General features: G+C 51.2%; 1 protein-coding gene and 1 long non-coding RNA gene across 8 annotated transcripts; one reads left to right on the forward strand and one right to left on the reverse strand.

The window, feature by feature from the left end:
- Window positions 1-36,068: 36,068 nt before the first annotated feature.
- Window positions 36,069-38,732, reverse strand: LOC100284710 (uncharacterized). 7 transcript variants are annotated; one of them, XM_035961490.1, is made up of 3 exons: window positions 38,084-38,221; window positions 37,252-37,576; window positions 36,069-37,152 (listed from the first exon to the last, which is right to left on the reverse strand). In XM_035961490.1, the coding sequence occupies exons 2-3, from the start codon at window positions 37,508-37,510 to the stop codon at window positions 36,332-36,334; spliced, it is 1,080 nt and encodes a 359-aa protein (XP_035817383.1). In that variant the 5' UTR covers window positions 37,511-37,576; window positions 38,084-38,221; the 3' UTR covers window positions 36,069-36,331. The 7 variants fall into 7 exon arrangements, with proteins under 7 accessions (XP_035817383.1, XP_035817382.1, XP_035817378.1 ...); XM_035961489.1 differs by lacking the exon at window positions 38,084-38,221 and adding an exon at window positions 37,700-37,770; NM_001157605.2 differs by lacking the exon at window positions 38,084-38,221 and adding an exon at window positions 38,253-38,693 and having other exon boundaries at window positions 36,115-37,152.
- A 1,186-nt stretch (window positions 38,733-39,918) lies between these two features.
- On the forward strand, window positions 39,919-40,800 carry LOC100502396 (uncharacterized). Its single transcript, NR_169064.1, has 2 exons — window positions 39,919-40,280; window positions 40,442-40,800. It is a non-coding gene; the product is annotated as an uncharacterized lncRNA (long non-coding RNA).
- Window positions 40,801-63,329: the final 22,529 nt, after the last annotated feature.

The following is a 63,329-nucleotide window of genomic DNA, read 5'->3' on the forward strand; positions in this document are numbered from 1 at the left end:
CAATCAATCCCTGATATATATGTTCCAAATGATTTGAGAACAGGTGTGTTTTCAAAAGAAAATGCTTTTCAAAATGTGTGTGATGAAGGGTTTTCACCCTTATCACCTTGTGAGTGGGATAATCAGGGACTCCCTGGTTTAGGGGAGGGCCTAAGGTGAAGGCTCAGCTGGTTTAGGCATGAGCAGAAGGATTGTCCCCTCATATAAGGACCGGTTTTTCATCTTCACTACCTGTACTCTTTAATAGTACAACCCCTCGAGACTGTGTGGGCAGTCACTCAATCTGAACTCGTACGATCCAACCCCAGGGTTATGAAGGCTGGGGAGCACTGGGAGGATAAGGAGGGGGAAAGTTTTGTCCGGTTTGGACATGGTGGTGGCCTGACTCCTTCCGGATAACCATTAAGGTTAGGACGTGCGGGGAAAGAAAGAGAGTCGGATTCAGGTCTCATTGGCCATGGGATCGCAGAGCCGAACTAGTGGGTAAAGTGTACACCTCTGCGCAGAGTTTGAAAACCTATTCAAATAGCCTGTGTCCACAGGAATGGACGAGTCTGGTATGGTATGGCAATTAATGTTTTGTTTTCCAAAAAAAGAGATGGTTTTGGGAAAAGTGGTTTTTAAAAGGTTCGGCGGTTAAGCCGTGAGCTATGGTGGACGGGAAGTCCAGTAGCTGTTTTTGAAAATGAAAACCAGTGGGAACTGCTGAGATACCTGGATGGTTTAGTCCAGGGGATTTTGTTATAATACTGAAAAACTTCCTGCTCCTTTTGGAGAGGATGCGCTTTGCAAAATACAAAATGTTTTTCAAAAACAACCCTGCATAAAATATTGTTGTTTCTGCAAAATATCCTGAGCTCCACATATTCCATGCATTATATCTGATTTCCCCATTCCGCGGGTGAAGGTGGGCTGCTGAGTACGTTTGTACTCACCCTTGCTTATTTGTTGTTTTTCAGAAAAAGGAGATCGGGTAAGAGTTACGACTGTTCCCAACCTTGCTTGTAGCTGTTTGACCGCTGAATTGCTTCACTGCATATATCGAGCTGCTTCAGCCCCACTCTAATGATATGTCCCGAGTTGTGGACCAACTCTTAAAGTTGTTCGCCACCTTTATAGGTTTGTCTCGTTTAAGCAGATCTGAAATCATCTGATGTATAAATGTGTTTACTAGCCTCCTGGGACTAGTAATTGTATCACATTTGAGTCCCAGAGGATTGGGACGCTTCAAAGGGTTAGACAAAATTGCAATCTCAAATGAGCACTTTATTTCCAATGTATTCTTAGTAGAGTCGCTTGGGTATAATTTGTTATCTGTGAGTCAACTTTGCAATATGGGATATAATTGTCTATTCACTAATGTAGATGTGTCTGTCTTTAGAAGAAGTGATGGTTCATTAGCTTTTAAGGGTGTATTAGACGGCAAACTTTATTTAGTTGATTTTGCAAAAGAGGAGGCCGGTCTAGATGCATGCTTAATTGCTAAGACTAGCATGGGCTGGCTGTGGCATCGCCGCTTAGCACATGTGGGGATGAAGAACCTTCACAAGCTTCTAAAGGGAGAACACGTGATAGGTCTAACCAATGTTACTTTCGAAAAAGATAGACCTTGTGCAGCTTGTCAAGCAGTTAAACAAGTGGGAGGAGCGCATCACAGCAAGAATGTGATGACCACATCAAGACCTTTGGAGCTGCTACATATGGATCTCTTTGGACCCGTCGCCTATCTAAGCATAGGGGGAAGTAAGTATGGACTAGTTATTGTTGATGACTTTTCCCGCTTCACTTGGGTATTCTTTTTGCGGGATAAATCTGAAACCCAAGGGACCCTCACGCTTTCTAAGGAGAGCTCAAAACGAGTTTGAGCTCAAGGTGAAGAAGATAAGGAGCGACAATGGGTCCGAGTTCAAGAACCTTCAAGTGGAGGAGTACCTTGAGGAGGAAGGGATCAAGCACGAGTTCTCCGCTCCATACACACCACATCAAAATGGTGTGGTAGAGAGGAAGAACAGGACACTTATAGACATGGCGAGGACGATGCTTGGAGAGTTCAAGACCCCCGAGTGCTTTTGGTCGGAAGCCGTGAACACGGCTTGCCACGCCATCAACAGGGTCTACCTTCATCGCCTCCTTAAGAAGACGTCGTATGAGCTACTAACCGGTAACAAACCCAATGTTTCGTATTTTCGAGTTTTTGGGAGTAAATGCTACATTCTCGTGAAGAAGAGTAGGAATTCCAAATTTGCTCCCAAAGCCGTAGAAGGGTTTTTGTTAGGTTATGACTCAAATACAAAGGCGTATAGAGTCTTCAACAAATCATCGGGTTTGGTTGAAGTCTCTAGCGACGTTGTATTTGATGAGACTAATGGCTCTCCAAGAGAGCAAGTTGTTGATTTTGATGATGTAGATGAAGAAGACATTCCAACGACCGCAATACGCACCATGGCGATTGGAGATGTGCGGCCACAGGAACAAGATGAACGAGATTAACCTTCTTCCTCAACAATGGTGCATCCCCCAACTCAAGATGATGAACAGGTTCATCAAGAGGAGGCGTGTGATCAAGGGGGAGCACAAGATGATCATGTGATGGAGGGAGAAGCGCAACCGGCACCTCCAACCCAAGTTCGAGCGATGATTCAAAGGGATCATCCCGTCGACCAAAATTTCGGTGATATTAGCAAGGGAGTAACTACTCGATCTCGATTAGTTAACTTTTGTGAGCATTACTCTTTTGTCTCTTCTATCAAACCTTTCAGGGTAGAAGAGGCCTTGCTAGATCCGGACTGGGAGTTGGCCATGCAGGAGGAGCTCAACAACTTCAAGAGAAATAAAGTTTGGACACTTGTGCCTCGTCCCAAGCAAAATGTTGTGGGAACCAAGTGGGTGTTCCGCAACAAACAAGACGAGCACGGGGTGGTGACAAGGAACAAGGCACGATTTGTGGCAAAAGGTTATGCCCAAGTCGCAGGTTTGGACTTTGAGGAGACTTTTGCTCCTGTGGCTTGGCTAGAATCCATTCGCATTTTGCTAGCATATGCCGCTCACCATTCTTTCATGTTGTTCCAAATGGATGTGAAGAGCGCTTTCCTCAACGGGCCAATCAAGGAGGAGGTGTACGTGGAGCAACCCCCTGGCTTCGAGGATGAACGGTACCCCGACCACGTGTGTAAGCTCTCTAAGGCGCTCTATGGACTTAAGCAAGCCCCAAGAGCATGGTATGAATGCCTTAGAGACTTTTTAATTGCTAATGCTTCCAAGGTTGGGAAAGCCGATCCAACTCTTTTTACTAAGACTTGTGATGGTGATCTTTTTGTGTGCCAAATTTATGTCGATGACATAATATTTGGTTCTACTAACCAAAAGTCTTGTGAAGAGTTTAGCAGGGTGATGACTCAGAAATTCGAGATGTCGATGATGGGCGAGTTAAGCTACTTCCTTGGGTTCCAAGTGAAGCAACTCAAGGATGGGACCTTCATCTCTCAAACCAAGTACACACAAGACTTGATCAAGCGGTTTGGGATGAAGGACGCCAAGCCCGCAAAGACTCCAATGGGAACCGACGGACACACCGACCTCAACAAAGGAGGTAAGTCTGTTGATCAAAAAGCATACCGGTCTATGATAGGGTCTTTACTTTATTTATGTGCTAGTAGACCGGATATTATGTTTAGTGTATGCATGTGTGCTAGATTTCAATCCGATCCTAAGGAGTGTCACTTAGTGGCTATGAAGCGAATTCTTAGATATTTAGTCGCTACGCCTTGTTTCGGGATCTGGTATCCAAAGGGGTCTACCTTTGACTTGATTGGATATTCAGACTCCGACTATGCTGTATGTAAGGTCGATAGGAAGAGTACATCGGGGACGTGCCAATTCTTAGGAAGGTCCCTGGTGTCATGGAGTTCTAAGAAACAAACTTCCGTTGCCCTATCCACCGCTGAGGCCGAGTACGTTGCCGCAGAACAGTGTTGCGCGCAACTACTTTGTATGAGGCAAACCCTCAGGGACTTTGGCTACAATCTGAGCAAAGTCCCACTCCTATGTGATAATGAGAGTGCTATCCGCATGGCGGATAATCCTGTTGAACACAGCCGTACAAAGCATGGAGATATCGAAGTGTTTCATGTTAGCTCCGAGAACCAACTAGCCGATATCTTTACCAAACCTTTAGATGAGCAGACATTTTGCAAGTTGCGTAGTGAGCTAAATGTCTTAGATTCGCGGAACTTGGATTGATTTACAGCATACATGTGTTTATGCCTTTGATCATGTTCCTTATGCATTTTGTTGTTTATGGTGCTCAAGTTGTACAAGCACTCCCCAGACCTCACAAGTCCTTTGCAAGTGATGCACAAATTTAGGGGGAGATGTGCTACAACTTGACTCTTTGGGACTAACCATGTGCTTGAGTTTGCTTGATTTAGTCTCAAAGGTGAATTGAAAGGGAAAAGGTGGACTTGGACCATGCAAGACTTCCACTGCACTCCGATGAAAGAGTAACTTATTCCAAGTTCATCTCTATGCTCTTATTGCCTTTTCACTCTTAGTTGAAGATTTTCGGTGAGGCAATGGGGTTAAAGGGGCCAAAGTTGATCCCGTTTTGGTGCTTGATGCCAAAGGGGGAGAAAATAAGGCCAAAGCAATAAATGGATCAGCTACCACTTGTGAATTTTGAAAACTTAGAGCTTTTGTTTGTCAAAATACTCTTGTTTGCCTATTATTGTCAAAAGTTGGTCTCTTGTGGGGAGAAGGCTTAATTATGGGAAAAAGGGGGAGTTTTTGAATCCTTGATCAATTTCTCGTGAAATATCTCTCTTTATGTTTCAACATGTGTGTTTGACTTAGAGATAGGAAATTGAGTTTGATTTGCAAAAACAAACCAAGTGGTGGCAAAGAATGATCCATATATGTCAAATTTGAATCAAAACAATTTTGAGTTCTTATTTGAAGTGATTTTGCACTTGTTCTACTCGCTTTATGTTGTGTTGGCATAAATCACCAAAAAGGGGGAGATTGAAAGGGAAATGTGCCCTTGGGCCATTTCTAAGTATTTTGGTGATTTAGTGTCCAACACAAGTGCCTAAGTGTTAAATGGTGGACAAAGTACAAATCAAGTATAAAGGTATGTTTCTCAGACTTAGTACATTGTTTTAGAGACTAATGTATTGTGTCTAAGTGCTGGAAACAGGAAAAATCAAGTTGAGATTAAAGATGACTTTGTTCAGCCATAGTCAGCTCTGTCTGAGTGCACCGGACTGTCCGGTGGTGCACCGGACAGTGTCCGGTGCGCCAGGCTGGCTCAGGCGAACTAGCTGCTCTCGGAAAATGATTAACGGCGTACGGCTATAATTCACCGGACTGTCTGGTGTGCACCGGACTGTCCGGTGAGCCAACGGTCGGCCGGGCCAAAGGTCGGCCGCGCGATCCACGCGAGACACGTGACCGAGCCAACGATCGGAAGGGGGCACCGGACTGTCCGGTGTGCACCGGACAGTGTCCGGTGCGCCAACGGCTCCAAAGCGCCAACGGTCGGATTCGCCAAAGAAGGAAAGAAATCCGCACCGGACAATGTCTGGTGGTGCACCGGACTGTCCGGTGCGCCAGGCGACAGAAGGCAAGAATTGCCTTCCTGGAATGCTCTCAACAGCTCCTAGCTGCCTTGGGGCTATAAAAGGGACCCCTAGGCGCATGGAGGAGTACACCAAGCATTCTCTAAGCATTCCTAAGCACTAAGACATCGATTCCGCGCTTTTGATTCCTTGCGATAGCAATTAGAGCTCTAGTTGAGTTGTGAACTCATTAAGTTGTGTTGTGAGCTCTTGTTGCGACTTGTGTGCGTGGTGTTGCTGTGATTTCTTGTCTTGAGTGTGTTGCTCATCCCTCCCTTACTCCGTGCTTCTTTGTGATCATCAAAGTGTAAGGGCGAGAGGCTCCAAGTTGTGGAGATTCCTCGCAAACGGGTTATAGAAAAGCAAAGCAAAACACTGTGGTATTCAAGTGGGTCTTTGGACCGCTTGAGAGGGGTTGATTGCAACCCTCGTCCGTTGGGACGCCACAACGTGGACTAGGCAAGTGTTGGACTTGGCCGAACCACGGGATAAACCACTGTGTCTATCTGTGATTGATCTTCTTGTGGTTATCGTGTCTTGCAAAGACTCTTCTCTAGCCACTTGGCATTCTTGTGCTAACTCCTAATCAAGTTTTGAGGCATTAAGTTTTAAGTTTTACAGGATCACCTATTCACCCCCCCTCTAGGTGCTCTCAGGTAGTTCCTTCATCTATCGCTTGCCGAACTTGTTGAGGTCGTTGTAGATCCTCGGCTTTAGTCCTTGCAGGAGCATACCGTTGGCACGCTCTACCTGCCCATTCGCCATGGGGTGAGCTACGGCGGCCCAGTCCACACGGATGTGGTGGTCCTCGCAGAAGTCCAGGAACTTCTTGCTAGTGAACTGGGTGCCGTTGTCGGTGATGATGGAGTTCGGGACCCCAAAGCGATGGATGATGTTGGTGAAGAATGCCACCGCCTGCTCGGACCTGATGCTGGTTAGGGGTCGGACCTCGATCCACTTGGAGAATTTGTCGATGGCGACCAGTAGGTGCGTGAAGCCCCCGGGTGCCTTCTGCAAGGGACCGACGAGGTCCAGACCCCACACAGCAAACGACCAGGTGATGGGTATTGTTTGCAGGGCCTGAGCGGGCAGGTGTGTCTGCCTTACGTAGAATTGACACCCTTGGCAGGTGCGTACAATCCTAGTGGCGTCAGCCACCGCGGTCGGCCAACAGAAACCTTGCCGGAAGGCATTTCTAACGAGGGCTCGAGGTGCTGCGTGGTGACCACAAGCCCCCGAGTGTATCTCCTGCAATAGCTCCTGACCTTTGGCGATGGATATGCATCGTTGGAGGATGCCTGAGGGGCTGCGGTGGTAGAGCTCCTTTTCGTCACCCAGTAAGACGAACGACTTGGCGCGCCGCGCCAGTCGCCGAGCTTCGGCTTTGTCGAGGGGTAGATCTCCTCGGTGGAGATATTGCAGGTATGGTGTCTGCCAGTTTCGATTAGGCGTGACCCCATTCCGCTCTTCCTCGACGCGCAGTGCCTCACCCTCGGCAGCCGAGGATGCCTCAGGCTGGACCGAGGCCGCCTCAGGCTGGGCCGAGGCTTCCTCGGGCTCGGGCATGTCGTTGGTCTTGACGGAGGGTTGATGTATGTCTCGTGAGAAGACGTCCGGGGGAACCGTTGTCCGCCCCGAGGCTATTTTAGCTAGTTCATCCGCAGTCTCGTTGTACCGTCGAGCAACGTGGTTGAGCTCGAGCCCGTAGAACTTGTCTTCCAGGCGCCGAACCTCGTCGCAGTAGGCCTCCATCTTCGGGTCGCGGCAGTGGGAGTTCTTCATGAATTGGTCGATGACAAGCTGCGAGTCGCCACGAGCGTCGAGGCGCCGAACCCCTAGCTCGATGGTGATGCGCAACCCGTTAACCAAAGCCTCGTACTCGACCACGTTGTTTGACGCCAGGAAATGGAGGCGCAGCACGTAGCGGAGGTGCTTCCCGAGGGGTGAGATGAAGAGCAGGCCCGCACCCGCTCCTGTTTTCATCAGCGACCCGTCGAAATACATGGTCCAGAGTTCCGGTTGGATCGGAGCTGTTGGAAGCTGGGTGTCGACCCATTCAGCCACAAAGTCCGCCAAGACTTGGGACTTGATGGCCTTCCGAGGAGCGAACAAGATTGTCTCGCCCATGATCTCCACCGCCCACTTTGCAATCCTACCCGAGGCCTCTCGGCACTGGATGATCTCCCCCAGGGGGAAGGATGACACCACAGTCACCGGATGAGACTCGAAGTAGTGTCGCAACTTTCGCTGCGTTAGAATTACCGCATACATTAGCTTCTGAATTTGCGGGTAGCGGATCTTGGTCTCGGATAGCACTTTACTGATGAAGTAGACCGGCCTCTGGACGAGCAATGCATGCCCTTCTTCTCGTCTCTCGACCACGATCGCGACGCTGACCACCTGAGTGGTTGCGGCTACGTAGATCAAGAGGGCTTCTCCCGCAGCTGGGGGCACCAAGATGGGCGCGCTTGTAAGGAGCGCCTTTAAGTTTCCGAGGGCTTCCTCGACCTCGGGGGTCCAAGCGAAGCGCTCGGTCTTCCTTAAGAGGCGGTACAAGGGTAGGCCTTTTTTGCCGAGGCACGAGATGAAGCGGCTCAGAGCCGCAAGGCATCCCATGACCCTTTGTATTCCTTTCAAGTGTTTGATAGGCCCCATGTTGGTGACGGCCGCGATTTTCTCCGCCTTGGCCTCGATGCCCCGCTCGGAGACGATGAACCCCAGGAGCATGCCTCGGGGGACTCCGAAGACACACTTCTCGGGATTGAGTTTCACGCCCTTCGCTCTCAGACACTTGAATGTCGTTTCAAGGTCAGAGAGGAGGTCAGAGGCTTTCCTCGTCTTGACTATGATGTCATCGACGTAAGCCTCGACCGTTCGGCCGATGTGCTCTCCGAACACGTGGTTCATGCACCTTTGGTATGTCGCACCTGCATTCCTCAAGCCAAATGGCATAGTAGTATAGCAGTACATGCCCAAAAGGTGTGATGAAAGAAGTTGCGAGCTGGTCGGACTCTTTCATCTTGATTTGGTGATAACCTGAGTAGGCATCGAAGAATGACAAGGTTTCGCACCCAGCAGTGGAATCCACGAATTGATCGATGCAAGGCAGAGGGTAGGGAACCTTCGGACATGCTTTGTTTAGACCAGTGTAGTCTACACACATCCTCTATTTCCCACCTTTCTTTTTCACAAGCACAGGGTTGGCTAGCCATTCGGGATGGAATACCTCTTTGATGAACCCTGCAGCCATCAGCTTGTGGATCTCCTCGCCTATGGCTCTGCGCTTTTCTTCGTCGAATCGGCGCAAGGGCTGCTTCACGGGTCGGGCTCCAGCTCGGATGTCCAGCGAGTGCTCGGCGACATCCCTCGGTATGCCGGGCATGTCCGAGGGACTCCATGCAAACACCTCGGCGTTCGCGCGGAGAAAGTCGACGAGCACTGCTTCCTATTTGGGGTCGAGCTCGGAGCCGATCCGGACTTGCTTGCAGGCGTCGTTGCTGGGGTCGAGGGGACGGACTTAACCGCCTCCGCTGGTTCGAAGTTGCCGGCGTGGCGCTTCGCATCAGGCACCTCCTTGGAGAGGCACCCCAGGTCGACGATGAGGGCCTCGGATTCGACGAGTGCCTCAGCGTACTCCACGCACTCCACGTCGCATTCGTACCCGTGTCGGTACGTGGATCCGACGGTGATGACCCCGTTGGGGCCCTACATCTTGAGCTTGAGGTAGGTGTAGTTGGGGACGACCATGAACTTGGCGTAGCATGGTCTCCCCAGTACTGCGTGGTAGGTTCCTCGGAACCCGACCACCTCGAACGTGAGGGTTTCCTTTCGGAAGTTGGAGGGAGTCCCAAAGCAGACGGGCAGATCGAGTTGTCCAAGGGGCTGGACGTGCTTCCCGGGGATAATCCCGTGAAAGGGCGCCTCACCGGCCCAGATCGTGGACAGATCGATTTGCAAAAGCCTGAGGGTCTCGGCGTTGATGATGTTGAGGCTGCTGCCTCCATCCATGAGGACCTTGGTGAGCCTGACGTTGCCGATGACGGGGTCGACAACGAGCGGGTACTTTCCTGGGCTCGGCACGCGGTCGGGGTGGTTGCCTTGGTCGAAGGTGAAGGGCTTGTCGGACCAGTCTAGGTAGACTGGCGCCGCCACCTTCACCGAGCAGACCTCCCGGCGCTCCTGCTTGCGGTGCCGAGCTGAGGCGTTTGCCACTTGCCTACCGTAGATCATAAAACAGTCGTGGACCTCGGGGAACTCTTCTGCCTTGTCGCCTTCCTTCTTGTCGTTGTCCTGGCCTTTGCCACCTTCCGCCGGGGGCCCGGCCTTATGGAAGTAGCGCCGAAGCATGACGCATTCCTCAAGGGTGTGCTTGACGGGACCCTGGTGATAGGGACATGACTCCTTGAGCATCTTGTCGAATAGGTTGGCCCCTCCGGGAGGCTTCCGAGGGTTCCTGTGCTTGACGGCGGCGACAAAATCTGTGTCGGCGGCGTCGCGTTTCGCTTGCGACTTCTTCTTGACCTTCTTTTTCGTGTCGCGCTGGGTGGACGCCTCGGGGACGTCTTCCTGTTGGCGTCCCTGAGGCTGCTTGTCCTTACAGAAGATGGCTTCGACCGCCTCCTGACCAGAGGCGAATTTGGTGGCGATGTCCATCAACTCGCTCGCCTTGGTGGGAGTCTTGCGACCCAGCTTGCTCACCAGGTCGCGGCAAGTGGTGCCGGCGAGGAACGCGCCAATGACATCTGAATCGGTGATGTTGGGCAGATCGGTGCGCTGCCTCGAAAATCGCCGGATGTAGTCTCGCAGGGATTCCCCTGGCTGCTGGCGGCAGCTTCGGAGATCCCAAGAGTTCCCAGGGCGCACGTATGTGCCCTGGAAGTTTCCAGCGAAGGCTTTGACCAGGTCGTCCCAGTTGGAGATCTGCGCAGGAGGCAGATGCTCTAGCCAGGCTCGGGCGGCGTCGGAGAGGAACAGGGGGAGGTTGCGGATGATGAGGTTGTCATCGTTCGTTCCACCCAGCTGGCAGGCCAGCCGGTAGTCCGCAAGCCACAGTTCCGGCCTTGTTTCCCCCGAGTACTTAGTGATGGTAGTCGGGGCTCGGAACCGGGTCGGGAACGGCGCCCGTCGTATGGCCCGGCTGAAAGCTTGCGGACCGGGTGGTTCGAGCGAGGGGCTCCGATCCTCCCTGCTGTCGTAGCGTCCCCCACGCCTGGGGTGGTAGCCTCGGCGCACCTTCTCGTCGAGGTGGGCTCGACGGTCGCGGCGGTGGTGCTCGTTGCCGAGGCGACCCGGGGCTGCAGGCGTTGCGTCCCGCGTGCGCCCGGTGTGGACCGAGGCTTCCCGCATGAATCGGGAAGTCGCGGCGCGATGCTCCGGGGGGTACCCTTGCCTTCGAGAGGCAGAGCTCTCGGCCCGTTGGACCGCGACATCCTCCAGGAGATTCTTGAGTTCTCCCTGGATACGCCGCCCCTCGGTGGTGGATGGCTCCGGCATCGCTCGGAGTAGAATTGTCGCTGCAACCAGGTTCTGGCCGACCCCACTGGAAGCCGGGGGCAGCCTTGCCCTGGCATCGTCAGCGATGCGGTGTTGGACGTCCTGGGCCTGATGACATGCTTCTCTGGCTAGTGCTCGGCCTGCCCACTCCTGCCCGATGTTTTGCCGGAGTTGCACAGGTTGTCCTGCTTCCTCGTCGAGCTTGGCCTGCATCTCGCGGATTTGCTCGAGCTGTGTGTCCTGACCCCTCGCAGGGACTGGGACTACAGCTAACTCCCGCAGGATGTCAACGCGAGGCGTAGGCCTAGGAGGATCGTCGTCCTCCGGCATACCAAGGTGGTTGCCTTCGTCGAGACCCCCTAGATCGACGTGGAAACATTCGTGACTTGGGCCACAGCCCTCGTTGTCAAGGCTGTGGCCATCATCGGAGTAATCGGAGAGGCAGTAGTCACATGCGGTCATGAAGTCTCGCTTGGCACTGGGATTACCGAGCCCGGAGAAATCCCAACCAGAGTCGGGCTCGTCATCTTCCTCAGAACCCGGGGGCCCGTAGGTCGAGACAGCCATCAGTTGGTCCCAGGTTGACCACATATGGTACCCCGGAAGGTTAGGATATGCCTTTATGAAAGCGTCCACCGAAGCGGGGTCGCTTGGTGGGTCGAAGCTGAATCTAAAAGGCACATGGTGGAAAGCGGACGATACCTCTTGATCGACGGACGGTGACGAAGTCGCATAGGGGACGGACTGCACCGTTATCTCAGGTACGAGGCTAACGCCCAGCAAGTCCTCCGCGCGAGTGTTGGCGTCGTCTGTCCGCTTGGGGTTGGCACGTTGCGGGAAACGACACTCGTCGTCGTCCCGGGAGCGAGGTCAACGCCTAACATGTCCCCCGCTGGGGTGCCGGCGCCGTCGACTCGCTCGACGGCCGGCGAGGTGCCGCCTCCTGCTTGGCCACGGTTGCCCCGCCTCCTCCTCCTGCGGCGAGGAAGGTGGCGGGATAGACCCGGACGCTGCTCTTCCGCCACGGGAGGAAGACGTTGTCGAGCCCGCCGCCGTCGGGCGGGCTAACGGCCGCCGTTGTCGCTGTCACACGGCGGAGGAAGGAGTACCATGTCGTAGCTGCCGTCGAGGGACATGAACTCGAGACTCCCGAAACGGAGCAGCATCCCGGGCTGAAGAGGTTGCTGGAGACTACCCATCTGGAGCTCGACAGGAAGTTGTTTGTCAACACGCAGCAGGCCCCTACCTGGCGCGCTAACTGTCGGCGTTTCGACCCCGGGGGGTCCCTGGACCGACGAGTAAATTGTCGCTGTGTGTCCCAGCCCAGATGGGTCGGCGCGAGATGGAACACAAGGGGGGAGAGAACCGCGGCTCGTGTTATCCTGCGCCTAGGGCGGATGCGCTTGCAGTAGGGGGTTACAAGCGTTCGCGAGGGAGAGAGAGAGCCTGTTCGTCAGCCCGTCCTCCCGCGCGACCACCTTCCTGAGGGCCCTGGACCTTCCTTTTATAGATGTAAGGAGAGGGTCCAGGTGTACAATGGGGGGTGTAGCAATATGCTAACGTGTCCGGCAGAGAGGAGCCAGAGCCCTATGTATATGCCAATGTGGCTGTCGGAGAGGCGCTAGAGCCCTGTGCATGCGATGTCGTGGCCGTCGGAGGAGCGCTTGAGCCCTGTAGAAGCACAGCTGTCGGGGCTGCCGGGACCTTGCTGACGTCTCCTTGCTTCTGTAGGGGGTTGAGAACCGCCATCGTCATGGGCGCACGCGGGGTGCCATCATTACTTGTTTACCGGGGTGAGCCAGATGGGACGCCGGTCTTGTTCCCCGTAGCCCGAGCTAGCTAGGGGTAGGGTAATGATGTACCCCCCTATGGCGTGGTCGGTCCGAGCCCAAGGTCGGGCGAGGCGGAGACTCCTTCTGAGGTCGAGGTTGAGGCCGAGCCCTGGGGTCGAGCGAGGCGGAGACCATCCTCCGAGGTCGAGGTTGAGGCCGAGCCCTGGGGTCGGGCGAGGCGGAGACCATCCTCCGAGGTCGAGGTTGAGGCCGAGCCCTGGGGTCGGGCGAGGCGGAGCTTCCTGTTGCGCCTGAGGCTGGACTTAGCTGTTGTCAGCCTTGCCCTGGCGGGTGGCACAGCAGTCGGAGAGGAGCAGGCGGCGCTGTTTTCCTGTCAGGTCAGTCAGTGGAGGGGCGAAGTGACTGCGGTCACTTCGGCCCTGCCGACTGAGGAACGTGCGTCAGGATAAGGTGTCAGGCGATCCTCGCATTGAATGCTCCTGCGATACGGTCGGTTGGCGAGGCGATCTGGCCAAGGTTGCTTCACTGCGAAGCCTGCCCGAGCTGGGCCTCGGGCGAGTCGAGGGTGCGCCCGTTGCTTGAGGAGGCCCTCGGGCGAGGCGTGAATCCGACTGGGTCTACTGTTCCTGCCCGAGGCTGGGCTCGAGCGAGGCGAGGTCGCGTCCCTTGAGTGGACGGAGCCTTGACCTAAATTGTGCCCATCAGTCTCTGCAGCTTGTGCTGATGGTGATTACCAGCCGAGTTTAGGAGTGTTGGGGGTACCCCTAATTATGGTACCCGACAAAAGTATTTCCTAATTATAATTTAAACGTGGATCCTTGATGGTGATTTATCCCCGTGGGGAACGGGGATGGGGAAGAAATATCCCCCGCAAACGTTCGTGGGAATCACCACGGGGAAATATTTTTGTCGCGGGGACGAGGAACTAAAATCTGACAAGGAATCCCACATTGCCATCTCTACCAACTTTGGGGTACTCCCAGTCAAGGTTAGGTATGATAATGACATGGATACCAACTATATGATCAAGGTACAATCAATGATAGAGTCCCAAGCTAAAGTGGAGTTGAAGTCCAATTTATTCGCGAGTTCGGTTCGGGCTGTAGGAGTGGGCCTCACGAAAACGGACGCTCGGGCCACATACGGACTCAATTTTGTGCGTTCTAGATATCGTTGGAAAGCTAAAAATATAATCTTTCCAACCCAGTTGGTTCCACATTAAAATACGCCCAGAGTCGATGGGAACCGTCATAACAAGATGACGTCCAGAATCTACCAAAAATCAGCGACGCGTGTTTTTTGTGTTTGAAGGCCTTGTACACCCTAGGGTTGCTCGGTCACATCCTTGGCCCCCACCTTAGCCATCTTTCTTGTGTATATATTCAGTAGCATCTATTAGATTAGATGAGTTTTTTAGATTATTCTATTTTATATAGTTTCGCTGCCTCGTTGATTTATGGAACCCCAACTTGAGTGCTTAATCCTTTCTATTCGTAATTTTAGATTGCATCTACTGTGTTCTTTTTGTGTTCTTCGATTTGCATGCAGGGACTAGCCTTCTTGGTGAGGACAACCAGATTGTTACACAGTTGATAAGCAAAGGAGAAGTGGTGCTAAGGTTGCAGGGCTCGGGTCTTTGTGATATGACGTGTCGAATCTCCAACAAATCGATAGTTATTGTGAATCCGACGAAAGATCGAGAACCTCCCACTCCATTCGGTAATCAGAACTTCAGGTATAACATCAGGTTTACATCTATTACCTAGTTTTAAGTGTTTTTGCCTTCATACCATAGTCCACCGCCATATTTGTTGCTTGTCCTATAACCTTCTGTCATAGCCTTTGCATAATTTGGTTTTGGATTCTGTCGTATTGAGTTTGTGTCCTAGATCAAGGTCTTGTTGCTGGTTTGTATTGTGATTAGTATTGTTTAAATTTTGCATCTAGGGATGATGTCCCATTTCATCCCGTCACCCCGTTATTATTAGATTAGTTTCTGGCCAATTCGGCATTTTGATCATAAATCTCACATACGAACTTGGATTTTAGTGTTTTGTACTTTTTGGAAAGCTTAGAAAATTATCTACAACTTTCTCAATTACGAGATTTCCTAAAAACATTAGTATCAAGGAGTTATATGTATGGGAAGTAAATATATTTATGATCCCAAAATTGTTGACTAGTCTGTATTTCGGGGGTTAGTATCTCCTAGTGTATATATTCGAAAGAGGCTTTACATATATCTAAAATAAAGATAAAATGGAGACCTACAACTATCATGTTATGAGCTTTGGCACTTGAGGTCGCTAAATTTGTCAAAGAGTCTGTTGAAGTTAGAGCAGAAAATTTGTGGTAGGTAGATAAGAAATTTTTGATACTCGTGTTACATCTTGTTTTTGTGAAACTTTTGTGAAAAAAGAGAATATAAAAGGCAAGTACAAGAAAATCCACACAAAACAAGAAAATAAAAAACAAGAAGTGCCCACATCGATTATGTCCTTTGTGCTTTAGATACGTGACTTGCTTAAACTAATTCTAGCAACATGTTTAGGCCAGCAACTTTGATAAATACTTTGAACACTTATTCAATATCACTATATGTTGCTCACTTGTATGTTACATATAGTTAATTATTTTTCTTTATGCACTTTCCAAGCTCCACATATATACTTTAGATAAGTACAGAAAAAGATCCTTGCAACTTGGTGCCACTCCCTCACAGGTATCACGAACCAACCCCTGGTTGAACACTCCACCTGTTTTGCTTTGGTAAGAACACTTGTAAGAGCTTGGTAAGATGCTTGAGAGTGCATGCCTTTATTCCTTGATCACATCCTAGTAGATAATAGGTAAATATACATTTGTGTGTTTTCTTGTTTTCTACTAACAATGTCAGGTTACACCAATTCACACAACGAGAGCATTAACGCATTTAAGAGCCACACCATTTTTGTTGATTCACCTCCAACAGGTCATGTATTTCCATCCTTCTCTTTTTTAATAAAATTATTGCAAACAAGTATAGTGAATGGGAAATATTAATGGATAAGATTTTGCACGATGTTGTATATGTGATTGGAGAAATAATAAACTTGTGGTTAGTATTTTAACGAATTATGCGTTTGTTTAGTGGAACAATTTGTATGACTGTGACAAACCACAAACTTAGGCTAATATGAAAGCGCTTATGAGAGAACAATTTGTTTCTTCATACCATCCTATATCTTCTTATAAATCTAACCATTTGTAAGATAGTATAAGTTCTTTGCCACACCAAGTTCTAAGTTCGCAGATGATGAAATTAGAGCAAAATCAGTGCAACAATATATTTCGACTTGTGTTTGTTGTAATGGAGAGACATTGTCAGATCATTATTGATGGTGGGACTTGCTACAACCTTGTTAGTTTGATATGGTTGAGAAACTTTGGTTGACTGCTGAGCTCCACCCATGTCCATACCACAGTTTCAGGTAAACTACATTATCAAGATCCAATTTTCAATTGGTACATATCATGATAGTGCTTATTTGATGTTATGCCTATGAAAATATCTGTTTTGTTATTTGATAAACCATGTGTGTATGAAAACAATGCTTCATATAAGGATATTGCTAATACATATTCTTTTAGACATAATGGCAGCAAGATTTGATTTTTCTTGGTATGACTCCTGCTGAAATCATAGAAATCAAACCTATAAGGGGACAAACAAAAAATATGGATGATATTAAAAATAATTTGAGTAATTCTAATGATGTCATGTCTTCAAATAAATCTGAGTTACCTTTTGTCGGCGTTTCGAGACCGGGGGGTCCCTAAGCCGACGAGTGAATGTCGCCGCGTGCCCCAGCCCAGATGGGTCGACGCGAGGCCGAGCGCGAAGGGGGGAACTGAGGTGGCCAGAGATACGCGTGAGAGAGGTGGAAATCCCGCGGCCTTCGTGTTCGTCCCGCGCCCAGGTCGGGTGCGCTTGCAGTAGGGGGTTACAAGTGTCCACGCGGGAGAGGGAGCGAGCGGCTTTAGGCGAGCGCCTGTCTCGTCCTCGTCCCCGCGCGGCCAACCCTCTCTAAGAGGGCCCTGGTTCTTCCTTTTATAGGCGTAAGGAGAGGATACAGGTGTACAATGGGAGATGTAGCAGAGTGCTACGTGTCTAGCGGGGGAGAGCTAGCGCCCTAAGTACACGCCATCGTGGCGGCCGGAGAGGTTTTGGCGCCCGGTTTGTGTGATGTCGTGGCCGTCGGAGGAGCGCTGGAGCCTGGCGGAGGGACAGCTGTCGGGGCTGTCGAGTCCGTGCTGACATCCTCTTGCTTCCGTAAGGGGGGCGAGAGCCGCCGTCGTCACAGAGTATGCGGGGCGCCATCATTGCCTATCTGGTGGAGCGAGCCAGATGGGACGCCGGTCTTGTTCCCTATGGCCCGAGTCAGCTTGGGGTAGGGTGATGATGGCGCCTCCTGTTGACGTGGCTGGTCTACGCCCTAGGTTGGGCGATGTGGAAGCTCCTCCGAAGCCGAGGTCGTGTCTGTCTTCTGTGGCCGAGGTCGAGTCCGAGCCCCTGGGTCGGGCGAGGCGGAGACCGTCGGCTGAGGCCAGGGCGGAGTCCGAGCCCTGGGTCGGGCGAAGCGGAGTTCGTCGTCTTCCGGGGCTGAGCACAAGTCCGAGCCCTAGGTCGGGCGAAGCGCAGTTCGTCGTCTTCCGGGGCTGAGCCCAAGTCCGAGCCCTGGGTCGGGCGGAGCAGAGTTCGCCGTCTTCCGGGACTTAGCCCAAGTCCGAGCCCTGGGTCGGGCGGAGCGGAGTTCGCCGTCTTCCGGGACTTAGCCCAAGTCCGAGCCCTGGGTCGGGCGGAGCGGAGTTCGCCGTCTTCCGGGGCTTAGCCCGAGTCCAAGCCCTAGGTCGGGCGAAGCGGAGCTTCCTATGGCGCCTGCGGCTGGGCCTGACTGCCTGTCAGCCTCACTCTGTCAAGTGGCACCGCAGTCGGAGCGGCGCAGGCGGCGCTGTCTTTCTGTTAGGCTGGTCAGTGGAGCGCCGAAGTGACGGCGGTCACTTCGGCTCTGTCGGCTGAAGGGCGCGCGTCAGGATAAAGGTGTCAGGCCACCTTTGCATTAAATGCTCCTGCGATTTGGTCGGTCGGTGCGGCGATTTGGTCAGGGTTGCTTCTTGGCGAAGATAGGGCCTCGGGCGAGCCGGGAATACGTTAGCCGCTGGAGGGGGGCCTCGGGCGAGGCGGAGATCCTCCGGGGTCGGCTGCCCATGTCCGAGGCTAGGCTCGGGCGAGGCGTGATCGTGTCCCTCGAATGGACCGATCCCTGACTTAATCGCACCAATCAGGCCTTTGCAGCTTTATGCTGATGGGGGTTACCAGCTGAGAATTAGGAGCCTTGAGGGTACCCCTAATTATGGTCCCCGACAGTAGCCCCCGAGCCTCGAAGGGAGTGTTAGCACTTGCTTGGAGGCTTTCGTCGCACTTTTTTGCAAGGGGACCAGCCTTTCTCGGTTGCGTTTTGTTCCGGTGGGTGCGCGCGAGCGCACCCGCCGGTTGTTGCCCCCGAGGCCTCGGAGGAGTGGTTTCACTCCTCCGAGGTCTTAACGACTCGCGTAATGCTTCGGCTGGTCTGGTCGTTCCCTCATGCGAGCTGGCCGTAGCCTAGGTGTACGATCGGGCCCCAAGTTCTCGGGCTGGTATGTTGACGCTGTCAACGGTTCGGCCGGAGCCGGGTTTGCGAGAGCAGCCCCCGAGCCTCCGCACAGGGCGAGAGGGCGATCAGGGACAGACTCGACTTTTTTACATACGCCCCTGCGTCGCCTTTCCGCAAGGAGGGGGGGGGGAAGCGCCATGTTGCCCTCGGTGGGCGCCGAACATGGTGTCTCCGGTGAGCTGCAGGCGTGTAATCCGAGTGGACGTCCATGCCCCATTCGTTAGGGGTCGGCTAGAGGCCCAGAGGCACGCCCAAAAGTACCTGTGGGTGATCTACCGGACCCGGTCCCCTGGCGACGGGGTCCGAGGGCTCGATGCCTCCCTCCGATGGGATTCCGTTACAAGATCGTTCCCGCTGGTCTCGAAAATGTCCTAGGGTACCTCGGGAGCGCAGCCCGAGCCTCGGTTATGTATCGAACGTACCCATGGTCATCCCTCGCTCTGTGTCTAAGGCGGCTGTGAACCCATCGGGGGCCAGCCTTCGAACCCCTGATCAGTAGTGGGCGCGGAGCCCGAGTAGCCTGAGGCGGCCGTTGAACCCTTCCGAGGGGCCGACCTTCGAACCTCTGACCAGTAGTGGGTGTGGAGCCCACGTGCTCTGAGGCGGCTGTTGAACCCTTCCGAGGGGCCAGCCTTCGAACCTCTGATCAGTAGGGAGGCTCGGAGCCTGGTTCCTTCACGGGGAAGGATCCTTTTCGGGGTATCCCCCTTTCCCGGTCCCTGTTGCAAGAGAGAGAAAGAGGAAAAAAGGAAAAGGATACGAAATCGAATGACACAGCGTACCTTTTTTGACGCGGTCATTATGGCGAAGGCGAAGCGTCGCTCGCTTCTCCTGCCGGAGGCGCCTCCTGTCCCGCCGCGGAGTTAATGCGATGGGGCGAGTGGTTCGCGGGGCGGCCGTCGCGCGTGCGCGAGCCGTTCGAGGAACGGAACACGGGCGCGTCGTCTTCACGCCGTGAGAGAGGGTTCTCTCGCTGCCCCCGGATGGGACGTAAGCTTGGCTGACGACGTGACCGCTGCTCCTACCCGCCTGCTACCGCCATTACTGCCGGCCCATTTTTGGCCGCATTGACCGTCGCGCCAGGCTGGCGCTGCTGGGTCGTGCGCTGGGTCGCCTCGAGTCGCGGTATTGGTTCCGCAGTCGAGGTGGCGCGGTGGTGGCGCAAGTGGCGGTGCAGTTGCATGCACGAAGCATTCGGCGCGCCGGTTGCATGACGCGTGGGCCTGGGCTGCCGTGCTGGGCGCGTTGGGAGTCGGAGAAGTGCGCCCACTTAGCGCGGTTGCATGCCGCCTGCATGGCTGCCCGCCCTTTCGCCCGCTGGTCTGGGCAAAAGTGGAGAGCCGCTTGTAACCGCTGGGCGGTTGCACGCACCGCGCGCGGCGGTTTGGCTTCTTCTGTTCCGGGCCGGCTTGTATGACGCGTGGGACCCAGCCCCCACGCCGTAGGAGGAGGGCCTTGGAGCACGTTGGAGAAGACTCAGCCCACGACGGCTGGGGACGCAAGTAAGGAGAGTCGCCTTTAAAAGGAGGGTGACTCCCCTTAGGAGGCGACCATGTCTTCGCGCTTCCTTATGCATCGTGTCTTTCCACCTTCCAAGCCCCCGGATGGGGGGTACCCGCCATCTTTCCGCCTTGTCGTTGGGGGAATGCAACTCCGCGGGAGTTGGTACCTTTCAGCCATCGTTCGGCTTCAAGGATTTTCATCATACAGCCCGGTTGCACCCCTCCGCCGGTGGTCACCCAAAACGGTGACCTCCAGCCCCTGGATGGGGAAAGGCAAACCGGGCTGTGATCTTGATCCCGCCCTCAGCCTCAAGGATGTTCATCATCCTTGCTGGGGCGGAGAGCGAGGCGAGTCGGGGCTCTACCTCCCGCGCGGGCTGGCTGGCCACCTCTTCTTCCAGCTTTTGGTGGTGGCAACCATCCTCTAGCTCTGCGGACTGTTGCTGCCCAGCTGGGATGCAACATTCCACCCTCTTCCTCGCTTTCGTGGCGAGGACGGGAGCGAGGACCTGCCGGTGCGCTTTGGAGCGACCCGCTCTTTGGCTTTGATGGCTGGTTCGCGTCCCTTGAGCGGGAACGCGAACGAGAGCCTTCCGACGGCCGCGTCCGTCCTGGGACCATGGCTGCTGCTGCAGAGGTCACTGGTGGGTCACCCGGTGCTCGTCGCCCTGCAGGCTCCCCGGTATGGAGGTTGTTCATACCCGCAGGGACGGAACCAGAGTTCCGTTTGTAATGGCACTTTGAATGCCAGTGTTTTTGTTCATTGTGGCTGTCGAGGCCTGAACATGTATGTAATTACGGTACGGAGCCATGTTTTTTCCTCATTTTCGAGCACTAAGACTTGCCTGTTGGTTGTCTGAGCCGCTTCACCAAGCGTGAGTCGCCCCGTGTAAAGGTGACGAGTGAGGTATCCGTATCCCGGAGGCGTAGGAGTCCCTCGGCTCGGTCAGCCTTGTTGTCCGAGGCTTCCCTTGCTTAGTTAAAGGAACCCCTCGGCCGCTCCTCGATGAGCCGAGGCCAGAGGTAGCGGTGTCAGCGTGAACAGAGGCAGAGTTGGCTCAAAAAGAAGACCTGGCCGGCCGAAGCCTGGTCGGGTCGTCCGTTAGCGGGACCGACGCCGGAGTTGACCTGCCGAGGCCTCGGGTCGGGCTGATGTCCTCGAAGGGCAGCTGGCCGAGGCCCCGGGGTGACCGGCCGAGCCGCCTGCTCAGGCCGGATTCTCGGAGAAGACCCTGGCGGCGATAGCCCGGGCTCGGTGATGACGTTGTCCTTCAGAGCAGAGACCCTTGAACCGCATCGCCGTCCGAGGCTAGGTTGGGCCTCGCCGAAGGTGTTGTCGACGCCGAGGGCGCTGCTACTCCCTATAGCCGTCAGGATCTGAGCCTGCAGGATCGGATTATCTTGTAGCGTGTGTTTTCTGCGGCCGCCGAGGCCAAAACACACCCTCGCCGTGTTGTAAAGCCGCGTCTCTTTTCCTCTTGTTTCGAGTATCCGGACTCTTTTGTCGGTAACAGAATTGTTTGTGCGAGTGAGAGTTGCTTCTCACGGAAGGTGATGAGTGAGGTATCCGTATCCCGGAGGCGTAGGAGTCCCTCGGCTCGGTCGGCCTCGCCGCTTACACGCACTCTTACCCGTCCATGGGGTTCTGTCACCGACGCAGTTGAGAAGGCTCGAAGAATCGCTCCGGCAGAAGAGCTTCCGAACGTGAAGACTTGTTCGGTCCGCGGAATCACTTATCCGAACGTGAGTTACTTATCGCAGAAGGTGATGAGTGAGGTATCCGTATCCCGGAGGCGTAGGAGTCCCTCGGCTCGGTCAGCCTTGGCTGCTTACGTGTACTCCATCATTTTCATGATCCACTTTCGAAGTAGTCAAAAAGCACGAAAGACATTCTGGCAGAAAGGATCTTTTTTCGAGGAAAAAATTCGACGCAGAGGGGGTTCCCCCCTTTTAGCCCCCGAGGGAGGGTCGGGCTTTGCCGAGGCGAGGCCGACCCTTCCTTGATGACTAAACTTTGCGTGGGAGCGAGGTATATGAACAACTTGAAAACATCTTAAGGGTAGAAACGACGTAGCTGTTGGATGTTCCAAGCGTTGTCGTAGACCTCGCCTTGACTGTTGGCCAGCTTGTACGTTCCGGGCTCAGAACTTTGGCGATGACGAACGGCCCCTCCGGGGGGGGCGTGAGCTTGTGCCGCCCTCGGGCGTCTTGTCGCAGCCGAAGCACCAGGTCGCCCACCTGGAGGTCTCGGGACCGGACCCCTCGGGCGTGGTAGCATCGCAGGGACTGCTGGTACCGCGCCGAGTGTAGTAAGGCCTTGTCCCGAGCCTCCTCCAGCTGGTCCAATGAGTCCTCTCGACTAGTTTGGTTGCTTTGGTCGGTGTAGGCCCTCGTCCTCGAGGAACCGTATTCTAAGTCTGGGGGCAAGATGGCCTCGGCCCCATAGACCAGAAAGAACAGCGTGAAGCCCGTGGCTCGGCTCGGCGTTGTCCTCAGGCTCCAGACCACCGAGGGGAGTTCCTTCATCCATCGCTTGCCGAACTTGTTGAGGTCGTTGTAGATCCGAGGCTTGAGTCCTTGTAGAATCATGCCGTTGGCACGCTCTACTTGCCCATTTGACATGGGGTGAGCCACGGCGGCCCAGTCCACCCGGATGTGGTGATCCTCGCAGAAGTCCAGGAACTTCCTGCCGGTGAACTGGGTGCCGTTGTCGGTGATGATGGAGTTCGGGACCCCGAAGCGATGGATGATGTTGGTGAAGAACGCCACCGCTTGCTTGGACCCGATGCTGTTTAGGGGTCGGACCTCGATCCACTTGGAGAATTTGTCGATGGCGACCAACAGGTGCGTGTAGCCCCCGGGTGCTTTCTGCAAGGGGCCGACGAGGTCCAGACCCCCCACAGCAAAAGGCCAGGTGATGGGTATCGTTTGCAGAGCCTGAGCGGGCAGGTGGGTCTGCCTTGCGTAGAACTGACACCCTTCGCAGGTGCAGACAATTCTAGTAGCGTCGGCCACCGCCGTGGGCCAGTAGAAGCCTTGTCGGAAAGCATTCCCGACAAGGGCTCGAGGCGCTGCGTGATGGCCGCAAGCCCCCGAGTGTATCTCTCGCAGGAGTTCCTGACCTTCGGCGATGGAGATGCATCGCTGGAGGATGCCAGAGGGGCTGCGGTGGTAGAGCTCCTTCTCATCTCCCAGCAAGACGAACGACTTGGCGCGCCGCGCCACCCGCCGAGCTTTGGCTCGGTCGGAGGGTAGCTCTCCTCGGTGGAGATATTGCAGGTACGGGGTCTGCCAGTTTTGATCAGGCGTGACCCCGCTTCGCTCCCCCCCGACATGCAGCGTCTCGCCCTCGGGGGCCGAGGGTACCTCGGGCTAAACCGAGGGTGCCTCGGGCCAAGCCTAGGGTGCCTCGGACTGTGCCGAGGGTACCTCGGGCTGGACCGAGGGTGCCTCGGGCCGAGCCGAGGGCGCCTCGGACTGTGCCGAGGGTACCTCGGGCTGGGCCGAGGGTGCCTCAGGCTCGGGCGTGCCGTCGGTCTTGACGGAGGGCTGGTGCAGATCTCGGGAGAAGACGTCCGGGGGAACCATTGTTCGCCCCAAGGCTATTTTAGCCAGCTCATCCGCAGTCTCGTTGTAGCGCCGAGCGATGTGGTTGAGCTCAAGCCCGTAGAACTTGGCTTCCAGGCGCCGAACCTCATCGCAGTAGGCCTCCATCTTCGGGTCGCGGCAGTGGGAGTTCTTCATGACTTGGTCGATGACGAGCTGCGAGTCACCGCGAGCGTCGAGGCGTCGGACCCCTAGCTCGATGGCGATCCGTAATCCGTTGACCAGAGCCTCATACTCAGCCACATTGTTGGATGCCGGGAAATGGAGGCGTAGCACGTAGCGTAGGTGCTTTCCGAGGGGCGAGATGAAGAGGAGGCCTGCGTCGGCTCCTGTCTTCATCAGCGACCCGTCGAAGAACATGGTCCAGAGCTCCGGTTGGATCGGAGCTGTTGGGAGCTGGGTGTCGACCCATTCGGCCACGAAGTCCGCCAGGACCTGGTACTTGATGGCCTTCCGAGGGGCGAACGAGATTGTTTCGCCCATGATTTCCACCGCCCACTTTGCAATCCTACCCGAGGCCTCTCGGCACTGGATGATCTCCCCTAGTGGGAAGGACGACACCACAGTTACCGGATGAGACTCGAAGTAGTGTCGCAGCTTCCGCCGCGTCAGGATCACCGTGTACAGCAGCTTCTGAACTTGTGGGTAGCGGATCTTGGTTTCGGACAATACCTCGCTGACAAAGTAGACTGGCCTCTGAACGGGCAATGCATGCCCCTCTTCTTGCCTCTCGACCACAATCGCGGCGCTAACCACCTGAGTGGTCACGGCGACGTAGATCAAGAGGGCTCCTCCGGCAGCTGGGGGCACCAAGATAGGCGCCTTCGTGAGGAGCGCCTCCAGGTTCCCGAGGGCTTCCTCGGCATCAGGGGTCCAAGTGAAGCACTCGGCCTTCCTTAAGAGGCGGTACATAGGTAGACCTCTTTCGCCGAGGCGTGAGATGAAGCGGCTCAGAGCCGCGAGACATCCCATGACCCTTTGTACGCCTTTCAAGTCCTTGATGGGCCCCATGCTGGTGATGGCTGCGATCTTCTCCGGGTTGGCTTCGATGCCCCGCTCGGAGACGATGAACCCCAAGAGCATGCCTCGGGGCACCCCGAAGACACACTTTTCGGGATTGAGCTTGACGCCTTTCGCCTTGAGACATCAGAATGTCACTTCAAGGTCGGAAAGGAGGTCGGAGGCTTTCCTCGTCTTGACTACGATGTCATCGACGTAGGCCTCGACCGTCCGGCCAATGTGTTCGCCGAACACATGGTTCATGCACCGCTGGTACGTCACGCCTGCATTCCTCAAGCCGAACGGCATGGTGACATAGCAGTACATGCCGAAGGGTGTGATGAAAGAAGTCGCGAGCTGGTCGGACTCTTTCATCCTGATTTGGTGATACCCTGAGTAGGCATCGAGGAAAGACAGGGTTTCACACCCAGTAGTGGAATCCACGATTTGATCGATACGAGGCAGAGGGTAGGGAACCTTCGGACATGCTTTATTCAGACCAGTGTAGTCTACACACATCCGCCATTTCCCCCCTTTCTTTCTCACAAGCACAGAGTTGGCAAGCCATTCGGGATGGAATACCTCTTTGATGAACCCTGCCGCCATTAGCTTGTGGATCTCCTCGCCTATGGCTCTGCGCTTCCCCTCGTCGAATCGGCGCAGAGGCTGCTTGACGGGTCGGGCTCCGGCTCGGATGTCCAGCGAGTGCTCGGCGACATCCCTCGGTATGCCGGGCATGTCCGAGGGACTCCACGCGAAGACGTCGACGTTCGCGCGGAGAAAGTCGACGAGCACTGCTTCCTATTTGGGATCGAGCTCGGAGCCGATCCGGACTTGCTTGGAGGCGTCACTGCTGGGGTCGAGGGGGGCGGACTTAACCTTCTCCACTGGCTCGAAGTTGTCGGCATGACGCTTCACGTCTGGCACCTCCTTAGAGAGGCTCTCCAGGTCGGCAATGAGGGCCTCGGACTCGGCGAGGGCCTCGGCGTACTCCACGCACTCCACGTCGCATTCGAACGCGTGTTTGTACGTGGGGCCGACGGTGATGACCCCGTTGGGGCCCGGCATCTTGAGCTTCAGGTAGGTGTAGTTGGGGACGGCCATGAACTTCGCGTAGCATGGCCTCCCCAGTACCGCGTGGTAGGTTCCTCGGAACCCGACCACCTCGAACGTCAGGGTCTCCCTTCGGAAGTTGGAGGGTGTTCCGAAGCAGACGGGAAGGTCGAGTTGTCCGAGGGGCTGGACGCGCTTCCCGGGGATGATCCCATGGAAAGGCGCAGCGCCTGCCCGGACCGAGGACGGATCAATACGCAAAAGCCCGAGGGTCTCGGCGTAGATGATGTTGAGGCTGCTGCCTCCGTCCATGAGGACCTTGGTGATCCTGACGTCGCCGATGACGGGGTTGACGACGAGTGGGTATTTCCCCGGGCTCGGCACGTGGTCGGGGTGGTCGGCTTGGTCGAAGGTGATGGGCTTGTCGGACCAGTCTAGGTAGACTGGTGCCGCCACCTTCACCGAACAGACCTTCCGACGCTCTTGCTTGCGGTGCCGAGCCGAGGCGTTCGCCGCTTGCCCACCGTAGATCATGAAGCAGTCGCGGACCTCGGGGAACTCTCCTGCCTGGTGATCTTCCTTCTTGTCGTCGTCGTGGGCCCTGCCACCCTCAGCGGGTGCCCCGGCCCGGTGGAAGTGGCGCCGAAGCATGACGCACTCCTCAAGGGTGTGCTTGACGGGCCCCTGGTGATAGGGGCACAGCTCCTTGAGCATCTTGTCGAAGAGGTTGGCACCTCCGAGGGGTTTCCGAGGGTTCTTGTACTCGGCGACGGTGACAAGGTCCGCGTCGGTGGCGTCGCGTTTCGCTTGCGACTTCTTCTTGCCCTTCTTCTTGGCGTCGCGCTGAGCTGACGCCTTGGGGGCATCTTCCGATGGGCGGCCCTAGGGCTGCTTGTCCTTTCGGAAGATAGCCTCGACCGCCTCCTGGCCGGAGGCGAACTTGGTGGTGATGTCCATCAACTCGCTCGCCCTGGTGGGGGTCTTGCGACCCAGCTTGCTCACCAGGTCGCGGCAGGTGGTGCCGGCGAGGAACGCGCCGATGACATCCGAGTCGGTGATGTTGGGCAGCTTAGTGCGCTGCTTCGAGAATCGTTGGATGTAATCCCGAAGAGACTCTCCCGGCTGCTGTCGGCAGCTTCGGAGGTCCCAGGAATTCTCGGGGCGCACGTACGTGCCCTAGAAATTGCCGGCGAAAGCTTGGACTAGGTCGTCCCAGTTGGAGATCTGCCCCGGAGGCAGGTGCTCCAACCAGGCGCGAGCGGTGTCGGAGAGAAACAGGGGAAGGTTACGGATGATGAGGTTGTCATCGTCCGTTCCACCCAGTTGGCAGGCCAGACGGTAGTCCGCGAGCCACAGTTCCGGTCTCGTCTCCCCCGAGTACTTTGTGATAGTAGTCGGGGGTCGGAACCGGGTCGGGAACGGCGCCCGTCGTATGGCCCGGCTGAAGGCCTCCGGACCGGGTGGTTCGGGCGAGGGACTCCGATCCTCCCCGCTGTCGTAGCGTCCCCCACGCCTGGGGTGGTAGCCTCGGTGCACCCTCTCGTCGAGGCGGGCTCGACGGTCGCGGTGATGGTGCTCGTTGCCGAGGCGACCCGGGGCCGCAGGCGCTGTGGCGCGCGTGCGTCCGGTGTAGACCGAGGCTTCCCGCATGAATCGGGAAGTCGCGGCATGATGTTCCGAGGGGTACCCCTGCCTTCGGGAGGCGGAGCTCTCGGCCCGCCGGACCGTGGCGCCTTCCAGGAGATTCTTGAGCTCTCCCTAGATTCGCCGCCCCTCGGTGGTCGATGGCTCCGGCATCGCGCGGAGGAGCATTGCTGCTGCAGCCAGGTTCTGGCCAACCCCACTGGATGCGGGTGGCGGCCTGACCCTGACATCGTCAGCGACGCGGTGCTGGAAGCCCTGGGGTAGATGACGTATTTCTCCGGCCGGAGGCTGGCCCTGCCCATGCCTGCCCAACGTCCCGGCGGATTGGCTCCAGCGCTCCTGCTCCCTCATCGAGCCTGGCCTGCACCCCGCGGATTTGCTCAAGCTGTGGGTCGTGACCCCCCACCAGAACGGGGACCACAGCTAGCTCCCGTGGGATGTCAACGCGAGGCACCGGCCTAGGGAGATCACCGTCCTCCGGCATGCCGAGATGGTTGCCTTCGGAGGGACCCCCTAGATCGACGTGGAAACATTCGCGGCTTGGGCCGCAGTCCTCGTCGCTGAGGCTGCGGCTACCGTCGGAACAGTCGGAAAGGCAGTAGTCGCATGCGGTCATAAAGTCCCGCATGGCACTGGGGTTGGCAAGTCCGGAGAAATCCCAACAGAAGCTGGGCTCGTCGTCTTCCTCGGGCCCGGAGGGTCCGTAGGTCGAGACGTCCGTCAGCCGGTCCCAAGGTGACCGCATAGAAAACCCCAGAGGGTTCGGACTCGCCTCTACGAGGGCGTCCGCCAAAGCGAAGCCGCTAGGCGGGTCGAGGCTGAATCCGAAAGGCGCGGGATGGGAATCGGTCGGTACCTCTTGGTCGACGGGCGGTGATGAAGTCACGTCGGGGACTGACTGCACCGTCGTCTCAGGTACGAGGGTGATACCCAGCAAGCCTTTCGCGAGCGTGCTGGCGTCGTCCGCTTGCTCGGGATTGGCGTGTCGCGGGGAGACAGCGCTCGACTTCGTCTCAAGCGCGAGGTCGATGTCCGGCGCGCCCCCTGTTGGGGTGCTAGCGCTGTCGACTCGCTCGACAGCCGACGAGGCGCTGCCTCCTGCTTGGCCTTGGTTGCCCCGCCTCCCCCTCCGTCGACGGGGAAGAGGACGGGGCGGGCTCGAAGGTTGTTCTTCCACCACGCGGGGAAGACGTCGTCGATTCCGCCGCCAGCAGGCGGGCTGTCGGCCGCCATTGTCGCTGTGGCCCGGCGGTGGAAAAAGTATCATGTCGTAGCTTCCATCGAGGGACATGAACTCAAGGCTCCCGAAACGGAGCATCGTCCCGGGCCGGAGAGGTTGCTGGAGACTGCCCATCTGGAGCTTAACGGGAAGCTGTTCGTCAACACGCAGCAGGCCCCTACCTGGCGCGCCAACTGTCGGTGTTTCGAGACCGAGGGGTCCCTAAGCTGACGAGTGAATGTGGCCGCGTGCCCCAGCCCAGATGGGTCGACGCGAGGCCGAGCGCGAAGGGGGGAAGTGAGGTGGCCAGAGACAGGCGTGAGAGAGGTGGAAATCCCGCGGCCTTCGTGTTCGTCCCGCGCCCAGGTCGGGTGCGCTTGCAGTAGGAGGTTACAAGCGTCCACGCGGGAGAGGGAGCGAGTGGCTTCAGGCGAGCGCCTGTCTCGTCCTCGTCCCCGCGCGGCCAACCCTCTCTAAGAGGGCCCTGGTTCTTCCTTTTATAGGCGTAAGGAGAGGATCCAGGTGTACAATGGGGGATGTAGCAGAGTGCTACGTGTCTAGCGGGGGAGAGCTAGCGCCCTAAGTACACGCCATCGTGGCGGCCGGAGAGGTTTTGGCGCCCGGTTTGTGTGATGTTGTGGCCGTCGGAGGAGCGCTGGAGCCCGGTGGAGGGACAGCTGTCGGGGCTGTCGAGTCCTTGCTGACGTCCTCTTGCTTCCGTAAGGGGGCCAAGTGCCGCCGTCGTCACAGAGTATGCGGGGCGCCATCATTGCCTATCTGGTGGAGCGAGCCAGATGGGACGCCGGTCTTGTTCCCTGTGGCTCGAGTCAGCTTGGGGTAGGGTGATGATGGCGCCTCCTGTTGACGTGGCTGGTCTGCGCCCTAGGTTGGGCGATGTGGAAGCTCCTCCGAAGTCGAGGTGGAGTCTGTCTTCCGTGGCCGAGGTCGAGTCCGAGCCCCTGGGTCGGGCGAGGCGGAGACCGTCGGCTGAGGCAAGGGCGGAGTCCGAGCCCTGGGTCGGGCGAAGCGGAGTTCGTCGTCTTCTGGGGCTGAGCCCAAGTTCGAGCCCTGGGTCGGGCGAAGCGGAGTTTGTCGTCCTCTGGGGCTGAGCCCAAGTCCGAGCCCTGGGTCGGGCGAAGCGGAGTTCGTCGTCTTCCGGGGCTGAGCCCAAGTCCGAGCCCTGGGTCGGGCAAAGCGGAGTTCGTCGTCTTCCGGGGCTGAGCGCAAGTCCGAGCCCTGGGTCGGGCGGAGCGGAGTTCGCCGTCTTCCGGGACTTAGCCCAAGTCTGAGCCCTGGGTCGGGCGGAGCGGAGTTCGCCGTCTTCCGGGACTTAGCCCAAGTCCGAGCCCTGGGTCGGGCGGAGCGAAGTTCGCTGTCTTCCAGGGCTTAGCCCGAGTCCAAGCCCTGGGTCGGGCGAAGCGGAGCTTCCTATGGCGCCTGCGGCCGGGCCTGACTGCCTGTCAGCCTCACTCTGTCAAGTGGCACCGCAGTCGGAGCGGTGCAGGCGGCGCTGTCTTTCTGTCAGGCTGGTCAGTGGAGCGGCGAAGTGACGGCGGTCACTTCGGCTCTGTCAGCTGAAGGGCGCGCGTCAGGATAAAGGTGTCAGGCCACCTTTGCATTAAATGCTCCTGCGATTTGGTCGGTCGGTGCGGCGATTTGGTCAGGGTTGCTTCTTGGCGAAGACAGGGCCTCGGGTGAGCCGGGAATACGTTAGCCGCTGGAGGGGGGCCTCGGGCGAGGCGGAGATCCTCCGGGGTCGGCTGCCCTTGTCCGAGGCTAGGCTCGGGCGAGGCGTGATCGTGTCCCTCGAATGGACCGATCCCTGACTTAATCGCACCCATCAGGCCTTTGCAGCTTTATGCTGATGGGGGTTACCAGCTGAGAATTAGGAGCCTTGAGGGTACCCCTAATTATGGTCCCCGACACCTTTGTTACATGATGATTGTACTGTTGATCCCTATGTTAAAAAAGAGTTGTGTGATGATTCTTCTATTATTTATATGCCAAAACTTGAGAACAAACTTGATATTGTTGCTTCCAATCCTATTAATTATGCTAAAATTAGAACCTTCAATCTTACAACTAGTGTGCATAATAAGCTGACATTGTTATCTTCTGTTAATACTTTGTGTTATATTGAATTCAATGTTCTTTGTCATATAAATAATTTAGAGGAGAAACTTTCTTTTAGTGTTGATTTTCCATGGATATCTAAACATACGTATTATTTTATTGGAAGATATAATTGTAAAAAAGAATATATGGTACATCGCTTATATATTTGTTCGAATCCAAAATCTCCTTTAGTCATTAATGTGATAAATTAGAGGGTTATGCTAAAACTAACCATATCACGTCGAGTTCCACTTGTTCTTCTTTGTACATTTTTCAATAAAAGGATCAAATCTAGAAGGGGAGCAAGGTTGGATGATGTCAAAAGTGCAACAACTACTTTCGCAAATACCAATAACTTTGAGTTGAGGACAACTCAAAATCAAGAAGGGAAGAATGATGAGGACATGTATACCAACTATATTACCAAGGTCCAATCAACGATAGAGTCTCAAGCCAAAGTGGAGTTGAAGTCTAATTTATTCGTGAGTCTAATTTGGGCTGCAGGAGTGAGCATCACAAAAATGGATGCCTAGCCACATACGGACTCCGTTTTGGGTGTTCTAGATATCATTAGGAAGCGAAGAAAATAAGATTCCCAACCCAACTAATCCCATGCCAAAATATGCTTGGAGTTGATGGGAATTGTGGTAACAAGATGACATCCAGAATCTGTCAGAAATCATATTCATCTGTTTTTGGGCTTGAAGGCCTTGTACACCCTAGGGTTGCTCGACCACCCCCTGGACGCTGCCTTAGACATATTTCTTGCTTTTATTTGCACTAGTATCTATTAGACTAGATGGTTTTGCTTAGATTGTTTTGTTGTATACAGTTTCATTGTCTCGTCGATTTGTGGAACTTCAACTTGAGTGCTTAATCCTTTCTATTCGCGTTGCATCTACTATGTTCTTGCTTGTGTTCTTCGATTCACGTGTAGAGATTAGTCTTCTTGGTGAAGTCAACTGGATTGTGACACAGTTAATAACTAGATAAGAAGTGGTGTTAAGGTTGTAGGGTTCGGGTCTTTTTTAACCAAAGTATGTTGGCAAGTATGACACATAGGACTGACACACTATAGGATCTCGACAGCAGAAGACCCCATTTTTACCTTTCTACGCACTCCCTCACAGGGGAACCTTGTATGAGGCTCCTACCTTAAACTATAAAAGGAAGGGTCGGCTTCAACGACGAGAGGGACGAGAAGAACATACACGAAAAGAGTAAGAGTCCCTTAAAGCCTAGAAATACTTAGATCTATAGGACTTCAGCTCATGACACACAATCCTAACCCACACACACTTACACCAGAGATTTGGGAACACTTCCCTCTCTCGCCTTTTTGTAACCCCCTACTATGAGCAAGTTGGTGCCGGTAGCGCAAGCCATTGAAGACTAGAATATAGACATTCGGCCCGAACCAGTATAACTCTTGCGTCCACCTCGCACACCATCTAGGCCTAGAACGCACATTACAAATTTACTCGCTAGTGCTTACTCAAAACATCAACACATAGCTATCATCAATATGTGATGCATGTTATGTTACACAAGGATAAAATGTTTCATGGATAAACTTAGTAGCAACTAATAAATTATTCATCGTTACTCTATTCATTTTCTAACACAATAATCATTCAGATGATCCATATTACAAATTTACTAGTTACTTCCTATGTTCTAATGTGTGTGTGCATCTGTTGCAGCGCACCTTTATAAAATTTTCACAATCTTTTTTGCATTGTGCTAATGATTTTTTGGTAGTGAATTTGTATGGGGTGGATCATGAGATCTAGAACTGAAAGTAAGTGGCCAAAAAATATGAGAATTTAGAGTCTTTGACTCTCGATGCGAGATAATACCATACCTGATGCATGTTGGTGACTATTGTTTATGATATGATGAATTGTCCTGGATTGGAGCTACCATCCCCCTTTATAGTCCAAGGAGGTGTGGTAGATTACAAAAAACTTATCTTGTCGTCAACTAGATAAAAATGGGGATTGACCTAAAACAACTCTCCCTACAATCATAGAGATCTATCTCTATCTGTACTTGTAGATTCCCTTATAAATTAGATATATAATTGCTATATCATCATTATCACAAATCATCATTTTCCCTTATCTATTCATACATATTGATCCTGTCCTGACATATGGGCTGAGTCTCCTAGTGTCGGAATCCAAGTCCTTTGGTTGAGTCTAAGTTACTCAGTCTGAATCCCTCAACCAAGTCCGAGTTGCTCAAGCCCACTAGTTAGTGCCTTAACTTGGGTAAGCTAGACTCTGTCGATTGAAACTTGCTTCCTGATAGTCTTGATGTTGTTTTTGAGTTGTTTCTTCTGGTAGCTGAGTTGTCTATATCAATGTGCAGCCCCTAAGTCATAGGACTCGACCTTTTACTATTCATAGCTCAACCAAAAATCATCGGATTGGTGATCTAGAATCTACATATACTGTTTTAGCTTCCACCTGTCAGTTCGGCTTTTAGGGTTATACTTCACATTCCTTTGCAAGGTTATAGATACTCGATGTGCCATCGTTTAGGGTTACGAGAACCCTAACTCTCGAGCAACATTCTCCGTCGTCGTCGCAACATTTGAGAGCGCCTTTTCTGCTTCTGTCGCACTCCAATGCTTGATTCCTCAAATCATAGCATGAAACCTCTTGCCTCAACCACAAGCGCACAACCATGTCGCCTCGCATCCGCATAAGTTTGAGAAGTATATCATCGAAGCAAAGGATCTGAAGATATTGACAATTGTGAAGCTTCTTCCTAACAAAGATATCATCCAATGGAAACTGCTAGCAAGAGTGGTTCAATTCCCACGCTTGATGTCGACCTGATTGTTGTATTTTTTTAGTTTTTCTTGCATGGATTGAAGATTTCTGGCTCTTCTTTTTGAGGTGCTTGCTTGATTATTACAAAATTGTGTCGATTCACCTGAACATGAACACAATCCTTCACATTGCTATATTTTTTCATCTGTGTGAGGCGTTTCTAGGGATTTCCCCCTTTTCCTCGTATTCTAGTACCTTTTCTTTCTCTGCCTTTACCCTAACAAAGAAACCCTAGCCGTCGTGGGAGGTGTTGGAGCCCAGTTGAGGGGAACATGTCAATACCTTTATTATCCTTTCAAAACCTTCTTAAAAATTGACACAAGAAGTGGTTTTATATTGGCAACTATACTCCAAAATCACCCGAGTTCCTTGGCCATTGCCCAACCTAGTGCCTGGAGTGGATGAGTGACCCAGCCCCCAAGTACATTATGGATGAAAATGGGTACCTGAACTGTTAGGACAAATCTAATATTTTAAAATAGATATGTATGAAATTCGATGCTAATCTTTTCTTGTGTTATCAAGCGCATTGTTACATACAAGAATAAATTTTGCATAAATTGTTTTGTACATTATTTGCTCTCTACAACAAAAAAGGTGAAAATTTATCTGTATCCGAATTGTATATCTATTATTTGAGAACATGTATGATAAGATTTACTTTACAAAATTTTACAAGCTCAATGTTGAAAACGAGAATATGAATTTACATAGTAGATTTTATATCATATTTACTCACAATCAAGAAAAGAGACCAAAAATTGATTTCCGAATAAGTATTCGTTTTCATCCCTAAACTACATTGATGCAGTGACAAGTACTGCAAAGAGAATTGTAGATAGGAAAACCCTTGGGCTCTCTAGTGTGCATGTAGCCACTGATTGGATTCGAAGCCGAGTCCCCCATTGAAAGAGAAAACCAACTATTCTTGGGAGTACCGCGGGCTGGCTAATCCTTAGGTCTAGTGACGCAGACATCCCAGAGGCCATGGTGAAGGCATACTTGAAGCAGATCTTTCGTAACATTGGAGATTATCCTGATAGATGCTTTGTTAAAGCCTATTCTCATCATACCCCCATCCAAAGGCATGCATATAATCTCTATTGTTGGATTGCCATTTGCATTATGCAACTATATGATCCTCAGGACTCTGAGAGATATCAGTCGTGCTCACGATTACGAGCAGCTCAAACCCTCACAAATTAGAGTTTTGAAACGGTTTTATACGATAAGATAAAAGGTTATATAATTGTTATTGTTTGATATTAAGAAATTATTGTGTTTTTCATATATCTACTATATAATGAAGCTATACATATGATTTCGATCCTGGCACATGTATAGTCGAAATCAGGTATGACAAATTTACTTGAAAACTAGCTACAAATATTTATGATACTAAATTAACATCGTTATATTAATTATAAACTATCTTCTAAAGTAAATCTATTTAAATTGTAAACATTATTTTTGTTTTCTATAAATTTAATTAATTAAAAGATATTTGGCTTTCAAACTTAGGATTTACATTTTTTAAGGATAGAGGGTGCTGCATTGAGGCATCAGAAATTTTGAATCTTAAAGCGACAGGTAATTTGTTGAATTCTTTGACTGTTGAGGCTAACTTTAGATAGGCCACCCTAAATGCTTCTCTCCTCTAAATATAGTGAAGATTCTCTCATACCCTCCAACAATGTCTCTAAAGCGTCTTTTAAATATAGATGATGTTATACCGATCTTTCTATATATAGAGTTTCTCTCTCATCTACTTTATCTATTTTAATACTTTAAATATATATTAAGAAAATCTAAAACATTTATAAAATATTTAAGGATATGACAAATACACCCATACACAAAAATTAGAGAAAATATATATTTATTATAGGTATTTATATAGAGAGGACGATGTTGGGGAATGAGATATAGAGGAAGATGAGACATAAATGAATGAATCTTTTAGATAGGAAGGCATGACTTAGCCTCCTTTGGTAGAGCTCCTTCAAAAAATCTATCAAAGGGGGGCTTTTTGATAGGTTTTTCCTAGAAAAAAAAAGCTCTTCCAAAAAAACAGCAGAAGGCAAGAGCCAAAAAAAAGTAGCTTCTATCGGTTCGTTTTCAATGTTTTTTATTCGTCGACACTACATCATAAGAGAAGCTACAGAAAAAGCTATATTTTCAACCAAACAAGATACTCTTTCTAGTGCTCTTCTTAATAAGCAATAACTATTTTCTTAGAGAACCGAAGTTAAGGCTGAAGCCAGCAAAGAAAGAGCTCTACCAAACCTTACAATTTCTGACGTAGTAGCAACCCTGACATGCCAGAAACCATCGCTAGCATAACCAAATCTTTTTTCCTCCTAAAGACTGGTTTGTATTAGAGTGGATTGATAAGAATCCTTTGCTATTCAATTTCCTTCTAAGAATCCTTTGCTATTCAATTTCCTTCTCAATCTTCTGTCATCAAACTAGCCTTTTTTTCTGTCACCAAACAAGCCCTAAAAGCTAGTACAATAATTTATTTTTTTTTCTTAAAAGTTAGTACAGTGATTTAAGAAAAATAAATTTCAGACTATGGGAGAGCTAAAACAAGGCCGTGAACACGACCAGTAGAAAACGGACAAACAAATTCAGCGTGGACACAAACGCAACAGCTAAAATAAGGCCGCGTGCATCCATCCATCCATCCGACCGTCTATTTACACATCTCAGTCTCAAACACTCAACTCACAAGAGGCCCCTCCGGCGTACGACCGGCCGGGTCAGTCCCACACAATAGCAGACTTCTTCGGCGTCACCATGTCGCTGTGCGGCGCCGGTCCTCCCCTCGAGAGCGGCCTGGCAGCGGGCACCATCGGCGCCAGGTAGTTGCCTACCCGGACGTACCCGCGCGCGTCGTACCGCCCACCGTGGTGCGGCACGGGCACAGGCACGGGCACGGGCACGGGCGCCGTCGGGTACTGGTGCTGGTAGTGGTGGAAATTGTTCTGCAACAGCATGGGCCCCGCGCCGGCGTGCCTTGGTGAGCCGCTCACGTAGCCCGATATGCTGCCGTCCACGCCGTGCTGATGCAAGCGCCGCGCCGCCGCGTCCAGGGTGCTGAGGTTCGGCGAGCTCCGGACGCGCTGCATCCCGAACCCAACGCCCAACGCGTTGGCGCGCGGGGAGTTGCCCGCCGAGACGGCGCCGTGCGGCTGGGCGGAGAACGGCGGGCTCCCGTCGGGCGAGGCTGGTACGGTGGCCACGTAGCGCTCCGGCTGGAATTGGCGGTGCTGCTGATGGTGGTGGTGATGCGGGTGGAGGCGCGACAGACCAGCGTAGCGGGTAGACGAGGGCACGGTGGGTGCGGCGGCCGACGGGTGGGGCGCGGTGGCCTGCGGCGTGAAGACGTAGACGCGGAAGCGCGGGGACGTGGTCGGCGAGCGCTTCGCCTCGAGGCGGTCGTACTCGTCCAGCATGTGGACCAGGTCCTCGTCGCAGGTGACGGAGACGAGCACGTCGAGTTCCTCGGCGAGGGAGAGCAGCTGGTACTTGATGGCCGCGACCTCCGTCTTGAACATGTCCTCCACCTTCTTCTTCAACTCTGCACAGGGCAACGACAGACATCTCGGCCTGCTGAGAGCCAAACGGCGGCAGGTCACGCAGCGCGGCACAGCGCATGGAGAAAGCGAACAACACCCACCGCGGAAGCAGATGGAGCGAGGCACGGCGAGGACGCGGGTCTCCCCGCCGACGTACTTGAGCACGCCGTCGTGCGGGCGGGGCACGATGCGGCCGCCGAAGCTGCAGAGGATCTTGATGCGGCCTCCCCCACCAGCTCCGCCCGCGCCGCCGCAGATGCAGGTCGGCGAAAGATGCACGTCCTCATCTGTGGTCGTGCCCTCGGACTCCGTCGTCGTCACCATTGGCGGCGCACCCATCGCGTCTTCTATCTCGGCCATGGGGTGCCTTCACTTGAATCCCAGCAGAAGCAGAGCACGCGAAGGAATATCCCGTAAATATCAGACCTGCGCAGGAACCGCAACACGCTTTAATATCAACTTGCACAGATGCCCCTCCAGAGTCGAGGCGAATCCATATTGGTATTTGGAGCACACAACAACAACATGAAGATCCAGTTTTTTTTTTACTTTAACTGCAGTATGAGCCCATATCTTGGGGAGAAAAAATTGCAAATACTGAAATGCGAGATGAACTCACACCAGAACGGTCAAAGAAGTAGCGTTTCCCTAGGGTTACGAAAAGACGATCCCGAAAGCAACAACAGCTTCCAGCATCAAGCCAGGCGTGTGGACATGAAAGCGCCCCCCACGAATACGACAGAGACGGTGTCATGTCTGGCTGAGCGATTAATCACGCTCAAACTAATGAGCGACAGCAGATGAGATGCCAGCCTTGCAAGTTATGGGTTTCCAGGCCAGCATTATCCTTCCGACGGCTACCAGAATAAACCAGCAAAAGAAAAGGCGTGCATTTTCTTTGGAGCAGCAAGGAATCAGTACGCGGCAGCCAACCTGTTCAGAAACCGCCTGGGCTGGCTGACGACGACCTAACAGATTCCAAAACACTAGATCGGAACTTGCAGAAGAGAACAACCATCCAGATGAGCAAAAAAAACAAAGAAACGCGTAGGCAGATCGGGGAGGAAGACACCGGTCCAATCGGCAGTGAGAAGAGGCTCACCAGAGATAACGGAACGAAGCGGGAGTGGAGTACTAATCCAACCAACCGGCGGCGGCGGCGGTACGGGCGACGGACGAACAGCCGCCGAGCGACCCAGATCGAGCCGGACAAAGGAACAACAACAAGGGGGCGGAAGCAAGCGAAGGGCGACCCCCGAGAAACTTAGTAGAACTAAGTTATTATTCGTCCGGGTCCGGGACAGAGGCCGATGAATCTTCCATTCGGGAGTGGCTGATCAATCTTCGCCTCTCCTCACCGGCGGGCGTGGCCGGATTTAGGGAGGACGGACGGACGGACGCGCAGGTCGGGGGCTCCTAGATTCGAGGACCAGCCGCTAGCCTATTCTTGGGGCGGGGGGGGATGGGATGGGGTGGGGCGATTGCCGATTTCTTCCTCCCTCCGCGCCCGCGGAGGACTTGGAACTGGAACTCACACGGCGGCTGCGGCCTCGCCCGCGAGGCGAGCCGGTTGTGAAATGAAATAGGTGCCCCGATGCCGGGCCGTCCGGACGGGTGACGCGAATATTCGCGTAACACTTGGGGGGGTTCGTTTGCGTCTTGCGTGCCGTGGTCGGTTAGTGGGTAGCGCGACGGCTCTGACGCGCCGGGCGGGGCGGTTCTCGCCGACGCCGAGGAGGTGCGGTGCGAACGCGTACCCGCTTGGGTGGTGTCTGTGTGTCACGTATACAGAGTTCTGTTGGGCACCCACAATGCAGCCACGGCGTACATAAATTGGCGTGTGTACATATTTATAAAGCTACTGATATTTCTGCCCGAGATCGTGTCTACTGTCTAGTGTCTAGTAAACCTGATGGGTAAAAACCCTATTAGGACACGGGTATGATGGATTTTGATTGGGTCATTTGTTATGTCCATCGGGTACGGTGGGCGTGGGTATGTTCTCTGTTGCCCCATACCCGCTACCCGATGGGGAACCCGCTAATATATGACACGTGGGTCCGGATTTATCCGTCTGATTGGTTGTTGTACACTGGTAGGCTGGCTCGTATCCGAGGGGTCAGGCTCCTTGTGCACAGGCTTGGTATGTACATATGCTTTTGTTTGGTTGGTTGTATTATTACATTCAGGACAAATATAACCTGTGTTTGGTTATCTACACCAAAACGTGTATTAGAGAAGAGTGAATAAATAAATCTTTAAATATTATATAGCATGTGTGGTTTAGTTTTGTCAAAAAAATCCAGGAACATGAATATAAAATCGGTTCGATGATTAACTTTTTTATTTAAAAGATATGATGCAAGAACAAATATAAATGTGTTCTCGTTTTGCGTGCAACTACATGCAACAGCATGCCACCGGACTGCACGCCGGCGTACGCGCGCTGGGAGCATCTCCCGCGGGCCTGGCTCACCATCTATTTTTGCATCCGTTCAACCAGTACGCTGAGAGAAGTAAACCAAACAATATGCACTTTGAGACTCCGCGGGTGCAGCTGCAACCTTCCGCACATCAACCAAACAGGCAGTATATGTCTCATATAAAATGAATTTGCTCTCGCTATTTGCTAACCCTAATACCCTAACGCGACCACCAGGGGTCCAGTCGTCCAGGGCACCACGCACGGAGGCACCAGGCGTCTAGGCACCAGGCCAGCCGCCAGCCCGCCAGACGGAGTGACGGACCATCCAGAATTCTAGATTCCAGGCGTCCAAGGCTCCAAGCCATCCTCCGGTCCTCCCATCCACCACCGGTCCACCGCCACTCCGCCAGCCGACCACTAGGTCACCAGGCCGCACCGCTGCAGCTCGCAATCGGCGGTCGGAGGTCGGCCAGTCGCCCTCGCCCAGGTCTCCACTCTCCCGCACCCAGTGACCCAGGTCTCCCGTCTCCCAGGTATGCTGTCGCTGCTGATGTCTTCGTCGGTATCGGCTACGTCGAGCCCACAGTCCATAGAGAACGGTGACCATGACCCAAGCTCTAGGCCAGCAGCCTCGTCCCCTCCTCTGCAGATTCAGGCAGGGGACTTATCATCCTCTCCGGAGACGACCAGCTCAGACAACGCAAGGTGAGCTGTGAGCACTGAGCACAATCTGTTCGTTTGATTTTTGGTATATTTGATTCAATATATGGTTGTTCTTGTTGTGTTTGTTATCTGTGCGATTGTACTGAACACCGATTGTGAGTAAACTTTCATTGAACTAACATCGTGACGGCGACCTCGCGAAGGGGCGCCGCTGCTGCTACCGTTGTCACGGCCGGCGCCACTACTAAAGATAATCTAATGGGTAAAACAGTGGCCTCGCCATTCAAGAAGAGTCGTCGCGTCACCGCCAATCGAAGTCGCCTCGCTGTTGAAGGACCACCAGCTACGCCCGCTAAAGATTCTTCCACCATCTCCAGCGTAGAGTTGTTGAAATCAACGGGGTTCGATGCACGCAAACCCCTCTTTTTTTACTTGAATGTGTTCTTTATTTATCAGGATTCCATGTAATATTTTTTTATCACATCTCAATGTATAATTGTATGCTAGAATTTAATCCGTTGCTAATTTTAGATTCATTTGATGTTAGTTTCAGATTATGTTTGTTAATATGGTAGTAGTACTTCCAATTATATTTTGTAGCTATGCATTCACTAATTTCTACATCTGTAGCTATCCATTCCAATTAGCACAGTTGCCTCAGAGTCCGCTTTTAGCACAAGTGGTTGTGTTCTTAGCGAGCACCGCAGCCGACTTACTCCAGAGATCTTGGAGGCGCTTATGTGCTCACAAGATTGGATGCGACGCAAGTATCTAGGTATAATTGCTTTGCACAATTCATACTTGTTCTTTCTTTTCCAAAAATTATGCTACGTACATATAATGATATAATTACACTTTTGTTTCATAGATGCATCTAATGCTGACCAACCTGAAACATTTTGGACTTGCCTTCAAGAGATGTAGGAAGGGATGCAGGTGATATTTTTGAGCTGTCACACATGTGTATACTCTACATGTTTAAATAGACAAATACTAATAGTTCTTTTACTGCTTTGTAGAAGCTTTTACTCTGAGCAACAAGACTGGAATTGGAAGAGAAGGGTGCCCTTAAGCTCCAACAGCTTAGAAGTCTTATATATTCAAATATTAAGTATTGTGTATTGAACAATTAGATTTGAAGGCATGATTTTGTCCACAGTTTTGTAGAATCAATGCTATGTTTTGTGTGATTTGAAGGCATGATATTGCCATTTAATGTTGAATATTGTTGAACATGTGATAAAATTATGTTGGGTTCGATACATTTGTTATGTTGGTACTTAATTTTGCGATTCAAATGCTCATGTCTATCGTAATGTTAATGGGTATGGGTACCCGATGGGTACCCGCTACCCATGGTGGGTATGGGTATGGCGTAATTTTGTACCCATGATGGGTAGTGGGTATGGGTATGGGTCAATTTTTTCCTAGTGGGTATGGGTATGGCTTCGTGTGCCCACTGGGTACCTTACCCACTGCCATCCCTAGTCCTGTGGATGAGGGCACCCATGTTTCATCAGAGGTTAGAACAAGTTTATTAATATAGCTGATAACGGAGTTTATAATATTAATATAACATATACAACTAACTGAAAGCTTAGTTATATAATAGGCCTATCATAATACAAGCTACACATTTAATATTTGGTCTACCACTTTCTCTTATAAGTTGTCTTAGAATTTGTAAACAAAATATTTTAGTTGTCTACTGGTGAGCAGCCTGTTTCCTTTCTCACTCTATTTCTCTTTCTTCCACATCACCATAAATTTGTCATAGCATCTCTAACAACATGTCCACATCACCTTATTATACTTATTCTTACAGGGCTTAATGGGTGACAACTTTTGACCTTAGAGTGTGTTCAACCATGCCGCATGGGCGCGTGCTTGAACCTCGTTGGCGGTTGGTTCTCCCCAACCCTGACCGTCCCCCCCCCCTCAAATGGCCAATGTCGTCAGCCCCCTCCCTGGCACGTGGGCCCGCGCCTGCGACGTCGTCTCCCCGCTCATGGGCTGGCTGGGCCACGTGCCTGGGTGGGCCAAAATCCCCCCGGCCTGTTAAACCCAAGAATCATTTTCCTTTTCCCTTTTCACAATTTCACACACACACACACATATATATATTGATATGTTATGCTCAAATAATGGTCCAAACACTTTTTAAGTCACATAAATAATAATATTAAGAACTTGACACACTTTGCTTAGCAAGACCAGTGTTTGATGTACTGTTTATTGCTTGTTTTGCTAGAAGAAGCGGTGACCGACGTTCTGAAACCCGTAGCTCCGGAAGAAGGGCAGGAGCCCGACCTCCTAGAGATAGAACCTTCGTGTCACGAGAGCTTCAACGAAGGCAAGTTCAATCTACCCTTGATGCATAAAATACCTATTCATTCTACCACTACCTAAGCCTAGGTTATGGGATGGTTATTATGCATTCATGAGACGAGTGTCAGCCTGCATTAAGAATACCCTTTTTGTTACAAAAAGAAAAGTGGGTTTGGGTTATGTCTTTTCGAAAGAAAAATGTTTTTCAAATGAGTATGATGAAGGGTTATCACCCTTATCACCTTTTGAGTGGGATGATCAGGGACTCCCTAGTTTGGGGAGGGCCTTAAGGTGATGGCTCAGTCGGGTTAGGTACGAGCATGAAGGATTGTCCCTCTCGTATAAGGACTGATTTGTCATCCTTCACTACATGTACTCTTCACAAGTACAACCACTCGAGACTATATGGGCAGTCACTTGATCTGAACTTTCACGGTCCGCACCGCAAGGTTATGGTGGCTGGGGAGCACCAGAAAGACAAGAAAGGGGAAAGTTTTGTCTTGGTTTGGGCATGGAGGTGGCCTTGTTCCTTTCGGTATAACCGATAAGGTAAAGTCGTGCAAGGAAGTAAAGAGTTTCGGTGCCGGGTCTCATGGTAGTGAGATCGCAGAGCCAGACTAGTGGGTAAAGTGTACACCTCTGCGCAGAGTTTGAAACTTATTCAGATAGTCCGTGTCCACTGGTATGGACGAGTCTGGAGTGGTATGACATTTAGCATTTTGTTTTCAAAAAGAAAAGGTGTTTGGGAAATGTGTGGGTACTTTTGGAAAAATAAAATAATGCCACGGGTGCGGGAAGCTCAGCGGTGGTTGAGTAAGAAAATGTGCTACTCTCTTCTACTTTGGGAAAAAAATACCAAGATGATGCCTTTTCTAAAGAGAAATAAAGAGTGACTTACAACTCCACTATCACACCCGGGTTTTAGAGACCCGAGCGCGAACATAAACACCAGGTGTGTTGGGACCAAGTCTCACATATATAATGAATAGTGGTACAGAAATGAATGTCACAACTTTATTATACAATAGGAGTTCTGAACAAAATAAATAAATAATTACATCGAAAGGAGACAACGATCCAGCAACCCAAAGTAGACTAGAAGACGACGGCCTAGACCTCTCACGGATACATCGCAGCATCCTCCATGCGCCTCATCCCGTGGTACCTGTTCTTGACCTGTGGGGGTGTGAGACAGCAAGAGTGAGCTCACACACGTTCATCGCTCAACAAGTTGTGGGGGATAATGTGCATGAACTCGCCAAAGGTGGGAGCTCATGTGAAGTGTAAGGCTTACCAAAGAGAATGGTTAGAGCTGAGCATTGCTTTTAAAGTTGGTCAAAATTTTATTAGCAATTACTAGGTATAAGTAGATACCAAACCATAATAATAATAGAACAACATTAATAATAAATCTCATGCAATGCAAATGACAAATTGAATTTAGTTCCATAATTGTGTGAGTTTCACATATCGACTAAATGCACAAAAGAATACCAGCATGAAGAAATGGTTTTATTATTATATATATTTCTTTATAATGTATATTATTTTCCATTTCTATTTCCTTCTCTTTTCTTATTTCTCTTTCCATTTTAAAATTTCTATATTTTTTTTGCGATCCAAGGTTTCAAGGATTTCCAAACCACTATAATAATTATATTTGTTTATTTATTTTAGTATTATTATTATTTTCCTTCTACCAATTTTGGACATTACAAATCCTACCCCTTAAAAGAAATTTCGTCCTCGAGCGTCCTCGAGATTTGTAAGAAAAGGGATACAGAAGGATTGGTTTGTAATTCGACTTTTAATCTATAAGTGGTTCAAAAATTCAGAGTCTCACATTTTTATAGCTAATAATGGGTGATTAGGAGAGCCTAGGTATCCAGCTATTTATTATGTAGGATATAAGCTGTACAGGTTGAGGCAAGAAAGATTATGGCAAGGAAAAGACTTCGTCCGAAATGTTTAAGTCTTGATTCGCTTTGACTGTTATATCCTCTCTTGTCGAGATTAGTAAATAAAAGGTGTTGGGGACTTGTTCTCAAATGCTATGAATTAAGAACAAGGCAACAAAAAATGTTATAGGTTAAGGCCCTTCGTTCTTCGAAGCATTATTTCCCTTAGGATATAATGATCTTCAGACGAAGGTCATGAAGGACTTACCTTCGACTTGACAGAAGAAGATAGTACAAGCGTGATTCACGAGCGAGTACAAATCAGCGTGAACAGTATGGGGGTACTGTTCATCTATTTATAGGCACAGGGCGCAGCCTGTGTGAAATTACATTTATACCCTTTACAATTGATTACATTCATGACACAAACTATCATGGGTCAATCTGTCTTTTCATATTTAAGTCTGTGCAACCCTTCGTCTTAGGCATGTCGTTATGCCGAAGTTCCCTGTAAGGTAGCTTCGGCGTTATTTCCGTGCTGATCTTCCGAAGGTGTTTCTTCTTACAGGACCTTCGGCTACGAAGCAGACCCCCAACAGTAGCCCCTTCGCGGTGCTAGATCGTTTTTCGTAATGAGCTTGATCCGTGAAAAAATGTTCTAGGCTTCGGAATGCCGAAGGTCCGAAAGACACCTTCCCCGAGCTCGTTGCCGAGAAACGATTAAAATAATCCGAGCGCGGGGTGGTCCCACCATGTAACGGGTATGCACAATCTACCGATTCATCTTGCACGCACTGTGGTCCACCGTTCAGTGAGTGTGGGTGACTGTTGAGCGGGTACAGGCGACTTGACGATTCACCTTCACACCTGCAACACTATATAAACAGACGGGTAGGTGTGATGTTACCACAACATTCATTGTCATTGCACTGGTGTGCTGCTGAAAAATTTAACTATAGCCGAAGCTTTCCCATCGCATTCTCAAGCAAAGTATCGTTTTGAACTAGCTTAGTCATAAGAGAGAGCTTTGTCACAACCATAAAAATCATCAACATTCGTAAGAACTGCAAGGAATTCAACACCTGATGGCTAGAGTACGTTCAACCGCTAGGGTGACCCACGACGGAGAAGAGGCTGAAACTACAGAGACTGCTCCGATCTCTGAAGTGATGAAACAATCAGGAATGGTTGTGATAGAGGTAGCTGCTAAAGAAGGTGGACCTGCTGTCGAAGCTGAATATGCTAACATTGAAGAAGATGTTGTTGATGAAGAAGAGGAAGATTATAATACTCTCATGCCAGCCAAACCCTGTCACTTGGACTTTGGAAAATCTACCGTTTCTGAGGCTGATATGCCTATGATGATAAAGCTAGGCTACTTCGGAGAAGCTGATTCGTTTTGGCGGAGAAGAAACCACTCCGACACCAGAAAAAGATGAGGTGGTAGTTTTCAGGAGCTTCTTCAGAGCGGGATTAAGGTTTCCTTTGAACGAAATGATTGGAGAAGTTTTGGAAAACTACGAGATCTATCTTCATCAGCTGACTCCTACGCTATCATTAGGCTCAGCGTCTTCATCTGGGCTCTCCGAAGCCAAGGAACAGACCCGAATGCCGAAGCCTTCTATCGAGTGCACGAGCTTCATTATCAGACGAAGGCCAGAGAAGATGGTCTTCATGAGAACTTTGGTTGTTACAATTTCACCTACCGCAAAGATATGAAGACTCCGGTGGTTAGCTATCGCACCAAGTGGCCAACTGGTTGGAAAAAATGAGTGGTTTTATGTGAAGGCTGATGAGAAGAAGAGGGAGAAGCTCAAGACGCTAGTACTGAGCCCTCTGAGCTTAAGCTTCGGGCTGACTAGGCCGTTGTGCCGTATGGAGCCGGGGTCACAATGCCAACAAGCGGTGGCAGAATTTCGGGTGGTAGCCGAGCAGATCAGCACAAGAGATCTAGTCCAAGAATATCTGGCCTATAGGGTGTTCCCGACGCTGAGTGAATGGAACATGCCGAAGCTAAAGGGGACAAAGGAGAAGAAAGAACTTGTGCGACTACCTTATAAATTCAAATTTGAGAAACAGTTCAAAGGGCCATGTCAAGAATGGTTAGAAATGATAGAAACCATGTGCAACGAAATTTTGGGGAATTACACTAAAAAAGAAGATCAGTTGATGACTGCAGCCTTCGGCACCCGACCGAAGCGAAGGTTGAATCGGGTGATGGATGCCCTGAACTTCGAATATCCTGATTATGAGCGATTGAACTAGGGTGCCGAAGGGCAAAAAAGAAAAAGGATTGTTAGTGTTCTGAGCAGACAAGCTGCTAGAATGGTAAAAGAAGATGAAGAAATTCTGAAGAGGAAAAAATCGAGCCCTGAGCCGAAGGTAGCTGCTCCAAAGAAGAGGAAAGGTGCGGCTCTGAGGCCAAAAACAACTAAAATAGAAGAAGAGACTCCTTCAACACCTTCAGTTGCCGACGTGGAAGAAATTTTAAAGGTAATGACTGAATCCTTGCCTATCACGCTAAGTCCACTGGGGCCACATCTGACGAAGCTTTTACAGAAGAAGGGGGAGCTCTCGCCAGCGAAGAAGTCTGCTGGGCCAAAAAGGCGGAGGATTATTACTGTGATTGAAGCCATTGAAGAAACACCACCACCGGCCTCGGCATCAAAAACACCAGCTGCCGAAGATGCTACAGCTATCGAAGCTGCCCCCACCGAAGCTGCAATGGCCGAAGATACAAACCTGGAGGGCACATTTTCTGATATTGATAAAATGCTTTTGAATATGGCCGCGGAAGAAGTTGCTACAGCTGCTGAAGAGACCCTGGCCACAGTGCCTGGGAAAGAGAAGGAGATCGCCGAAGATACTTCGGAGGAAAAGGATTTCAATTTTCAAAACATAATTGGTCAAAAGCTATCTAAGGCTGAGAAAGAAGAGCTGAGATATTATGCAATATCATGCGGCTATCAACCAAGAGCATTGCTCTTCGGCGGTATTGACGACGAAAGCTTAGGATGCCTCCGAGACCGAACTGGAGCGAAGGTTATCAGTACTCGGTCGAAGAGTATTGGTTTCCCGAAGCTTGAGGCCGACATCAGCCGCTACCGACGACAGCATATCGTCGGTAGTTTATTCTATTCTAATTTCAAGGTAAAAACTTTACTTCGGCTTTTTATTGTTTTAACGACGAAGGTGTTTTCTGACGAAGGTTGTTTTTGTGCAGAGCATGCTATTAAGTAAAGTCTTGAGAATGCAACATGACCTTGAAGATAAAAAACATGAGGTTATAATTGAAGGCTTAGAGAGCAAAATAAAAGATCACAAAGCTGCTCTTGAGAAGAAGGATTTTGAACTTCAATCAATGGAAGGCTTACTAGCGGAAGCCCAAGCTAAAATTGCCAGATTGAATAGTGAACTCCTCGCAAAGATAGAAAGCTTCGAACAAGAAAAGCAGAAATTCGATGCGAAGTTTGAGGCTGAAGTTGAAAAAGTTCAAATTTACAGAAATCATTGAAAGAGCTTCAAGATAAATGTCTAGACTTCGGCAACCGATGCGTGCAGTGGCTGAAGCAGGTCTTCAACTCAGTTGGGGCCAGTTCTGAGAAGTTTGAACATTCAGTTGAAGACCTGCCAGGGACCTTCGAACACGTTGAGGGCGAAGTTGATGCTCTTGACAAAGTTATAGCTGGACACGGCGATTTCTGTGCCCTGCTAGCTTCTCGGGGCATAGCTGTTGCCTTCATGAAAACTGGTTGCACGCATGGGAAGATCGTTAATGGACCAAACTTCAGTTTATCACCAGCAGATTTAATTGATATCCCCAGCCTGGCTCGAAGCATAGGAAATAGATTCATAACATAAATCTGGACGAAGGGTGGGCGAAGCTTAGCTAGTGGCGAAGCTCGAAGTCACCTCAAGCTGGTAATAAAGTCATACCTGATGCTTGCCTTCTCCTTGAAACTTGAGTTTACCTTATAACGCTTTGTTATGTACAGGATGACGCAGCCGAAGAGCAATGATCCGAAGCTTGGCGGATGATCCGAAGCTGAAGACACTGCTATGAAAAAACTCTAGAGAAATTCTTGAATTATCCTTGTAAAGAATATTGTAATTTAAGAATCAGATACTACTATGTAAATTTGTCCATACCTTGTAATATATTTTTACCTTTCCGTCCATGTGTGAACTGCTTTGATGTGGACGAAACTTGTATTTTTTGAGCCGAAGGCGAAAAACACCTTCCCTTCTTTTCGTACACAACGAAGCATAAATCTGCTTCTTTTTTCTCTTGCCAAAGTCTTGTCATTAGAGCCGAAGCAACTGTCTGTACTTCTATGATATGATGATGATGATCCTATTAATGTCTAAATGAATGTGTATGAATGCAATGAATGATGTAATGTATTGTGCAAATGAATGTCCAAACGCACGCTTACGAAGCCACATCCAAACTCTGCATTCCCTTAGGAATGACTGAATCCTCTTTGCCGTTTATTTTTTGGCTACACCGCTTACTGTTCGGTGTAAGTTCTGCATCCCCTTAGGAACGTCTTTTGAACTTCTTCGTCTTCTATTTCGGTGATATAAGTTCTGCATCCCCTTAGGAACATCTTTTGAACTTCTTCGCCTTATATTTCGGCGGTATTTGGCTCTGCATTCCCTTAGGAACAACTTTTGAGCAGAAAACTTACGCTGCGCTCCCTTAGGAACGACTTTTTGTAGATTCATCGTGCTCTGCATCCCCTTAGGGATGACTTTTGAGCTTCTCCCTGTTTTTTTTCTCTCAGCACTCGATGGTGCCCGCTCAGATGTTACATTTTACATTCTTTTTGGGGGATTTTGCTCTCATGGAGCTGAATAAGAAAAGAAAAATTACAAACTATGGCCCCATTAAAAACCTTTCTCCCCCTTTGGAAAGGAAAAGGGTGCCATAGGAAAAAATGAAAAAAAAAGATTACATCAGATTACACATAATATCGTCGAAGCTCATCCGCATTCCAAGATCTAGGAATGTCGTTGTCGTCCATATCCTTCAACCTTTAAGAACCGGGCCTTGACGAAGATACCACCAGAAAAGGTCCTTCCCACTTCAGCTGTAGTTTGCCTACTGTGTCCGGATTAGCCACTCTCCAAAGCACCAAATGCCATGGCTTGATATTTTTCAGCCGGACTTTTCTGTCGTACCATTTTATTGTTTCGGCTTGATATTTATTGATATTTTCCACAGCCTGAAGTCTGGTCCCTTCTATAGTATCTTTTGCCACGTGATAATCAGCTTCGTCTTTTGCCGAAGGTGTTGTTCTTATTGACCCCCGCTTTAGCTTCTTCTAGGGTTATAGCTTCGTCATTAAATAATAACTTGAATGAGGTAAAACCTGTTGATCTTGATACGGTCGTATTGTGGCTCCACACCACTTTAATCAACTCATCTGGCCACTTTTCTCTGGGCTGATTAAAGATTAGCTTCATTATTCCTGTCATTATAATACCATTTGCTCTTTCGACAAGTCCATTTGACTCTGGATGTCTGACTGACGCAAAATGAATCTCCGTGCCAATTTGATCACATAATTCCTTGAAAGCTTCGGCATCAAACTGTGTTCCGTTGTCCACAGTTATAGCCTTCAGCACGCCGAAGCGACAAACAATGTTTTGCCAGAAGAATTTCTGGACTGTGACCGAAGTTATTGTGGCCAAATGCTTCGCTTCAATCCACTTGGAAAAATATTCTACAGCCACCACAACATATCTTAAATTGCCTTGTGCTGGTGGAAGTGGACCTAACAAATCCAGGCCCCATCTTTGCAATGGCCAGGTTGGCTATATTAACTGGGTTAGCGACGAAGGTTGTTTATGGTCTCTTGCACATTTTTGATAATTTTCGCACTTTTGAACCAGATCTGCTGCATTCGAAGCTGCCTTCGGCCAATAAAGTCCTTATCTGAAGACCTTCCCCAGCAAAGTCCTAGACCCAATGTGAGATCCACACAAACCTGCATGTATTTCCTTCATTAGCTCTATACCTTCGGTTCTGAATAAACACTTGAGAAGTGAAGAGCAGACTCCATGTTTGTATAACTCCCCTTCTATTATCACGTATGGTCTTGTTCTTGCCTCCATTCTCTTATTATAAGCTTCGTCATCTGAAAGACAATTACCTTGGAGGAAAGATATAATTTTAGTCCTCCAATCTTCACTATGTACCGGAGAAATAGTAAGCACTGCTCTCTCCATGAGTTCAACCGAAGGTGCCTTTATTGTTTCAAAAAATACTTCCGAAGGTAGAGGGAACCCCTGGGCCACTGATTTGGCTAGTAAATCTGCGTGCTCATTTTCACCTCTTGGGATATTCTTAACAGAAAAACCTTCGAAAGAAGCCTCCAACCTTTGAACTGTATCTAGATATCTTTCAAGCTTCAGATCTCTTGCCTTGCTACTTTTGTCCACATGGCCAGAAATAACTTGAGAATTAGTTTTTAGTACGACCCTTCTTATTCCCATTGCCCTTAACTTCTGAAGCCCCAACAGAAGTGCTTCGTACTCAGCAATATTATTTGTGCAACTGAAATAAAGCTTGGCTACATAACATGTTTTGACTTTTGAAGGTGCCACTAGGACCGCAGCCGCTCCTGCACCGAAGGTTCCCCAAGAACCATCGCAGAACACTATCCAAGCTTTAGCATCTTTGTTTACTTCTTCTTCGTGAGCCCCTAGCGTCCAATCAGCGATGAAGTCTGCTAACGCTTGGGACTGGATTGAGGATCTATGCACATAATCAATGGTGAATTCATTAAGTTCTGCAGCCCATTTCCCAATCCTTCCAGTAGCTTCTCTGTTCCTCATAATATTCTTCAGAGGTTGTGACGAAGGAACAATTATGTGATATGTTTGAAAATAATGCCGAAGCTTTCTGGAGGCCATTAACACAGCATATAACACCTTTTCCAATTCTGTGTAATTTTTCTTTGATGGACTCAAAACTTTGGAGACGAAGTACACTGGAGCTTGCTTTTTGACTTGGCCATCTAGCTTCTCCTATACAAGTGCCGCACTTACTGCAGAATGTGAAGCTGCGACATATAAGAGCAATGGAGCCCCTCGCGAAGGTGGAGTTAACGTTGTTAAATCAATCAAATATTGCTTCAACTCTTCGAAGGCTTTTTGCTGAGCCGAACCCCATTGGAAGACTTCGGCTGACTTTAGTATGTCAAAGAAAGGCAGATTTCTTTCTGCTGATCTGGATATAAATCTGTTCAATGATGCTAATCTACCTGCCAGCCGTTGAGCTCATTTCTTTGTGCTTGGCGGTTCCATACGAATGATAGCTTCAATCTTGCTTGGGTTAGCTTCAATTCCCTTCGTTGATACTAGACAACCAAGGAACTTGCCCTTCTTTACCCCAAAAACACATTTTTCTGGATTCAACTTCAAACCAGCTTGCCTGAAGTTGGTAAATGTCTCTTGCAAATCAGCAATGTGATTTTCTTGCTTCGTGCTTTTAACTATGATATCATCAACATAAGTTAACACATTCCTGCCTATTTGAGAATGAAGGACTCTGGCATCATTCTTCTGAAGCTTCCTCCAGCATTTTGGTGGTAGCTTGAGTAACAATCTAGTAGACTCATGAGCTCTTACGAAGCTGTTGCAAATACTAGAGAATCTATCCTTGGCAATGGGAACTCATCTTTTGGACAAGCTTTGTTAAGATTTGTAAAATCAATGCACATTCTCCATTTACCATTGACCTTCTTCACCATAACAGTATTAGCTAGCCACTCTGGGTATTTGACCTCTCTGATAACTCCAGCGCTAAGAAGCCTCTTTACTTCGTTCCGAGCACCTTCAGCTTTGTCATCAGACATTTTTCGAAACCTTTGTTTTCTTGGCCTGAAAGATGGATCCACATTGAGTGAATGCTCAATGACATCTCTGTTGACACCGCAAAGATCATTGGCTGACCAAGCAAAGACATCTTTGTTGTTGAATAGAAATCTTAGCAAATTCTTTTCCTGCTCTTCAGATAACTGAGACCCCAATAGTACCTTTTGTTCTGCTATATCTTCACATAGAAGCATAGGCTTCGGCTGATCCGCCGAAGCAGCCTTCTCTCTTTTGTATCGATACTGCTCACATGCTTCGGCTTAATCTATGTTATGGATTGCCTTTGAATCTGTCCAGTTTCGTTTGGCCTTCCTGGCAGCTTCTCGACTGCCATGAACTGCAATGGGCCCTTGTTCCGAAGGTATCTTCATGCATAGATATGCTGGATGAAGTATTGCTTCGAAAGCATTAAGTGTCCCACGACCAATGATTGCATTGTAGGGGTACTCCATGTCAACAATGTCAAACACAACATGTTCAGTCTTTGTATTGTGAACAAAGTCGAAGGTTACTGGCATTGTGAGTTTGCCAAGTGCTACAATTTGCCTTCCTCCGAAGCCACATAAAGGATGTGTAGCATCATGAATCTTATCTTCTGGCTCTTGCATCTGTCTCAAGGCCTTAGCAAATATGATATCCGCTGCACTGCCTGTATCAACCAGAACATTGTGGACCAGAAATCCCTTAATGACACAAGATATGACCATAACATCATTATGAGGTTAATCTTTGAGCTGAAGGTCCTCCTAGGAGAAGGTGATTGGGATGTGGGATCATTTTGACTTGATGAAGGGTCCCTGCACCCTTGTCTGTGCTTCCTTCTTTTGCTTCTTGTTAGTCGGCTCTGAACCTGAGCCGCCTGTTATCGGAAGCACCAGCTTCATAGCCGAAGATGCTTCGGCTTGGTTGCTGAACGAAGCCATTAGCTCAAGAGTGGAAGTGAGTTCACCGGAGGTGGGCGCCAATGTTGGGGACTTGTTCTCAAATGTTATGAATTAAGAACAAGACAACACAAAATGTTATAGGTTAAGGCTCTTCGTTCTTCGAAGCATTATTTCCCTTAGGATATAATGATCTTCAGACGAAGGTCATGAAGGACATACCTTTGGCTTGACAGAAGAAGATAGTACAAGCGTGATTCACGAGCGAGTACAAATCAGCGTGAACAGTACGGGGGTATTGTTCATCTATTTATAGGCATAGGGCGTAGCATGTGTGAAATTACATTGATACCCTTTACAATTGATTACATTCATGACACAAACTATCATGGGTCAATCTGTCTTTTCATCTTTAAGTCGGTGCAACCCTTCGTCTTAGGCATGTCGTTATGCCGAAGTTCCCTATAAGGTAGCTTCCGCGTTATTTCCGTGCTGATCTTCCGAAGGTGTTTCTTCTTACAGGACCTTCGGCTACGAAGCAGACCCCCAACAAAAGGGAAGCCGAAGGTCTTGTTTAGAGTTTGGCTTTTGGTTTCTAATTAGTTCAAAAATCCATAATATATTTTTTATACTAATTGGTAGATTTTTTTGACTAATTAGTAAATGACTAGGATAGCATGGGCACATTATAATCATGTTCCTTTCTATTAGCAACGGAAGTTGAGGAAGGAAAGATCAATGCAAGTATAAGAGATAAAGATTTTGGCAAGGGGAGACTCCATCATGGATAATGGATCTTGATTCCTTTGAAGATCTGGCTTGAATCTTATCCTCCCTTGATTTGATGAGGTTGATCTCTTCCTTCTTCGGTCTTGGTCTCATTGATTCGAGGTTAGTGTATATCATCGGAGTTGGGGAATATGGTTAAGATAGATATGGATGAGATAGACTTCATGATATAGATCAAAAGTTTGTTTGATGTTAGGTGGGGATAAACAGATTATGCAATCCATGATGACTCTATTGGTTGGGTTAGCTCCTCTGCTCATGGTTGAGTTGGTCTAATATGCTAAATTAAGTTAACACCTGACTAGTAGGGTCCGATGTTGGGGCAAGGCGAAGACGCTACCCTTCGCTCGATGCCTTCGTCGCCTCGCTACACCAACGAAGACCACGCCCACGGAGCACGCCCGAGCAAGCCGAGGGTGCCGGTCAGATCAAGACCGGCGCGGTCGCCCTTCGTCTTCTCCGTTGCAAGACGAAGGTTCCGTCGAAGTCTGCTACTCTCACGTCCTCATCGCGTCAGGAGGCCCAGGTCGGATTCAGCCCACTGTAACGGGCCCTCGCGCGGATAACCATATTACGGGCCGCGTCTGTAATAGCCTTTTTTGTAATGACGGTCTATAACCTCCTCTTGTGAGAATATTCTGGGAATGGTCCGGGTACTCGAGGGCATAAACGTCCTTGCCAAAGGACGGTGGTCACTCGGGTGCCTATAAATACCCCCGTACAGTGCCCTTGAGAGGCCAAATTAACAGAGCTATTGCCATTCCCCGTTGAACTTTGCAATCACTCTTTCCACTTCCCCGTTGGATCTACTTGCCCAGGGAAGCAAGTCACAACATTTGGCGCCCACCGTTCGTGCTACGAACAAACCACCTACGATGGCACCTAAGCGAGCTAGTTCGAAGGCAGCCCCATCCATCGACGAAGAAGCGAAGGCAGCGCTGCTAGCTGAGAAAAAAAGCAAGGCCCTCGCGGACAACACCCCCAAGAGGCCTCCGAAGATGAAGCTGCCAGCAAAAGACAGCGCTAAGAGCACCCCACCCCCGAAGGCACCCTACGCACCTGCAGCTCTGGAGGACTACCGCAAGCACCACCTCTAGGCTTTGCTCCACCAGAAGGCGAAGACGCAATAGAGGACGACGAAGTCATCGGCATCTCAGCCGAGGAATAGCTACAGCTGCGGGCCCTGAACATCAAGAACCACAACCTCCAAAAGCAGAAAGACATCCTCGAGGCCAAGCGCCAACGTGTCACTTTGCAGTCCAAGGTGCGCCAGATGATACGTGACGAGGAGCAGAGAGCTCGGGAGCTCGAGCAAGAAATCGCTCTCATGCAGAGTGAAGGCTAGCATGATCTGCAGCACGGAACGCCCCTCCAGCAGCGCGTCCCAGCCGGAGACCTATTCATACCACAGTGCAGGCCCTTCATATCGCACGTCATAGCTTTCCAAGGAATCAACTACCTCGATAAGCGAAGCCCCCTGGCTCCGTAGCTCCAAGCATCACCTTGGCCCGCCAACTTCAGGGCAGGCACCTACCCCAAGTACAACGACAGCACTGACCTAGCACAATACATCATGAGCTACCAAGTCGCTGTCGCATCGTCTGGAGGGGATGACGCCACAATGGCCAAATCTTTCATCATCGCGCTCGAGGGACCGGCCTTGACCTGGTACACCAGGTTGCCGCCACTGTCCATCGACTCCTGGAAAGGACTCCGGGACAAGTTCCTGCTCAACTTTCAAGGGTATCGACCCGATACTGACGCCTTGGCCGAGCTATCACTCTGCAAGTAGCAAGAGCAGGAAACCCTTTGGGAGTACTACAAAAAGTTGCTGACTCTCAAGTCACAACTGCCATCGGTGGCCTTCGGGGTGGCGTCCTGTACAACCACTGCATCAGGGATCCACCTAAAACTCTCCAAGAGCTATACCAGCTATTAGAGAAGTACGCCAGGTCCGAAGAGCTACATCAACAAAAGGTGGAATCTCAGAGAAAGCCAAAGGACCCTCCGCAGTCCAGCAGAACCTGGACCAGGCCTTTGCAGCCAGACTCCGGTTGGGACAGCCAAAGACAACAACAGGTGCACAACATAGCCAATCAGCACCCAGTCGGAGAAACCATTCGCCGTCAAGAATACCCCCCCCCCAAGGCCGCGGCAACGACACTAGAGGGAGAGGCCGAGGACGGGTGCAGCAGCCACGCAGATTCTACTGCTTATTCCATGGCAAGGACTGCACGCACCCAACAAGAGATTGCCTAGAAATGAAGGCCACCAGGGACAGGATGTCCAGGGCACAGCCAGGCGACAACTAGAGAGTTGTTGCGCACACATACCACCAACAACAACAACAACCTTACAACAACAACCACGTCCAACACCCACCCAACCACGCGTACCAACACCGCCAGGAAGTGCAAGTCCTTTCGAACCCGCCTCCACCTCCGCATCACCCAAATCCACCCCACCATAATCACCCCAAGCACCAAAGCAAGAAGACTTTGCCGAACAATCGTATCGCAGAGTCATCCATATGATCACCAGAGGGTCCAGCGTGGACTTCGAAACAAAGCGACAGAAGAGGGATCATTACTGAAGCGTTAACCACGTCGCCCTCACCGGCCCAATGGTACAAACAAGGTGGTCACATGTGCCACTCACCTTCGACGCCAGAGACGTCGATCTGCGCAGCGCACCTCACGTCGATGCCATGGTGATCAACTGCAGCGTAGCAGGCTAGGACCTACACAAGGTCCTGGTCGACAACGGCAGCCAAGCTGACATCATCTTCCTACACGCCTTCGACCACATGGGCATCAGCCACAGCTTACTCAAGCCTTCGGACAACCCCCTATATGGCTTCGGTGGCAAGGGCACCTTTACCGCCGGCAAGATAGAACTACCCCTGTCATTCGGCGTAGCACCCAATGCACGAAGTGAGTAGGTCACCTTCGACATCATCGACATGGTAATACCCGTACAACGCCATAATGGGTCGGGGCTCCATCAATAAATTTGAAGCGGCCATTCACGGACTTTACCTTTGCATGAAAATTTCGGGCCCGCAAGGCGTGATTACAGTTTATGGTAACCAGCAGACTGCGCGCAATATTGAAAGAGACTTCTTTCCAGGTCAACGGAACGTACACTGCCTCACATCACAACGCGAAGGCTTTGAAGGGAACCGCCCAGCCGCCGACGAAAAAGTAAAGGCGCAGCTGCAAAGCAACAACGAAACGAAGGCGGTACCCCTCGACCTAGCCACCCCAAAGCAAACGGTCATAATTAGCGAAGACCTGACCTTGCAAGATGAGGAAAAACTCGTCTCATGCCTCTCTCGCAACAAGGATGTCTTCACTTGGTCTGCCCACGACCTGGTCGGAGTCAACCGCACCATCATAGAGCACGGCCTGGGCATTGACCCCTCGGTGCGCCCAAGAAAGCAACGACTGTGCAAAATGTCCGACGAGAAGACTGAAGCCGCCAAAGCCGAGGTGCACCGCCTGTTGGAAGCCAACTTCATCGAGCCAATCGCTTACCCTACATGGCTTGCCAACGTGGTCATGGTGCAAAAGAAAAGCGACAAGTGGCGCATGTGTATCGACTTCACCAGTCTCAACAAGGCCTGCCCCAAGGACAATTTCCCCCTGCCCCAGATCGACAAAATCGTCGATAGCGCAGCAGGATGCGAAGTCATGTCCCTCCTCGATTGCTTCTCCGGTTACCACCAGATCTACATGAAAGAGGAAGACAAGGCCAGCACAAGCTCTATCACACCCTTCGGCACATACTGCTTCATCAGAATGTCGGGTCAACCTTCTCCCGCCTCACAAAAAGGGTCCTCGACAGTCAAGTAGGCCGCAACATTTTCACCTACGTGGACGACATTGTCGTCGCGAGCAAAAACAAAGAGGATCACATGGCCGACCTCGCCGAAACCTTTGCTAATATGCGAGATGCACGACTTCGGCTCAACCCCAAAAAGTGTGTCTTCGGAGTCCGCCAGGGGAAGATACTCGGCTACCTAGTGTCACACAGAGGGATCGAGGCCAACCCGACAAAAATCCAAGCAATCCTCAACATGACACCACCACAGTCTGCCAGGGACGTCCAGCGACTGACAAAGCAGATTGGCCGCCTTGAACAGGTTCATTTCAAAATCCGCAGAGCATAGTCTACCTTTCCTTAAGACACTGCGCGACGCAAAAGACTTCGCTTGGGGACCAGAGCAGGCGGCAGCCTTCGAGTCGCTTAAGCAACACTTGTCCGATCTGGCAACCCTCGCTAGTCCCGACCCTTCGCTTCCCTTATTGCTATACATAGTGGCCTCACCATGTGTGGTCAGCGCAGCGTTGGTCCAAGAGCAGGACAGAGAGGGCACGACCCGACAGTGCCCAGTGTACTATGTCTCTGAAGTCCTCACGGCTTCTAAGTGCAACATGACCGAGCTGGAAAAAATTTCATACGTAGTCGTCATGGCATCTCGCAAGCTGCGCCACTACTTCGAAGCATTCAAAGTACGGGTCACTTCCGACAGAGGTCTGGGCGAGCTATTCCGGAACCCAGAGGCATCCGTATGAATCGCCAAGTGGGCAGCGGAAATTTCTGGGTACCACATCACCTTTGAACCCAGAACAACGATCAAGTCACAGGTCCTGGCAGACTTCATCGTTGACTGGACGGGACCAACATGATAGCAAGAAGAGTCCCCAGAGAAAGTATGGACCATTCACTGCGACGGTGCGTGGTGCCATGCGGGGGCAGGCACTGCGGCAATCATCACTTCGCCCACAGGCGTCAAAAACAAATACGCCGCCCGCCTAAGCTTCACTTTGGAGTCCGACAGATGCACTAACAACATAGCAGAGTATGAAGCCGTCATCTTGGGACTCTGCAAATTACGAGCACTCGACGTCACCACCTGCATAATCAGAACAGACTCCAAAGTAGTCGCCGGCCAGGTCGAGAAAGAATATTCAGCCAAAGACCCGGCGCTCATGCAATACCTCACAGCCGTCCGCAGCCTCGAGAAGCAATTCAAGGGTTTCACCCTACAACACATTGATCGTGCCAAGAACGAGGAGGCCGACGCGTTGGCCAAAGCAGCAGCCAAGGGCGAGGCCCTGCCCTCCGACGTGTTCTACCACGTCATCGGCACACCAGCTGTCCACAACCCTGAAGGCCTGCAAATAACGCAGGACGCAGAGGGCCATCGCATTGTCAACCTCATCATGGTCGAAGACTGGCGAGCCCCAATAACCCTGTACCTGCAAGGTCACTATCATCCCAACGACCGCAACGAGGCCAAGCGACTGAAGCACAGAAGCCGGGACTTCGCACTGGTCGAAGGACAGCTATACAAGAAGGGGATCAGCCAGCCCATGCTAAAGTGCATAACTGAAACCGAAGGCATAGAAATCCTCCGAGAAGTCCACAGTGGAACTTGTGGCTCCCACTCAGGACCCCAGGCCCTCGCTGCCAAGGTGATTCGGCAGGGATTCTACTGGCCCGTAATAATTTGTACTGCCAATCGAGTCACAAGATCATGCGAGGCATGCCAAAAATTCTCCCCTCGCTTGGGCAGCCCCTCACAGTTCACCAAACTAATCGCCCACACATGGCCACTTCAGCGCTGGGGGCTGGACATCGTCGGACCACTGCCTACAGCTCAAGGGAACCTTAAGTTTGCCTTCGTCGCTGTCGAATATTTCACAAAATGGATCGAGGCCAGGGCAGTATCCACCATAACGTCGAAGACCGCACAAAAATTCTTCTAGCAAAACATCGTTTGCCGCTTCGGAGTCCCGTCCGAACTCACAGTCAACAATGGCAAACAATTCGACAACCTAGACTTCAGGGATTTCTGTTTTTCCATCGGCACCAAGCTCGTCTTCGCCTCAGTATACCACCCACAGTCCAACGGCGTCGTTGAGTGCGCCAATGGCAAGATTTTTACCGCCATCAAGAAAAGACTTCTCGACGATAAAAGGGGAAAATGGGCCGACAAACTACCTGAAGTGGTACGGGCCCTAAACACTACAGAATGCCGGGCAACCGGGTTCACACCTTTTCGCCTATTGTATGGATCCGAAGCCATGACGCCACAGGAGATAAAGCATGGATCACCTAGGACAAACGTATCAGCAGTCCCCGACGTCGACGAACCAACTTCCAAAGACCTCATCGACAGAGACCGCGTCCTCGCCCTACAGACTCTCGACGGATATCAAGCCCAAACCAAGGCCTGGCGCGACAACGCAGTCGTCCCAAGGGAATTCAACAAAGGAGACCTCGTACTCATCCGGACAACCCGGACAGAGTCACGGGGCAAGCTGGAGCTGAAGTGGGAAGGCCCATTCATTGTCAAGACGAAGGCGTCCCCCAGCGCGTACAGGCTAGTAACACCTTCCGGCGAAGAATTAGAGCACTCCTAGAACATTGATAATCTTCGGAATTTTTTTGTTTAACTCTCGGGGTCCACGCGCCCTTGTAATTCAGCAAACAATGTTGCTCCGGCCCGCACTCTTTTCCTCCCAGGGGGTGAGGTTTTTAATGAGGCGGAGCCATGTAATATACCAGTAAAAGCCCCCGCAAAAACAAAAGCTCAAGTGCAACCATGTCGAAAAAGACCGCTTCGACGGTCTTCGGCATTCGACCAATTCAAAGTCACAGTGACATGTAGCAAAGACTACCCTCGCGTGCGACACTCTCCGTGCAAAAGTCGCCTACGGGTGCAGCCGGACTAGCACAACAAGTGCGTCACATGAAGTCTTTTACTAAAAGACACTCCGTGCAAAAGTCACATAAGGGTGCAGCCGGATAAGCACAACAAGTGTGCGATACGAAGCCTTTTACTAAAATACACTCCGTGCAAAAGTCGACTAAGGGTGCAGCCAGATAAGCACAACAAGTGCGCGATACGAAGTCTTTTACTAAAAGACACTCCACGCAAAAGCCGCCTACGGGTGCAGCCGGACAAGCACAGTAACGCGTAACGCGAAGTCTACCCTACGAGACAACCCCGTTCACGGAATCGACAAGGGTGCCGTCGGACGCTTACAACATCACACCGCTAAGCGAAGAGCAACATGCCACATCACAATACAAGTTGCAGATTACATACACTCAGCGAAGGGTCACCGAACCCACCTCGCAAATAAATACAATTGCGACCCCTACTACCATAGGACAACACGAGGGCACCACATACTACATCGTCTCAACCTTCGGGATGATGCCCGCCTCCCTATAATTAAACAACATTATTTTCAATTCCTCACCCTCAAAAAGATTCCACAGATCCCCCTCACCAATGCTCGCCCCAATCGGCGAAGACAGTAGCTCTCGTTTACCAAACCGATCTGCTCGAAGGCGGTCCCGCTCCATCCCCATCCGATGGTGCCTACCACTTCGCGAAATCTCGCCAACCTATGCTTCAACACCACCCTTCGTCGCCAGCACTCGGTCCTCGCACTGCGAAGATCCGACACCTCGCCAGCCTCCACTCGCGGCGAGGTCTCTGCCGCGGCCACATCTAACGCAGCAAAATAATCCAAGTCTTCATCCGCAGACTCCTCGGTCCAGGAGAACGGAATCCCAAACTCGCCATCAGATGAAAATACCTAGATACAAAACCAGATAAATTGTCATTAGTAGGCACAGCGGTTGCGGCCGCCACAAAATTAGTATCGTCAGCAACGGTTGCTTGCGCAGGCCCACACGTCGGAACCTGCGCAGCAACCGAGTTTCAGTATCACAAAAACAAAATCCTACAACCGATAGCGCTAGCCCCTACCCCTCCACCTGCGAAGGGCCGGCCGATGCTGCAGAGTCTTCGGCAGCTGGTCCGACTGCCTCCACCGAAGTGTCCTCACAAGCCGGCGCAGCGGCCGGCACAGGGTCCTCGCCAGCACAGGTCGGCGCGGGGGTCATCACGGGGCCTTCGCCAGCATCGGGCGGCGGCGCCAGCTGCCCCCCAATCCCTTCCTTCGCACCTGACAACGCGGGCAGCGTGCTCTCCAGGTCCCCGAGGTCTTCGACCTCCTCATCATGCGCCATCTATAGAAATAGCATACTTATTCAACAGAAAACCACATATAAACATATATATACCCATATATACAATCACAAAACAAGTCCATACCTGCTCCATCGCCCGGTCAAACCTCTCCCAGACAGTATCACGGACGTGAGGGTCCCACATCCTATCATAAAGTGCCCCAGCATATCGCTTCATCACGGGTCTTCGACCTGGAAGATTCCGCGTTCGAAGCCTTCGTCCGATTGGTCAAAGACTTCGAAGTGCGTGCATCCCTCGCGAGACCAGGCATTCACGGCCCCTTCGCAGGTGATGAGCGAGGCGAAGGACATGAGGCCCGTCACAATCGTCGGGAGCACCTCTAGCTCCTCCTGCAACCATCCAAGGAAGCGGAGGCCCACCTCCATACCGGATGCATCAAAGGGAGCGGTCCGCGCACCAAGCTGTCGGTACGCGTCCACGAGCTGTGCATGCGTACGGTCGACCTCTGCGCGAGTAGAGGCCTCTGCTTTGTCCAGGCAGCCACGTAAGCTGCTGTGGCTCGCTTCCGCCTCCTCAGCGCGTTGGCGAGTGAGATTGGCCTCAGCACGCGCAAGTTTGGCCTCGGCACGCGCGACCTACGCCTCAGCACAGGCCCTGTCCGCATCCTTCTTTTTTGCCACCAGCCGACGGCTGAGGTCCTCTTTCTCGGCCTTCGCAGCCGACAACTTCTCTATCAGCCTGTGGCTCTTGTTTTCCGCAGTTGACTTGTCCCGCGCAGCTTCCGTGTGCTGCGTTCGGAGGCGCTCAATCATCCCCTCGAGTCGTTTTCTCTCGGCAGCAAACTCCGAGGTCAGAGTGCCCGATGCAACATGATCGGCGAAGGCAGCCGCCTGCCATGAAAAAGTCCATCAAATTTGCAATCGCATAAACACAACAAACTGACGAAGTCCAAGACGACTTACATGCTTCAGCTGCTGCGCAACTGAGCCCGGCACGTCTTTAGCAGCGGCGGCCGAAGTAATCTCACCGCTGGCGCAAAATTTGTACCATGTGTCCTGCGAAGCACCCTTCGCCTTGGTCGGCGCCGCGACCGACGCAGCTGCCACTATAGATGTCCAATGGGCCGTGCCGGGCCGGCCCGGCCCGGGCACGGCTTGGCCCGGCACGATAGACTGCAGTCCAAGCCCGGCACGGTTTGGTATCGTGCCGGGCCAGGCCGGCCCGCGGGCTGGCTAACGTGGCCCAGGCCCGGCACGGTTATTCTTACACGGGCCGTGTCGGGCCGGAGGCACGG

Source organism: Zea mays, chromosome 8 (assembly GCF_902167145.1).
Source record: "Zea mays cultivar B73 chromosome 8, Zm-B73-REFERENCE-NAM-5.0, whole genome shotgun sequence".
NCBI classification, from domain to species: Eukaryota; Viridiplantae; Streptophyta; class Magnoliopsida; order Poales; family Poaceae; genus Zea; species Zea mays.

What these genes read in the sequence shown, in the direction of transcription:
- LOC100284710 (XM_035961485.1), bottom strand. Translation starts at nt 37,510, where the DNA reads ATGGCCGAGATAGAAGACGCGATGGGTGCGCCGCCAATGGTGACGACG.